Raw genomic sequence first — 72,089 nt, forward strand, 5'->3', positions numbered from 1 at the left:
CCTGGTATCTTTTCAAAACCTTGTAGAAAAATTGGAATTAGGCACTTAATCCTTCAACTTGTCAATGTCAAGGAAAAGCAGAATGGATTAAGCAGCAGAAGATGCCTGCAGGTTTCACCAATGCTCTCCTACTTGTCTTTAAAAGCACATCTCACTCAATGGTCTTTGTTATTTTTTCTCACTATTCTCTTGCATAATGAAGTTGGCCCTGCTGCTGTAAGGACAGTGCTATATCCCTGTCATCACATTAGAGAATCTGCTGGTCCTACAGCAGAGAACTCCACTGATGTCATTAAGGAAGACCCCATCAGGAAAGACCCTCAGAGGGAGTCCATTTAGTTGAAGAGTATAGTGTACTCATTTCTCACTTGGTTTTTTTTTTTTTTTTTTTTTTTTTAATAGAGGCATGCTTTATTTATTTGTTTGCTGGTTTGTTTGTTTGTTTTGTTTATACATGCACTGGGTACAGTCAGAAGCGCGGGAGGGTGAGAGAATTCACCAGAGCCAGAGCGGGGAGCAGAGCAGGCAGAAGGACCGAAGTACACTGCTGAGGGGAGCAGCGGGCGGCAGGAGAGGTCTGCACGCCATGTGGGACCCTCCTCCGGTGGCCGGGGAGCAGCCGGGATCGAACTGGCACCGCAGAGGCCGCGGGCAGCTTCGCAACCCAGCGCTCAACCGCTGCGCCACCGGGGAGGCCCTCACTTGGTTTTTGCTTCCTGTTTAGAAATAGTCAGTGCACTATCTAGCCATTCTGCCCTCATGACAAACAGATCATATTTTTAACAGCAATTCTATTCCAAGTATTCCACATGAGGTTCATGAGGCTTAAGATTCAGGGACTCTGTCTTACAAGGTCCACTTTAAAGCCTTGGGAGAAACCCTACCAATGTGTCATGTAGCTATGCTTTTCTAAAATATCAAAGGTGAGATCATTGCCTTTAAAAAAAAAAAAGATTTATTCATTTATGCATATGAGAGCTGGGGCGCAGGCCAGAGATGTGGGGGGTGAGAGGACCCACCAGAGACAGAGTAGGGAGCAGAATAGGTAGATGTACTGAAACATACTGCTGAAGGGAGCAGCGGGCGGGCGAGTCAGGAGAGGTGTGCTGCATCTTGTGGACTCCTCCATGGCTGGGGATGGAACTCATGCTGCAGTGGCTGCAGACAACTTCATAAGTTGCTGTCTTAACCCCTTATGCCACTAGGGAGGCGCCAAGGTGAGATCATTTCATTGTGATTGGTCAAGACCTCCACTTCTGCCATTCAACCCCCCCCACACACACATCCCCACATACCTCCCCCCATCACTCTGTCCTTCACACCAAGTGCTATTAAACTGGTCACACAGTTTTTAGGATTGGCAAAAGAGAAGGTAAATTTGACTGTACATTTGGCATGGTTGTGATGATGCTTATTTCATTCACAGTAAGTTCCATATAAAGTTATTTCTTGCCATATCCATACTGATACTGATCTATACTGAATATGTCCCATAGTGCCTGGTGCAGCAGACCGATACCGGATATGCCCCATAGTGCCTGGTGCACATGGTGTATTTCAGTATATCAGCAGTGTATTTCAGTAGATCCAGCTGTTCTGCTCCCCACTCTGTCTCTGGTGAATCCTCTTACCTTCCTGCACCTCTGGCCTACGCCCCCAGTTCTTGTATGCATAAATAAGTCTTTTAAAAAAAAATGAAACACCAGACCCAAAGTGGAGTCACTCACCAAGACTTCCTACCTCACTGAACTACAGTTTCATCTTCTCCCAAAGATGAAATTGTTAAGCCAATCAAACTCCTGAGGTTATCTTCTTGATTAAAGACATGCCCCTTCCACTACAGAAAGCTGGCTTTGCCTGAAGGAATCCTTCTCTTCTTTTGCTAATGGTCATGTACCGCTTTTCTGACTATAAAAACCCTCCGTTTAGTGTAACTCTTTGCAGTAACTCTCTACTTTTTAGACAGGACATTGCCTGATACATAAATCATTTTAAAAAATCAATAAAAGTGGAAAATAAACTCAATTGGATTATTGATATTTGCCAGTTCTCAGTGGTATTTTAAAATATATGGAACCAGATGTAGTGAAAAAAAATTTTTCAATGATCAGCAGGTTCTGCTGTCTTCATAACGCCATCTTTAACATCAAATAATAAGGGGAAAGAATCTGAATTAAAAGGATGATGTGAGTATAGTTCCTTCAGAGAAAATTGACTAGAATTGCATGAATTGAGAGCTGAACAATTTTAGTAGGAAAGACATGCAACATAGAAATAAAAAAAAAATCTGCTATAACCAGATACTGTAGTTAATTTGAAGATATTTGGACATAAGATAGCCTCGTGGTTTTCAAAAACTGACACTTTAGTGTATACGAAGCAATAAAAATGGGTAATCTGAAAATTGAGTTAAGGGCTATGTTCACTGAGATTTGTAAGAACAGGATCAGGATATAAAGCCCATGCTGGGTTTTCTTGGAGCTAAAATGCCTGAGCTGAGTCTTTTCACTCTGAGTCTAGTATTCCTTTCTTGAACACTTTAAATTAAAAATCAAACTTTAGTACATCTTCTAGGAAAAGAAATGTGGGGATATAATTGTTCCAATTCATCCAGTACACTAGTATCTTCAGACACAAAGAAACTGAGAGCAGAGAAGCAAAGCAATTGACAAAAGAAAATACACCCAGTTGGTGGCAAAACTTCCCTGGAAGCCAGCCCTTCTGAGTCTCCAATACTCCAGTCATAATTTTACACCACAGATGAAAGACATTTAGAGAACTTGCCAAACATCAAAGTGAGTAAATAGGAATTTATAGGAGGTATCAAGGAAAGCAAGTCAAAAATCTGGCATTTATATTTTTAATTCAGGAAACACGATGAAAGATATGTATATAAAGTTCTCTTTAGTCACAACTTAATAAGTACAGGATAAAGACAGCAATCTATTGGGGGGGTGGGGGAGAGAATTTCTTGATGGGAAACCATAAGCAGGGGTCCATGGGATGGTTAAGGTAATTGACAGCATGTTCAACAGTGAGAGCGGTGACATCTGTCAAACATCATTTAGCAAACTTTAAGCCTGCAATTAATTATGAATGCATAATCCATTCAGACCCAGATTCCTGGATTTGATTACTTAAGAACATATAGACAAATATGCTTTATAACATATATTAAAATCCACGATTTACAACATACACAAGGATGATATTACCTAAAAATGCAGGGTAATGGGTAATAGAAATTCCAGATTTTGAGCACAAGAGCACAACTGAGCTTGAGGGAAATGATCAAGACAGAAAGAAAATAACAAGAACACAGAAAATGCTTTGCACAAATGTACATGCTAAATTGTTTACAAACTCATTTTTCTATTTCTTTCTTCCTCCTCCATTTTTTTTTTTAATTTCTTATAGGCCCCATGCAGCCATTCCCCAATGAATCCTGGAAATTTTTTCTTATTATCACTTCATTAAATATCTTTACCACTGTTGGTCATATAATTGATGATCTTCCTCAGCTATTAACCATAATATTTTATTACCTAGATCTATTGCAATTGGGTACAGACTTAGTGGAAATTTAGGTATGGATTTTCACTTACTAGGGTGGTACAGAACAGTAAAAAGAATATGTATTTTGTGTCAGACAAAATTGAGCTTGAGTTTTCACTCAAGAAACCTTATTACTTGGAAACCCTATTATCTTGAGAACATAAATAAGACAAAAAATCCCAGCATCTTCTTTTTTACTATAAGGGCATCAATAATGCCATCTCATCATCAGGTTGGGAGGACTGGATAAAATAATTAAAAGACAGAGCTCTCAGTGAATCTTCTCATCATCATCACAGCTGACAATATTTAGACAAGTGTGTGTCTTCTCTGAAGCAAACATACATACTTTAAGCTATTTCTGTTATTTTCCCCAGTGATCCTTTTGATTTGTCTTCATGCTAATTTTCAAATAATTTCCTAGGGAAGTCTTCTTTTGAGACATTTATTGGAATTTTTAATATAAAGTAAAAAGAGAAACAGGAAGGAGATAGCAGATGTTAGTTTGCTGTGTTAGCTATTGTATTTGAATGTATGACTCTTATTTTTATTTTCTTCCTGGGCATCTCTTTATTCCCCTCAGTACCGACTACAGAGGGCTAGGAAGTTCAAACCTGCCAGTCTTAATTTGAGTAAAATAGATGATACTGTGATAGGTTGTGAATGAGGGAGGCTGGGTGAATAGAGGGGCTTGAGTAAATTGAGCATGTTTTGTAATAGCTCTTTTGGGAAATTGTATAAGGATTCAACCACAAGTGAATAAGAGGGTTACTGAGAACTGAGTAGAGACAGAAGCCATTTTCTTTTTTTTTAATTTATTTTCTTTTTTTATTAATCATTTTTAAAATTTTTTACATCATTGTTCATTTTTAAACAATATTTGCTTCCCCCTACCCCCTCAGGTGTAGTCTCCATAGAATTTCCTTCCCCAAGGCACCTGTGCACCATCACCACATTCCCCTGTGCTCCTCCCTCCCTCCCTCTGATCCCTCTCCCTCCTCCTCCCCTGAAGGATGTCTCTGGTTTATAATTGTCTATTTTTGCTTTGTTGTGTTTTGTACTGTTATTATTTTTTTTACACTGATGACTTATTTGGTTCCCTTATATTCCTGCTATAAGTGAAACCATCCAGTATTTTGCTTTTTCCTTCTGGCTTATTTCATTGAGCATAATTCCTTCTAGCACCATCCACGTTGCTGCAAATGGAATGATTTTATCTTTTTTGATTGCTGAATAATATTCCATTGTGTATATGTACCACACCTTCTTGATCCAGTCATCTATTTTTGGGCATTTGGTTTGTTTCCAGGTTTTTCCTATTGTAAATAGTGCTGCAATAAACATAGGTGTACAGGTGTTCTTTTGAATCAATGTTTTTGTGTCTTTTGGGTAGATCCCTAGGAGTGGAATTGCTGGGTCATATGGTAGCTCCATTTTTAGTAGACTGAGAAACCTCCAGACAGCTTTCCATAGTGGTTGGACCAATTTGCGCTCCCACCAGCAATGTAGGAGAGTTCCTTTTTCACTGTATCCTCGCCAACATTTGTTGTTGCTTGTTTTTTTGATATGTGGCATTCTTACTGGTGTAAGGCGATATCTAAAATGTGGTTTTGATTTGCATTTACCTGATTATAAGGGATGTCAAACATTTTTCATATGCCTGTTGGCCATTTGCATTTCCTCTTTGGAGAAATGTCTTTTAAGTTCTTCTGCCCATTTCATGATTGGATTGTTTATTTTGTTTTGTTAAGCCATTTGAGTTCTTTGTATATCTTTGTGATCAGTCCCTTATCTGTTAACTGGAGGGCAAAGATTTTTTTCCCAATCAGTGGGGTGTCTCTCTGTTTTGGTCAATGTCTCTTTTGCTGTGCAGAAGCTTTTCAGTTTGATGTAATCCCAGGTGTTTATCTTTTCCTTGACTATCATAACTTTGGGTGATGAGTCTTTAAGGATGTTATTGCAATGTATGTCCTGTAGTGTTGTACCTATATTTTCATCTATATAGTTTATGGTTTCAGGTCTTTTATGTCCAGTTCTCGTATCCATTTTGAGTTGATTTTTGTGCACGGTGAGAGGTAGTGATCTAGTTTCATTTTTTTGCATGTGTTGGTCTAGTTTTCCCAGCACCATTTATTGAAAAAACTGCCCGTCTTTCATTGCATATTCTTTGCTCCTTTGTCAAAGATCAGTTGTCCATATAAGTGCGGTTTTATTTCTTGGCTCTCTATTCGGTTCCATTGGTCTGTGTGTCTGTTTTTGTTCCAATACCAAACTATTTTAATTCTTATGGCTTTGTAGTATAGCTTGAAGTTTGGAAGTGTGATACCTCCTTTCTCCCTGGTGGCGCAAGGGGTTGGGATGCAACCTTTGAGGCTGACGGGCAAACCCCGCAGCCTGAATTAGATCCCCGGCCAGGGAGTAGCCCACATGGCTCAGCAGACCTCTCCTGACTCACCCGCTGCTCCCCTCAGCAGTGCATTTCAGTCAGTCTGCCTGTTCTGTTCCCTGCTCTCTCTCTGGTGGATCCTCTCACCTCATATCTCTGACCTGTGCCCCCGTTTTTGTATGCATAAATAAATAAATCTTTTAAATAAATAAATAAATAAATTAATTAATAAAATGTGCAAAACAGTGCAGAGCTGAAAGAACCCAAAGTAAAATAAGTGTCATGTGTACTGTTTGGAGGCTGAATTCCTGGATTGTTCACTGAGTTATTTATTTGATCTCTTTGTATATATAACATTTTGTCTGTTTCATGGAACATATGAGTCTGCTCATTTCCACTTTCATTCTTTACTTATCATGAACACAATAGGTGGTTGGATGATGTTTTGAAAAGGTGAAATAAATTATATCACCTTTAATTTACCCAAAATTAAAAAAATAACAGTTTGCATTTTACATAGACATGTATTTTATACATGAAAAAAGAGGAGATACAGATATAGAGAGATTTTTAAGGATACATATGTATCTCTATATATACATGCTTAATATATAGATATATACCTAATACCTGAATATATACAGATATATACATATATGTGATGCTATATGTATTTGAGATCACAGTGAAGATAGGTTATAATCTGATATATTAAAATACAATACACTATAACTTTTTCTATACCTTAATTACTTTTCTATAATTTGGAATGTCTAAATGGTATTCTGTACTAATTATTGGACTGTGGCTGATTTAACTAATCCTATGAGGTTAAATTGAAATTGTGATTTTAGTTTTTACTATTTCTTTCAAAATTGTACTTAACACATTGTATTTAATGCTTAGAATCATTCATGACTATTTGATTCGTTCCTATTCTTAGAAGAAGACTTAGAGTGAATATGTGCTCTTTTCAATATCACTTAGTATATACTGTCAAATTATCCAAAATGATGGTTTTAAGTATATGTTGTTTGAGTTTGCATGGCACTAATTCCAGAAATGTGAGTAACTTATAAGATTGTGTTTTTGCTTTTTATATTCCATGTATTTTAAACAAACATAAAAATATATAGCTGTTCCTTTTTTAAGAATTACCAACCTTTAAAACATCACACATATGGGGTGCTTCTTCAAAGACTGGCCCCCTCTTGTTTTATAATGTGCTTGCCTCCTTGGTGGCTTATCAGCCTTTTGCCATTCTATGATTAACATACTGAAGTCATAGAAAGTTTCAGAGGACTAATACTAATAACTTGATTATATATTAACAGCTATTAAAATGTATGATTTTTCACAACACAACAAAACAAAAACAAACAGACAATTATAAACCAGAGACATCCTGCAAGGAAGGAGGTGGGAGAGGGATCAAAGGGAGGGAGAGAGGAGCACAGGGGACTGTGGTGATGGCGCATGGGTACATCGGTGAAGAATATTTTATGGGGACTACACCTTGTGGGGGGAAGGAGAAAACAAATGTTTAAAAATGAACAATGTTGTAAAAAATATATAAATAAATAAATTGTTAAAAAGGAAAAAAAGTATGGTTTTCGAATGAGAGTTGTTCTTTAAATAATTGTTATGATAATTTCATAGTCTCCTGGTTATTAATTTTTTCTGATTTTAAGAATTATTATTAGAATTTCCAAGGAAAAATTTTATCTTTTCTGTTGTCTGTTGTCTCCTCTAAACTATATTTTAAGCTATAATTTTATAACTCTTATTTATTTTTGAATCAAATTAACTTTTTTTCCTGGACTAGCAAAATCATTATTAATCTATGTGTCCTTTGCTCTTATCCTTTCTATTATATCATTGTAATTCCAGGGAAGTTGGAAAGATTCACTGTGGACTTAGGACCCAGTCTTTCATAGAGTTATATGGCTCTAGTCTTATTAGTTTCCACAATATAATACACAGATTTTTAAAAATAGCACCTAAAAATGAATGCAATTTGCTTTGCCTCAATACTTGTTATAATGCAGCCTTGTCTAGTCCATCTGGGACATATTGTAATCTACACTCTACATAGTTTATCATCTAACATTTGATTCCTTGCTTGAAACTAAGAAGAAGGTAGAGTTATTTTCCTTAAGAAGTTTATTGGGAAAAGAACAGATCAATTAACAAATTAAATAGAAACTTAAGAACTTGACCTCATTCTGTAGTTATTATTGACACTCAGATATTATTGATATTCAGACACATTTTAATACATTTAAACATGAAATATATATTAGATATATTTGCTTACGAGCAGGCTTAGCAAAAACTATTGAGTTTCCTCCAATATCTATGTTTTCCTATTCCTTTTAGTAACACTGCCTATATTTTATCTGAGCTCATGGTTGCTCAGGTTAAGACTCTATTTCCAGGTTTTCCTTTCACATAACGAGCAAATGGCCAATTTCTGGCCTATTGGATATGAAGAGGCCTGTGTACGAATATTGATTCATGTTTCCAAAGGCAAGAAATGTGATTTTTGTTTCTCATCCCTTTCCCACTGCACGAAATATAGATTCATGACAGAATCTGGAACTACACTAATTTTGGAGGCCAGTTAGTAAGAATGGAAAAACTATAAGTGAGAATCTGAAACCTAATAACAATGTTGCACCATCAAGTCTGGATGGCTTTAGTGAAATGATCCAAGGGGATCACAAAAATATCTACCAAGTTCAGTCCCCTGTTATATTTGCCTTGATTTCAGCCATTGAGACTGTATTTAAAATTGTAGAAAAGGCACATTTAAATTGCCTGTAATTTTTGTTAAAAAATAGATGAACATAGTCACATCTTTTATATGAAGTCACAAAATATTTATTGTGAGCCTATCTTTTCATTACGATCATCATAATTAGATTAAAGATCTCCAGATATTACATTAGTTCTTCATAGAATATGTCATTTCTTTACTTTCTGTAAGTGTTGTGATGGCCCTTTTGTGGATACAACTACTAGATGATGAAAATAAATGCAATGACAGCAGCAGCAAAATGTTCTGTGTAGAATTTATTTATATCTAATATTTTATACTACAGATTGAGGTTTACTTCTGTCTCTGAGTTATAAATTTCATTTTTTTTCATAAGTTCATTATCATATGATAACAGAGTTGCAGAGAAAGTGCTTTGCTTGCTTCATGGCTTTGGTGGGAAAGGAGACATCTGTGATCATCCTTATAGCTATATGGGTGCTGGACGACGTCTGCTAGGTAGGCATGGCCACCACCCAGCACTGGGCATTCTTCTGCTTTCTGTTGCTGCTTGATTTATATGAAGTCTTAACTTTAGTAGCATCCAAAGGTCCCTTCCTGCTGTTTGGTCTCCATCAGTCTTCTCTAATGTTGCCAACTTCTTTGATGACTGTACCTGTGCTTCAGCTATTACTGTTCTTTTCTCTCCTGGTGTATGTTATAAGGACACCACACCCTTCCCACGGAAGTCTCCATCTTTGACCTCACAGATTTCAAATCTAGGCCCTTTCATATAAAAAATGATTGAACATTAGGAGTGATAACTAGATACTTTCGTTCTGACCAGGATATTCTGACCAGGATATATTTCTGAAATTTTCTGTTCTCCTATTTAGCCTTTACAAACCCCAGTGTTTGTTTATTGCAGGGACATAAACAAAAATTTAAAAAGAATTCCTCTGTCCTCAGTAATTCCCTCTCATACCCAATAGCTTTGCCCATAATTTTTAAAGACTTTAAACATTTAGGTTGGAAATATAGTGATGACTATTTCCCCCAACTCTCTCTCTCTTCTTCCATCGCCTTTCCTTTCCCCAGCATTCTTTGGAATTGAAGAAGTTAAGGTCTTACCCCTTCAATTTCAGTCTCCTAACTAACATAGTAGCTGCTGTATTTTCACAAAAGACAATTTTTGTTTTTGAAAAAACAAAATGTTTAATGTAAGTTCTATGTGGTGTATCTTTTTGGGTCTTTTGATAATGCTTGACCGTCAAACTCATTGTCTGCTAACATTTTTATTAGTCCAAATGAATTATTAACTATTAACTAATTATTAACTATCTCTTTTTATCTCATTTCTAAAAATCCTAACTACTTGCTAATCCTAATTACTTTGAAGAAATGTTGATATATTAAAGATATATCCCTATCACGTTTGTATATAAAGGTGAGATTTATAGACATGCAAAGAGCCAGAAGACAGTATTTGTGTTGATTACTAAACCACATATATTACGTTATTTCTTTTCAAGAAAGAATGGTTTGATGGTAAATTAAAAGCATTAAATATCATAGATGGGAGATTTTCAGTTAGCATGAGCACCAACCTTTCCATCATCATAAATTCCCACATTGACATGTCTCATTGCTGTCATAGTCAAAGAAGGCAAAGAAATTCTTATTTTCTTCAGATTTTAAGAGTGTAGCTATATCAACAGGTAATAGCTGTGTAAACTCTTCATTAGTTTTGGGAGAATTCCTTTACAGAGAATAAACTAGTAAGTGCTGATAATTTTTTTTTCTTTTGAACTTATATAACTTGATTAAATGTTTTTCTCCTTCGTCAATTACCAGGATGAGTCTCTTGTGTTCCTTAAAATATAATCTTGGTTTTGGTGTTTTCTCTATGTGAACATCCAATGATTTATGGATGTGATAAGGTATTATAATTGCAGAATTATCTTAGAACTTCATGGCTTTATGAAAAACATGACCTGAATTGATTTCAGCAAACTAAGTCTAAAAAATTTTTAGGAGCCTCCCTGGTGGCACAAGGGGTTAAGCACTGCACTATGAAGCAATCCGCAGCCTCTGCAGCACAAGTTCCATCCCTGCCCGGCCAAGGAGCTACCCACATTGCATGGCAGACCTCTCCTGTCTCCCCTGCTCTTCCCTCAGCAGTGTATTTCAATCAGCCTGCCTGTTCTGTTCCCCACTGTCTCTGGTGAATACTCTCACCCCCCTGCATCTCTGACCTGTACCCCAGCTCCTGTATGCATAAATAAATAAATCTTTAAAAAAATTAAAAAAAAAAACTAATTTTTTTTTTTAGTGAAAATCCAGTGATAACTTAAATTGAATGCTCAATATCAGTGTCCACCACACATATGGGTTAATTTTCTGAGCAATCTCAAGAGTAAATTATCCATTAGAAATGATGTAGTAGGGCTTCCCCAGTGGCGCAGCAGGTTGAGTGCAGCACTGTGAAGCTGTCTGCAGCCTTTGCAGCACCGGTTCAATTTCTGAGAGCCAGGTAGAGTCCCACATGGCATGGCAGACCTCTCCTGTCATGCCTGCTTCTTCCCTCAGCAGTGTATTTTGATCATCTGCCTGTTTTGCTTCCTGCTCTGTCTCTGGTGAATCCTCTCACCCTACTGCACCTCTGACCTGCATCCCAGCTTTTGTATAAAAATAAATCTTAAAAAAAAAAAAACAAACTAAAATAAACTAAACTAAAATAAATGATGTAGTAATAGGATTTAGGGAGTCTTAGGTTAATCATAAAATTGTTTTAAAGAAATGTTGTTCCTGGGCCTTCCTGGTGGCACAAGGAGTTAAGTCTCCACTATGAAGCTATCCATAGCCACTGCAGCATGAGTTCAATCCCCGACCAGGGAGATAGCCACATTGCGCAGCAGACCTCTCCTGTCTTGCCCGCTGCTCCCCTCAGCAGTATATTTCAGTCAATCTACACATTCTGCTCCTGTCTCTGGTGAATCCTTTTACCCTCCCATTCCTCTGGCCTAGACCCCAGCTCTTATATGCATAAATAAATAACTCTTAAAAAAAAAGTTCCTACAAATTTTATCTACAACATATTTGTTACTTGACACATGAGTCACCAAATACCAGAAACCAAAGAGTAGGAATATATCTTCAGAGAAATTTTATTTTATTTAAGGAATTTGGAAAGGAGTGCACATTTAAAATTTTAAACATGTATGGTTATGCTATGAAATGAAATGAAAAGTTAAGATAAGTTAAAACTTCAAAGGAAGATTTCAAACACCAAGCTTGAAATAACAGCTAAAGCTTGCCTACATCTCACAAGTGTATTCGTGCTAAAAAATTCACTTACGTTAGGGATCATTCACTGGAAAATTTTAAAAGGCAGAATTTTAAGATAAGAATTAAAACCATGATTATCTAAAAAAAATCACTCACCATAACAAGAGATAAATAAATCCTTTAAAAATAGATATAAAAAGATGTGCTGAATTTATATGTAATTCATTATCTTAAGGGTCTTATCAAAAAAGCAGAACCACTATAATTGATGTAGAAACAGAACTTATAAGAGGATTTAGAGATTTGGGAATGGTGGGAGCTGGTGGAGATAACTGCATTAGACCATTAAATCTGCTAAGGTTGAATTTGACATCCCTATAGGTCTGCCAGATCAGCAGTCCAGAAATGAATGTTGACCTGGATGCGGGTGAATTCAGGTTTACAATAAAATGTGGACCTATAAAGACCAACAGGGGCCTGTGCTACTCTCACGATCTCCAACCTTGATATCATGGACAACACCCAGGAAAAGGTAACTTTTCACCATGAAGGTACCGGTGAAGATACCCAAGGTTCTATCTGTATTTTTAGTCCAACTTAATGGGTTGACAGTGGCAAATTGTGTTCATCCTTAAAGAAAACTGTTATTCTGATGATTCTCAAGTCACAGAACAACAGTCCTTGGATAAAAATGAACGTACCATTTCTAGGGTCTGGGGTGTGGTTTTCCTCCCTGGAACAGAACGGGCCCAAAGGACTACAAGCAGACTACAGTATCTGAGGTTGTTCAGGAAAAAGGTGGGAACTGATCATTTGAACTGTAGACAATCCCTGCTGACTAGAGATAAATTGATACTCTGCTTTAGAAAGGACTTAGCAGGTGGGTTGTTGCTGAAGGTATGCAAATGTAAGCAATAAAAGAATGAAGAGTCAAAGAAAAAGAGACTAACAATTCCTGCAACCTAAATGGAAAACAAAATAAATAAACAAAGGAATAAATGAAAGGAAGGAACAAATATGAAACACATTTTATGTTATTTCATTTTATCCTTTCAAAAATGTATGGGATGCTATTATTTTTCATTTTATAAATGACTAATTAGAAATGCAGAATATTAAGAAACTAGTCCACAAACAATGTAAATGTGAGAGCAGGAATTCATTCAAATCTATCTCATTTTGTTATTAATTTCCACTCTAACAAACTTTCTCATGAATCCAAGCAGATAATTACAAGATGATTCCTCTTGACAGGTTCTTATAGTGGTGATTTCTCAAAACTACCGTGTGGTTGTCTTTAAAATTCTGCTTAGGGTTTCAGTTGACTATCCAGAAAGCTAAGCACTATTTGTGATCTTGTATCATTTTAAGAATACTGATCTGTAGAATGTCATGAAGGTATAAAAGTTCATACTTGCCTTGAAAATACACAAGATCTTTTTTACTGTGGCTAGTTAGTGGAATTAGTTTATTGAATGAGTTCTTGAATCTCTGATTTCAAGCAATTTGTTGGATTTTTTTCTCAGTGTTTGTTAGCATTTAAGGTAGATCCCAATGGCTTTTTGCCACTTAAAGAGATCATCATTTAGTCATTTTTGATCTTACAATACTTATTTGAACTACACCCTCACATCATATCCCATTAAAATTCTCCCCCTTACTCTCATTTAAGCTTAACTGACGTCAGAGGTCCAGGGAAGGTGGGAACATATGAAGATATAACAGGATGGTCCTGATGCAAAGGGGAGTTTCCAGGGTTCCCTACCTCACCCAAGAAAGGGTAGAACTGAGCTGGAGGCGGGGAAGCTGGAGAACAGACTAAAGGTGGGAAGGAAGCCAGAGGGGACTTGGAGGAGGCACGTGGAGCAAAGAGGCATGTGAAGAAGCTACACTTGCTTCTTGGTCCTGGACTGGTTGAAACAGACATGGGTGAGAGACCTGTGTGGAGGTTAACAATGGCAGCTTTTATCTTGGCTTTGATTTTGCTCCTCTGTCCCAAATGTACTGGGTTCCTCTGCCTCTTTCCTGTGGGTCCCCACAAGGAGGTGCCTTAGACTAGTGGCAGCTTCCAGGCCTCCATGGCCCTGCTTTGGGCCAACTCTCTTTGGCTGGGCATTTACCCATGAGGGGACGGGTAACTTCAGCTGCTTGATTTGGAAAATTTAAACTTCCACTTTTATGTATTGCACACTAATTGTATTAAAGCTCCTTTCCATTGTAGGTCTTACATACTAGGGTGTGTTTTATCTTGATATTGCTGATGGCAGCTCCTATTTAGAATGGGCAGGTTTGGGGGTTCTGGGGTGCCCCTCACCCTGCCCTTTAACAAAAGGACATGATTCTCAGGGTCTATTCTTTCCCTCTCCTTCTTCCATCCACCCCTATTTCAGTAGGTTTTATCTGCTCATGCTTTTTCATGCCAAAAATTGTGAGGAGGCTTAAAAACATCAATTAGGGCCTCCCCGGTGGTGCAGTGGTTGAGCGCTGGGCTGCGAAGTTGCCGCAGCCTCTGCAGCGCCGGTTCGATCCCCGGCCCCCTTTGAGGGTCCCACATGGCACATAGACCTCTCTGGCCTCCTACTGCTCCCCTCAGCAGTGTACTTCAGTCCTTCTGCCTGTTCTGCTCCCCACTCTGGCTCTGGTGAATTCTCTCACCCTCCCGTGCTTCTGACTGTACCTAGTGCTTGTATAAATGAAATAAAATAAATCTTTAAAAAATTTAAAAAAAAACTAATTAAATAAAAGATGAAAAACTCCTTCAGCTGGTATTGAAGCGTATTCATCACATGTACTGTTTCAAGGCATGGGTACTTCCATAGGGGATCATAGATATTTTCTAGATCCCTTACATTTCAGGAGGTGCTTTCAGGATGAGCATCTTTGTCAACATTAGGAAAGTGCACAGTTGAAGAGCATTTTTCAGTGATTTCTCCTGACAAATAACCCCCACTCTCTTACAGCAGTTTCGTTGCAGCTCTCCTCACTTCCTTTGGAAAGGAAGGATCAGCTCTGAACACTGAAAAACAAGCTTCAATTTATAACAGGTTGCAAGTGGGTATTGGATAAGAGTGTCAGAGATAATATTGTTCTTTCTTAGTAGGTCCAATAGATGTGATTGTTACTCATTTTCTCATATTCAACTTAAAACAATCAGTTTCAGCTTTGAGCATTAGCCAAATTGTTGTCACAACAGAAAATCCCATTTAATATCCAGCTCCCTAAGTACTCACCTTTGTGAATATTTGGGGAGAATATGTCATAAACATCTATTGCGTTATGGAGATATAATTTCTTCTGTTGATTTATCACATGTAAATCAGAGATATCAGAGATTAAAACCACTATATTTTTTAATAAACAAGAAACATGGTAATCAGTTATTCTGATAACTTAACCACAAATTAGACCAAAAGCACATATTTTGCATTTGTGCCTTAAAAAGTAAATTCTATGAATAGATTCTAAATTGTTCACAAAGCATTTCCAGATTGTTTTGGGAAATCTCCATCTTGTTATGAAAATACTGGCAGAATCTTAATTGTAATAGTGCTACTGGGCACCATTAACCCTTTTCAGATACATATATGCTAAAAATAAAAACATAACTGCAAGGCATCAGTTTGTTAAATAAACACAGGTGCTGCCTAATCCCTGCTGGCTTGACATCTACAGAAGAATCATTCTTTGGAAGCAGTCAAAAGAAAGAGGGAGGTTGGGAACATCCATCCAGGAGGTCAATTGTTCAAAAACAAAAGTGACTTGTCACAAACTGATGCCTAAAAGCACCACTGACGGTTGGGTGGGAGTGGCAGTGGGTGCTAGTCCCTTCAAATGAGTTTTGGGTGTGATTCTGTGTTTTTAGTTAAGAAGGAAGTGAGTGAGGGCATCCCCGGTGGCGCAGTGGTTGAGCGCTGGGTTGCGAAGCTGGCCACAGCCTCTGCAGCACCAGTTTGATCCCTGGCTGCTCGCCGGCCACATGGTGCGCAGACCTCTCCTACCGCCCGCTACTCCCCTCAGCAGTGTACTTCGGTCCTTCTGCCTGCTCTGCTCCCCGCTCTGGCTCTGGTGAATTCTCTCGCCCTCCCGCGCTTCTGACTGTAACCCAGTGCCTGTATAAATAAATAAATAAATAAATAAATCTTGAAAAAAAAAAGGAAGTGAGTGAAAGGACATGTCTCCACACATGCACAAACCTATACTGCATACACTTTCTCCCTCCCACCACCTAGGTGACTTTTATCGTCTTGCTGAGTTTAAGATACCATTAGATGCCATAGTGGAAATGGTTGGGCTTGTTTTGAAAAAAAAAGGAATTGATAATTTCATTTCTTCCCTTTTGAAAAGTTTAAAGATCAGTGAAAAAATGTTCTGCCTGCAGAAGGTAATGCATATCCAGATTAAAAATCATTGCAGGTTACATTAGCCCTCGATTGTCACACAATCCAAATATTTTGTCTTCTTATTTCTGTCCTGGTATCTGTTTACAAGAGAGAGATGAAATTCCACAAGGACAGGAACTCTCACAAAATGAGAGTGTTGCTGTCGAATGTTTGGCTTCCAGGGTCACTTGTGAGCTCCTTGGAGAGTTGTAAAAGGTAAGAGTCAGCTGGGAACTAAAAGGTGCTTCAGGCTAACTGTCCTGGGTGATTGTATTGAGATTTGACAAAACCTTTCTATACCCTCACCCCACCCCTAATGAGAGTGCTTGGCTTGACAGTCAGCTCAGCCACCACAGAGCCTCTCCCTCAACCGCCAAGAGTCACACACACAAACCTCATTGTTGGAGTTTGTCGAGTTGCGAGGGTCCTTGGGTTCACTCTGGGAAATGTTTCACCAGAGCCCCCCTTTCAGCACGTGGCAAGTTCCCCAGGCAAGTTTCTCCACGAGACAGAGACACTAGTTATATTTAAAGAGCAGATTTATCAGGGAAAGGGACAGGTTTGCTGAGAGGCCTGCGTGGTTGCAGGGGTGCAGCCTTGAGGGGTGCGGACTCTGCTGAGGGAGGTCAGTGAAGAGAAGCCCCGATATGGGACAGGTCACCGGCAGGCAGGAGGCTGCTACCCTGCAGAGGAGCGAGTTGGTGAGAACAGGCACCTGCATAGTCACAGGTGGGCAGTGGGAGTGCTGCCCCGAGCCTGTGCAGAGACTGCCCTGATATAGTCCTTTTCTCTTTGGGAGGGGTCACTCCTCTGTGGAGTGGCCTGCTTGTGGCTGATGTTGGGTAACAGGCAAAACTAGAAAGGGACCAGAGATTCTGGGGTGGGCCCAATCTCCACATCTTTACCCTTAGGCCTGTACTCCACTCCCTAGAGCATCTGAGCCTGCTTGGGTCTCCTGCCATGTGATAAGGCGCTGGCACCTAAGGGTCACGACCTCTTCAGCTGGGTTAATGATCATGTTATTCCCCTCAACCTCCACCTCCTTGTGTGATTCAGGTTTTAGTCTTGTGAGGCCTCCTTTCTAGTTTTTCTATTCTTGTCCTCCATCATCACTGGGAAGATAGGTGGTGTATTTGCTGCTTGTTCTCTTTTACCTGTCTTCCCACAGCCACTCTGGGTGTCTAATTAAGCAATGTGGGTTCCTGTGCGGGTTCTTCAAACATACTGTGGCCATATGTGGAATCAGTGTGTGTCTGGAAGATTAACCAAAGACTCTTTTGTAAATGTTTTCTGACTATATACTTCCTGATCAACTGGGGCCAGGAGGTGAGAGGCACAAAGTGTTTTCAACAGACTAAAACAACATTAAGTCCTAGACATTTCATATCAACATGCTTTTGAAAAGTTAACTTGAACATTTTTTTTTTTTTTTGTATTTTGGTAGCTAATTATAGCAAACTGTGATCCTGAATTAGTACAGTAAGGGAAAAAAATGTACAAAATGAATTCAATCTGGAATACATTCTTTAAGTTCAGGACCATCAGATAGTGGGAATGTATGCCAAATCAAAGCACCCAAGGGGAACCATCTCTGATAAAGGTACAGACAGCCAAATGCACTCTGTCCTCCTTGATACAGGAAGTCAGCCCAGATTAAACAGAGGGAAATTTCTAAACTGATTCTCCCTGATTGCACCAGCAGCAGCCAATCTTCTCTGTGTTTATGTGCAAAAGACTGGAGTCTGGGGCCTGGAGTGTGTCTGCCCTTATGGAAGAAACTGGCTGTGGACCAGGGAGTTTCTCCTGCCTCAAATACTCTTCTTTCAAACACAATCAAACTGTCAGCTGGTTGGCATTGGTTTGGTACATCTCTCAGACATTTTCTTTTCAATATACCAAGAGAATCGAAGACCACAGACACGAGCATCCAGATATGAGTCATCAGAGCTCTTTTGATTAGACACCAGAGGACCTGTTCTCTGTCTCCTCTATGTTGATGTAAATTGCATATGAACAATCGGATGGTATGAGATTTTCTTTTATACCATTTGTTGGACTAAGACTACAGAATGGGTCTCTATTTATACCTTAAAATAACCTTAATTATATCAAGGAATGTACTCAAGTCTGTTTTTATTTTTCTTTCTGCTACATTAATTTAAAAGACTAGAATTTGGTATAGCACTTACAGTATGCCATTACTATGTAGAAGGTAATAAAATAACAATCTTCTAATTTTACATTCTGCTGAATACATTCCAGTAAGTGTGTGTATGTGTGTGTGAGTGTGTGTGTGTATGTGCTGTTCCCCAAGGTTCCTTCTATGTTCACTCTATCCTCCTTAAAATCTCCACCACTCCCATTGTTCTATCTTCTTACTGTTAACCTGGCAGGTGCTGTATGAAGGAAGAAAACTATTATTCCTTATTCTGTCACTTCATGAAATTCCTATGCCAAGCATCTTATCTTTTGACTGGAACTATGAAATAACTAATAAATCAAGTAAGAGAGGAAAACAACAGAGGAGAGAAGAAGAAAGACAACAAACTTTTTGGGAAGACCAAATCGATCACTATTTTCAAGGTGGAATGACACTGAAATGTATCATTTGCACGTGCAATACCCTTTTCATAGAAAAGGGAGCTTCCTGGGAGAGCTAGAGGGATGAGCTCACTATTTGATTAACCCTCTTGTGTGTCTGGCACAGTGTGACTCCTCTCCTTGTGATACTGACTGGGATTACTCATGACTCATGTTAGTCTGTCTGACCCTACAGGCTAATGTTCAGTGTAGCAATTCCCAGGAGGCTGGACTATGAATTGAATTTTCCACTTAAATTAGTAATAATCAAAAAGCACTTGCTGTTAAAAACTATTATCTAAATGTTTTAGTTGTTTCCTTTGCTGTGAGGATTCATTCTACTGAGCCTGAGCAGAGCGAGCTGTTTCTGTGTCCCCGGAGCTGCCACCCACTTCTTCTAACATGCCGTCACTGTTCTGTTCTGCACACAGCATGGGTGTCACAGGTTTGGAGAAACTTCTGACTTAGCTGGACTTGGGAAGTTTAGAAGACTTATCCAAGGAGGCACAGATAGAGAAAGGCAGAGCTTCAAAAGAATCAATATCTTCCAAGTTCCAATCCAAGTTGTAAAATTTTGTCTCAAAAAGATAATCAATTCTGATAAATTTTATGAAAAAATATGTGTAGGAGAAAAGAACATAAATAATACCCTTAAAATACTGGAATTTTGGTACACTGGGTGGGAGGTAATCTTTCTCATTCCTATCACGTGAGTAGGACCATCTACCCTTGGAGAGCCAAGTGCGGTGCCAGCATGCAACAGAGTCGTACCTGGGCTCACCTGAATATTACTTCTAGTGCAGAGCCCAGCTGGGCATGATGAAGTCTGAACTTCAAACAAGTTCCACAGAACAATCTAAACAGTGCTCTGAGCTTGCCATGGACTATAACAAATGCAGATTTTTTTTCCTGCTCATTGATTATTAAATCAAGGCAGTAAGAGGACGATAAGCTTACATATTATCTTAGAATGCATCTCTAAACATCCTAACACAGAAAAAGCCCTCATTTAGAAAAATTACATATTTAATATAAATAAAAATTATTTTCTTCCCACAGATAATTGATATTGCAACTTCAATGTGTAGATTATTGAGGGTAATTGAAATATCTAAATTTACACAGCAGAATTGAACTTAATATTGGAGCCACTGTGGTTTGGGGAGCCAGACAGTTCAAACTAATCTCATACTTAGTAACACGAATGTTGCATTTGTTGGATTATGAAAGACCTGAATAATTTGCAAAAATCTCACCTGCTTTATTCGTGTTAGCAATCTCTGTGCTCATGCTTCACTGGGCAATTGTTCCCAATTAACATCAACAGGAAACTTCTTACTGGATCCCCATTTCTAATTTACCCTCCAAAAGCAGAGAGGCAGACCTTTCCTGTGAAAAAGGTATGTGTGCTATTTTCTGTTGCCTAAATTGCTTCCTTTATTCATCTGTACCTATTTAGGCTGGTCCTCATGCTCTAAAGGTCATACAAGTGAATGGGCAGGTCTGTTTCATCACAAGTGACATAACCACATCCCGAAAGTCTGAAATTAGTTCAGCTAAAAATATGGTGAGAAAAGAATCACATCCAGATGACGTTTGCAAGACCTCCCCAATCTGGCACAATCTTGTGGTTGGTTGTTCCCTTTCTGCTTCCTCTTGAACATGCTACGGTTTATGGACTTGAATGGACTCTGCCAGCAGTTCTCTGGGCTAAAGATACAGCATATAAAGTCCAGAAGGTATGGAGATTTTCTGATTAATTTTTCCATCACCATGCCAATCTCTTCGCAATTTCCTTGTTTCTAGGATCCTATTACAAATTAATCAGCCGGGGATTATAATTTTGTATTAAATCTGACACATAGTTATTGCTGTTTCCCATATCATTTTTTTTTGATACAGTCATTTCTACATTTCAAACATACGCACACCACATTTTATATACCTTGCAACTACAGGCTCAGTTTAGAGCATTAAATCATTTAGCAATGACTGGCAGGGTTCTGAAATCTTAAAACACTGATCTCACATAGAAAGCAATTTGCAAAGTACCTTGTTGAACAAATAGTTTCATTTTTAGAAGTCCTCTTTGAACAACAGTTATCATTTATTTTGCATCTTTTTTCAATGAGGACCCTAGGGTAAATGGGACTTAAAATACCCCTTTCATTTTTTTTCTTTTCTGTTTTAAGTTAGTCTGTTGTATTTTTATCTATAGTTTGAAAATTTTGCATCTCCACAGCAATTCTACCATGTTTCTGACCCCTTCCTTCCTCACTCCCCCCACCCAGAGAAAAATAAGCATCTGGTCTCATACCTTTTGGGGCTTCCATAAAAGTTTTTATCCAATCAATTGAGACTTATAGAAAAATAAAATAATAGGGCCTCCCTGGTGGTGCAAGGGTTTAGGCACAACACTATGAAGCTTTCTGCAGCCTCTGCAGCACAAGTTCTATCCCCAGATGGCCAGGGGGCTGGCCTACATGACATAGCAGACCTATCCTGTCTTCCCTGCTGCTCCCCTCAGCAGTGTATTTCAGCAGATCTGCCTGTTCTGTTCCCCTCTGTCTCTGGTGAATCATCTCACCCCCTGCACCTCTGGCCCAGTTCTTGTATGCATAAATAAATAAATCTTTTAAAAAAGAAAAATAAAATAATAAAAACTATAGATTTATCTGTTACTACTTCATATGAAGTTATAATAAAATCTGAGTAATAACAATAGTGACAATTATTATTAATATCAACATCATCCTTATTTTGTAGATGTGCTGGTCAGCTGGTACTTTCCTAGCAGGGACCCTGCTTAAGCCAGTATCTACCCGTGTGGGTAACCCACTGTTTTCCTCTCGATGTACCCTCTTTGACTGGGCTACATATTTCTGTATTTGAACACTTATAACTGAAAATAAGAACTGATTTTTCTCTTCAGTCTGTATCTCCTCAAATGCTGGAATTTAATTATGTTAAGACAATTTGTTTACATGTAAATTGAGATTATCTGACCTGAGAAATTTAATGTTCTTATATAGCAACAAAACATAAACAGCATTAAGTCTGGAGATAGTTACCAGGCACACATTGTATAGTTACCAAATCAGCAAATCGCAAAAGAAAACAATACTGTTCATTTTAGTTTTACATGAAAAATAAGATTTTTGATCAACACGCAAAAGTCAGTAGCCTTCCTATACACAAACAATAAATCTGAAGAAGAAGAAATCAAAAAGACCATCCCTTTTGTTATTGAAACAAAAAAAATCAAATATTTGGGAATAAATCTAACAAAAGAGGTAAAGGACCTATACAAAGAAAACTATAAAACACTGTTAAAAGAAATAGAAGAAGACACAAAGAAATGGAGAGACATCCCCTGCTCATGGATTGGAAGAATAAACATTATTAAAATGGCCATCCTTCCAAAAGCAATATACAGATTCAATGCTATTCCAATCAAAATTTCAATGTCATTCTTCAAAGAAATAGAACAATTATTGATGAAATTCATATGGAATCACAAAAAACCCCGAATAGCCAAAGCTCTCCTGAAAAAAAAAGAAGGGAATGGAGGCATCAGACTCCCAGACTTCAAACTATACTACAAAGCCATAATCATCAAAACTGCATGGTATTGGAACAAGAACAGACATACAGACCAATGGAATCGAATAGAAAATCCAGAAATAAACCCACAGGTTTATGGTCAACTAATCTTTGACAAAGGAGCAAAGACTATGCATTGGAGCAAAGAAAGTTTGTTCAATAAATGGTGCTGGGAAAACTGGGTCGCTACATGCAAAAGAATGAAGCTTGACCACCACCTCACACCATACACAAAAATCAACTCAAAATGGATTAAAGAACTAGACATAAGACCTGAAACCATAAAATATATAGAAGGAAATATAGGCGAAACACTACGTGATTTGCACATCAAAGACATCTTTACAGACACATCACCCAAAGCAGTGATAGTGAAGGCAAAGATAAACAGCTGGGACTATATCAAATTAAAGAGCTTTTGCACAGCAAAAGAGACAATAACAAAAACAAAGAGAAACCCCACCAACTGGGAGAACATTTTTGCACCCAACACTAATGATAAAGGACTGATCACAAAAATCTGCAAAGAGCTGATGAGTCTCAACAACAACAAAGAAAATAATCCAGTCAAAAAATGGGCAGAAGAGCTAAAAAGAAACTTCTCTGAAGAGGAAATGCAAATGGCCAACAGGCATATTAAAAAATGTTCAACATCACTTGTCATCAGGGAAATGCAAATCAAAACTACCATGAGATACCATCTTACACCAGTGAGAATGGCACATATTAAAAAAACTAGCAACAACAAATGTTGGCGAGGGTGTGGAGAAAAAGGAACTCTTCTGCACTGTTGGTGGGAGTGCAAACTGGTCCAACCACTGTGGAAAGCTGTGTGGAGATTTCTGGACCTACTAAACATAGAGCTTCCATATGACCCAGCAATTCCACTCCTAGGTATTTACCCAAAGGACACAGAAACATCAATTCCAAAGAACACCTGCACCCCTATGTTTATAGCAGCACTGTTTACAATAGCTAAGCTTTGGAAACAACCCAAATGCCCAAAAATAGATGACTGGATCAAGAAGATGTGGTACATATATACCATGGAATATTACTCAGCATTCAAAAAAGATAAACACATGCAATTTGCTGCAACATGGATGGCGCTGGAAGGGATCATGCTCAGCGAAATAAGCCAAAAAGAAAAAGAAAAATACCGGATGGTCTCACTCATAGCAGGAATCTAGAAAACTTAAATAAGGGACCAGGAAAATGAATAACTATAAGAAAGTGAAAATCAAAATCAACAAAAAACTATGAACCAGAGACACTTTTAGGGGGGCGGGGGCGGGAGGGGAGGGATTGGGGTCAGAATGGGGGGCTGCAATTGTATGGGGAATATAACAATAAAATTTATAAAAAAAAAAAAAAAAAAAAAAAGAAAAATAAGATTTTTGTATTAGTATTTTTCCATTCTGGTACATTTTGGGAGTTGTGTGTTTTTAGAAGTTTTTTGAAAAAAAGGGTTTGGTTAGACTCTTGATTTGAGAGAAACTGGTAAATTATTAACTGCAGTAGTTGTCACAAGATCTTAGAGGTAAAGAGGTCATTTGTTGAAACCCCATTTTTACAGATATTCAAGATGAGCTTAAAGAGATGAGTTTCTTTATACATGATATCTTCTCAGTTCTTACTCAAGCATGTTATAAATTAGGATTACTCAAAGTGTGATTTGGAGATTACACAAATTTGGAGATTTGTCCATTTGTAGAAAGTTCGCTGTCTTCAATGAGACATCCTCATACCCAAGTGCATTATCAGTGAGCTTCTAATTTGTGTCCTTTTTTTGCATTAATTTTCTTAACAATTCATTATTGTATTTTATAAAATAGATTGAAATAAAAAAAAAGATTCCTCATCAGATATAGTTGAAGAAACATTACTCTTTAGAAGCTTCATACATTTCTAATTGCCACAACTCTTCCTTCTTGTACACTTTAAAGATCTCTCAAGCAACTTTAAGGTAGTCTGTATGTACTATTGTTCAATGTGAAATTTTATGTAAGTACAGATCAAAAACTCTTCAGTTACGTTCCTAACTTTGGGGTATAGGTAAAATTTGCAGAAACGTAAACACTTTTTTTTTTTAATTCTTAAGAAGGGTAACCATGCCAGATTCTCAGGGTTATGACATTTTTGGACCCCAGATAGTCATTGATGGATAACTGTCAATTCTGAACCACACTGTGGATATACTTGGTACACAGTAGATACTTTTTTGGTGTAAAAGCTTAACAACTAAATTAATTGCACAGAGCATCTGACCTTCCAGAAAACCAGTCACTCTCCCTAGAAATTAAAAGACTTGTAGAAAGTCTTTCCTTGGATTTGGACTAAGCAAGGTGCTGGGATTATATTATATATCTAGGGGTGAACATGCCAAGGATCATTCGTCGCAGCAGAGAGAAAACAGCTGTGCTTCATGGTTGGTTCAGTTACTCCAAGAAACACACCTCATTTTTCTGCCAAATCAATTTGGATAAACTGCTGCATAGAAAAAGCTTGATATTTTTCTCAGCAGGAAATCAAGAATGCAGTCCTTTAGTAAACATTGGGTGTCTAAGATATTGGACACCAAATTCCACTTAAATTGTGGAAATGTATTAGATAATATTTTTGAGCTCACTCATAATTGTAAAACACACCTAACAAATCAGGAATTTGTCTGGTTTTACGTTAGATTTTGCATATGGTTTCTTAGGTGTGCCTCTGTCTTTTCAAGGAAATAAAATATACTGCCAACACTATTTTATGTGTTTCATCAATTTATACAATCATCTATATATTTTATGTTGTCCCTATTGCTACATATCTCAAAAATGTTATTTGGTGTGTATATTTATTCTAGTGTGTTGGGCATTGTTGTATTTGTCTCTTTAGTTGGGCAGTTATAATTTTTAAGTCATTGTTTATGATTTGGTGCTTAAATGCTGCTCCAAAAATACATCTTGCATTTTTTTTTCCTTCTTCTCATTTTGGTAATCAAAATAATATATTTTGTCAAACTATATGCTATAACTGGATAAAAAAAGGTGGTTAAAAATCTGGGCAATTCACAATTATTGAATCTGTTGCACCAAAACCCTGAACTAATGTGAACGCCTGAATTCAAGTGTATTTTTTTTTAATATTTCAGAAGCACACAAATTGTACTCCATGTATCTGTACTAAAGTGTGTTTTAAAGTGGTCATTCATTCTATGATAGCAAATCTAATCCTTAGTTATCTGTAAAATACAACGAATTGAATTTCAAATGCATATTCTGTACTACATGCAATTAAATTTTTATTTTGCCATTGCTACACTCTCAGCATAAAATGTTTTACAGTGAATAATGAATTGTTCATTTTTTGAAATTATAAAGGCAAAGGAAAGAACCAAACTGCTTTCTACAATGCTTACACAATTTATTTAAGCAATTAATCATTAATTCAACAAGTATTCATTGAGAGTCTAACAATTTCCAGGCAGTATTGTAGGCAGCAAGGAAAAAGCTGTGACTAAATTGAACAAAAATGCCAACTTCACAAAGTTTATCTTCAGTGGTCCAAATGACTTATTTTACTGAGAGGTTTTTAAAGTTTTAAAGGCTTAAGTTTCAATACCTGTTCTCTCTCGTATTGTGCCATGATTGCTTAGTTTCACCTCCTAATGTGCTTGCTCTTTATGAATATGAATGTTAATCATTATTCCCTACAATATATTGAAAAGCCTAACAAAACAAGTTAAGAATCTAAGTAGAAATACAATGTTTGATTATGTGGAGTTGAGTTCTATGCAGTCTTTATTATCACTTCAATTGTTGCTCTATAAAATTACTTTTTGCTATTGGTGAATTTTGAAGTTTGTTTATAGGGAGAGGGAATATCTTTTTGTATAAATTGACAAGATTTATTATTGATAATGTGCTGTTATTTTGCTTATGTTAAAGAGGCTACAAACTTTCCAGTAGTGACCCAAATGGTGATACCTAGGTAATTAGTACTGACATTGCTTTCAAAAAATGAAATATAGCACAAAAGCACATTTACAAAATGTAAGTTATATAGAATATAACTAATTTTTTAAAAAGATTATGCCCCTTCCCCTTATTCACAGCTTACAATTTTTAGCAGGTGGTTTTGGCCATTCCTTCTTAGGAAAAGAAAACTAATCAATCACTTAATAAGTAAATAAATGTCCATAATAAATAAATACTAGCCCATGAATGTTCAGATATCTACTTGTTCATTCTTCAAGTTTATTTACACAGAACATCATATTTATGCAGATCATTCCCTATTTGATTGGGGTAACATTTTCAATTAAGATAACTTTGGTTTATAATACTATGTATGATTCTGGCATATAGAATTGCACCTATTCAGGTTGCTTTGGGCAATTAATTGTCTTTTTTAATCTCATTATGTGGAGGCATTTAATCCTTTTGGTTTATTATTTTCCACTATGGGATTGTGGCATCATTTACATTTTCTGTCTCCTACTAAGACAAGACAGTTGTTTCTGAGTACAAATATTTATACTTACAGGAAGTCAAAATGAGATCCTGATTTGCTTTTTGATTTCAGGTTCCCCATAATTTGTCAATATGTGCTTACCTTTTCTACCAAGCAGCCTCAGAACTTGTCTGTGCTATTCTGGAAGATCTCCTGACCTCTCCGCACAGGAAGGATGCATCCAAAGGCTATAAGAAATCCCTGACTCTACCTGTGATTGTTCAGGTTGGCTTGACAAGGAAAATACATGTTAATCTGCTAGAACTAATCCTTCCTGGGGCCTGGTCTAGCACTAATCCATGAAGAATCAACTCTCAGCTATCTGTGACAATGAATGGTGTTAGTGTAGAGGGCAAAGACCTTGAAAAACAAACATACATACATATATATATATATAAAATATATAAATCTAAACCAATAATGCTCATCATCCTTCAAAAACCTATTTCTTTTATACTTTCTTTTCTGAGTTAACAGTGAAATTCAAAATAAAAACTTAAAAGTTAAATGAAAACCACTAAACGCATGGCAAAAAGGGCTAAAGCACTAAATGAATGATTTACTCTCATGGATGGAAATTGATAGTTAGATAAAGCAACACTAGGGTGGGTCATTTTACTATGATTTATCACCATTCATTACTGTTAAGCATGGACAGTCACAATATGGGCATATAAGAAGCAATAAGAATACACTGAAGAGTGCAGCTTTTCTCAAAGGACATCTTGGCAGCTGCAGAGAACTTTAGGTTTCTAAGAAAAGGAATGGCAGGACATCAATAAAAGGAACTGCCATGTCATTGTAAATTCTGAGATAGAATATATCATTGAAATTGAAGGGACTTTCTGATAAGGGATTTGGTTGAAAGAGATTGCTTACAGTTTCTCTGTGTTGATGACAGCTGCTTCTGGGAATCCAGCCTTGCTCTCCTCTCACGGACTTCTGTTCTCATCATGGTCCTGCTCACAGCTCCCTGGTAATAGCGGACTGCCAGGTAGGGCTCTGTGACTACCACAAAGTAACTGATCAGAGTTCAGGATTAAACACTTGCTTTCTGATTCTCATTGCCAAAGACTCTGGAGCTACTGAAGGTTAGTTAGAAAGGAAGAGATTATGGGCCTCCCCTGGTGGCGCAGCGGTTGAGCGCTGGGCTGCAAAGCTGCCACAGCCTCTGTAACACCGGTTCGATCCCCGGCCACCTGAGAGGGCCCCACATGGCGCGCAGACCTTTCCTGCCATGCCTGCTCCTCCCCTTAGCAGTGTATTTAGGTCCTTCTGCCTGTTCTGCTCCCTGCTCTGGCTCTGGTGAATTCTCTCACCCTCCGCTCTTCTGACTGTACCCAGTGCTTGTATAAATAAATAAGTAAATCTTAAAAAAAAAAAAAGGAAGAGGTTAGCAACAAGTAGTGGTGTGAAGCTCGATTTACTAATCCATTGTAGTAACAAATGTATTAAGCTATCTAGTTTTTATGATTCTTATGATTCTATTTATCTTAAAAATTGTCCTATATCTATATATCAATGTACATATATATTTATATAAAAGTGTCCTAAATCCAATATAAGATCTATGGCATATTATACTGCCATGGAAAGTCAGCCAAGTCTTTTTAAAATATATCTGTTAAAGATCTCCCATTAAAAAAAGTTAATAGGGAGGAAAAGCGGCAGGTCCCAGTGAGAACTGGGACACGGAAGATAAACGGACGACTCCAGCAAACTGCCCGAAGAAGAAAGTTGCCATAAAAGAGGACGAGAAGGGAGGGAAGCACAGAACCCTGCTCCCCTCCCCCGCCCACAGAGGCGGCACTCTCCGACCGGCAGAGACGAGGGAAACAACAAACCAAAACGCCCAACAAGAAAAACGGATGCAGCAAGTGGGACTGTGAGTGGAAAGGAACTATTTCAGCCACCACACCCCGTGAACGGGAGCTGAGGCGAACCCTGCAGGATCCGCGCGGAGGTGAGCTCCAGGCGCCATTAAAGAGAGCCCCGCCCACCAGGAGGAGACCAGCACCAGCACACAGCCCCGGCCGCCCGGTAAGCTTGCGCGAAAGCGGCGCTCGGATTGCAGCTGCCCAGGGCCCTGCGCCTGCGACCTAGGCTTGCGGGGAGACGGCGGAGGCCCTCCCTGAGTGAGCAGGAACAAGGTGCCCAGGCAGGGGAGCGGGATTCAAAAGGCGCCATTCCCGCGCCACTGATCTGGGCTACAGCCCGCGTCCTGGAACTGAGGGCTTTGGAACTGAGACCCAGGCGGAGGCCCTCCCTGAGTGAGCAGGAACAAGGCGCCCAGGGAGGGGAGCGGGATTCAAAAGGCGCCATTCCTGCGCCACTGATCTGGGCTACAGCCCGCATCCTGGAACTGAGGGCTTTGGAACTGAGACCCGGGCGGAGGCCCTCCCTGAGTGAGCAGGAACAAGGCGCCCAGGCAGGGGAGCGGGATTCAAAAGGCGCCATTCCCGCGCCACTGATCTGGGCTACAGCCCGCGTCCTGGAACTGAGGGCTTTGGAACTGAGACCCGGGGCACGAAATTAGGGGCGTGGGTTCCCCACGACGGTGGGGCACAAGGCAGACACAGCACCCCAAAGCCGTTGAGGTGTACCCTACCATCCCCGCTCTGCTCCCTGTCCCACGGGGTGGAAAATCAGCTCCCCAAGGGCTCTAGGAGAGATCTCTGGTGCCACCTAGCGACTTGACCCCAGCACAGGCTACTGAAGGAGCTAGTGGCCAGCTGGGGAGTTAGCCCACACCGGGCCCCTTCTGAACAAGTAGTCTGAGCCCACAGGGAGAGCGAGCACCCACAGCCGGGGCAGACCAGGCGCGCAGAAGAGTGTGCCTGAGACCAGAAGCGCAGGGAGTGTGTCCCACATCACCATTTTAGAACAGGGACATTTCTTCAGTAAAGACTACCTGCAGAAGGCTTCCTCAGGAGCCAGAGGTGAGCGGGGGAAGTTCGCCCACGCCAGACCCCCTCTGGCGTGCAGTCCAAGCCCAGAGGGGAGCAGGAACCCACCGCCGGGGCAGACCAGGCGCACAGGGGAGTGTGTCCCCACATCGGCATTTTAGAACAGGGACCTTTCTCCAGTAAAGGCTGCTTGAAACTGACAGATGACTCCTGGAAGAACCAGAGGGGAACAGAGAAGCCCACCCAAGATGCCGGCAAGTCCCAACAACACAGTGTCCCAACGCATACGGCAAATTAGAAAACAGACAGTAGGGAGGAGAAGAACCACACGCAACCTAGCAACTCTCCAGAGAAAAAGCACACCACAAAAAGAAAGCCAGCCCCCAGATTGCAACGACAATAACTTGGAAGAATTTCTGAGCCTTCCAGAAAGAGAATTTAAAATTGCCGTGATTAAAAAACTGACAGAAGTCATAAAGGAAAACAATGATAAGGGAAAAATAATCAACGATCAGAAGAATGCAATTGAGTCCCTAGAGAGGGAAAACAATGGTCAGAAGAAAGAAATTGAGTCCCTAAAGAGGGAAGTAAAAGAAATGCAGGAGATCAAAGAATTAATGGAAGAACTAAAGAATTCTGGGAAAAGCAATGAAAGCAGAATAGATGAAATGGAAGAACGAATAAGTAATCTTGAAGACACAGAAATAAAAAGAACCAAAACAGAGAAGGAAAGAGAAGTACGAAGGAAAAAGAACGAAGAAAGACTTCGGGAACTATCTGACTCCATGAGGAAAGGAAATATAAGAGTTATAGGAATACCAGAAGGAGAGGAGAGAGATGTAGGAACAGAGAAAATATTCAAAGAGATAATTGAAGAGAACTTCCCAAATGTGAAGAAGGAGCTGAAAATTGATATACAAGAAGCAAGAAGAACACCAAACTTCCACGACGAAAGGAAAAATACAGCAAGACACATAATAGTAAAGCTCCCAAGAATCCAGGACAAGGAAAAAATAATGAAGCTGGCAAGAGGGAAGAAACAGATAACATTCAAAGGAAAACCAATCAGGCTGACATCAGACTTCTCCGAAGAAACACTACGGGCAAGGAGAGAGTGGAGGGACATAGTCAACAGACTCCAAGAAAACAGATGCCAACCAAGAATACTCTATCCCGCAAAGCTCTCCTTCCTCTTTGAAGAAAGAATATGGACCTTCCCAGACAAACAGAAACTCCGGAATTTCATTGCAACTAAACCCCCACTCCAAAAAATACTACAAGGAGTCCTAAAGCCAGAACCTCAGAGCGACGAATAACAATGAAAGAAGGCCCAAAAAAAAAAAAAAAGTTATTAAAAGAATAAATAAATAAAATCAAAGGAAAGACAAACACAATGGCAAATACAGATGTTAACATATCAATATTAACTCTAAATGTAAATGGACTAAACTCTTCAATAAAAAGACAAAGAGTTGCAGCCTGGATTAAGAAACAAAACCCAACCTTTTGCTGTCTCCAGGAAACACATTTAGCTACAAAAGATAAAAATAGGCTCAAAGTTAAAGGATGGAAAACAATCCTACAAGCAAATGGACCAAAAAAGAAAGCAGGAACAGCTATACTTATATCAGATAAAACAGATTTCAAACTCAAAAAGATAAAAAGAGACCCCAATGGTCACTACATTATGATCAAGGGGACAATACTTCAAGAAGAAATAACACTCATTAACATATACTCACCAAACGAAGGAGCACCAAAATATATCAGACAACTGTTGTCCTCTCTGAAAACAGACATCAGAGAAAACACATACGTAGTGGGAGACTTCAACACACCACTATCAACAATGGATAGATCAACAAGACAAAAAATAAGTAAAGAAACCAAAGCTCTAAATAAAGACCTAGAGCAATTGGGCTTAACAGACATCTATAGAACACTAAACCCCAAAAAAACGGAGTACACATTTTTCTCAAGCGCACACGGATCATTCTCCAGGATCGATCACATACTGGGGCACAAGACAAACATCAACAGATACACCAAGATTGAAATCATATCAACCATCTTTTCTGACCATGAAGGCATCAAACTAGAAATAAACCATAAAAAGAAGGCAAGGAACTTTCCTACCTCATGGAGATTAAAAACCACACTACTGGAAGACCATTGGACTAATGAGGAGATCAAAGAAGAAATTAAAAAATTTTTTGAATTGAACGACAAGGAGGACACCAATATCCTAAATGTATGGGATGCAGCAAAAGCAGTAATAAGAGGAAAATATATAGCAATAGAAGCTCACATCAAGAAACAAGAAAGAATGCAAAGAAACAACCTAATCTCGAAGCTCAAAGATCTAGAAAAAGAACAACAAAAAAACCCCAAAACCAGTAGAAGAAAAGAAATAATAAAAACCAAAGCAGAAATAAATGAAATTGAAACTAAAAAAACAATCCAAAAGATCAATGAAACCAAGAGCTGGTTCTTTGAAAAAATCAATAAAATAGACAAACCCCTAGCCAGGCTCACAAAGGAAAAAAGGGAGAAAGCACAAATAAACAGGATCATCAATGAAAGAGGAGAAATCACAACGGACACAGCAGAAATCAAAAGAATAATCAGTAACTACTATGAACAGTTATATGGAAACAAGTTTAACAATCTAGAGGAGATGGACAAATTCCTACAACTCTACAATCACCCAAAGCTAGATAAAGAAGAAATAGAACACCTAAACAGACCAATTACAATTAGCGAAATTGAAATGGTAATCAAAAACCTCCCCAAAAACAAAAGCCCAGGACCTGATGGATTTACAAATGAATTCTACCAAACATTCAGAGACGAATTAGTGCCTATCCTTCACAAACTCTTCCAAAAAATTGAGAAGGAAGGGACAATACCAAACACATTCTATGAAGCCAACATTACACTAATACCAAAACCGAACAAGGACAACACAAAAAAGGAAAACTACAGGCCAATCTCCCTAATGAACACTGATGCAAAAAACCTCAATAAAATTTTAGCTATCAGAATCCAACAATGTATCCATAAGATAATTCACCACGACCAAGTTGGATTCATTCCAGGGACACAAGGATGGTTTAACATCCGAAAATCAATCAACGTTATCCAACACATCAACAAAAAGAAATATAAAAACCATATGATAATATCAATAGATGCTGAGAAAGCTTTCGACAAAGTGCAACACCCATTCATGATAAAAGCCCTTGAAGTTCTTGGGATACAAGGAACATACCTCAACATCATAAAGGCCATCTATGACAAGCCAACAGCCAGTATCATTCTCAATGGTGAAAAGCTGAAAGCAATTCCATTAAGATCTGGAACAAGACAAGGATGTCCACTCTCACCATTGCTTTTCAATATAATACTGGAAGTCCTAGCCAGGGCAATAAGACAAGAGAAAGACATCCAAGGAATCCAAATAGGAAAAGAAGAAGTCAAACTATCACTATTTGCAGACGATATGATATTATACATAGAGAACCCCAAAAACTCCACAGAAAAGCTAATTCAACTCATCAATCAGTTCAGTAAAGTGGCAGGATACAAAATCAACACGCAAAAGTCAGTAGCCTTCCTATACACAAACAATAAATCTGAAGAAGAAGAAATCAAAAAGACCATCCCTTTTGTTATTGAAACAAAAAAAATCAAATATTTGGGAATAAATCTAACAAAAGAGGTAAAGGACCTATACAAAGAAAACTATAAAACACTGTTAAAAGAAATAGAAGAAGACACAAAGAAATGGAGAGACATCCCCTGCTCACGGATTGGAAGAATAAACACTATTAAAATGGCCATCCTTCCAAAAGCAATATACAGATTCAATGCTATTCCAATCAAAATTTCAATGTCATTCTTCAAAGAAATAGAACAATTATTGATGAAATTCATATGGAATCACAAAAAACCCCGAATAGCCAAAGCTCTCCTGAAAAAAAAAGAAGGGAATGGAGGCATCAGACTCCCAGACTTCAAACTATACTACAAAGCCATAATCATCAAAACTGCATGGTATTGGAACAAGAACAGACATACAGACCAATGGAATCGAATAGAAAATCCAGAAATAAACCCACAGATTTATGGTCAACTAATCTTTGACAAAGGAGCAAAGACTATGCATTGGAGCAAAGAAAGTTTGTTCAATAAATGGTGCTGGGAAAACTGGGTCGCTACATGCAAAAGAATGAAGCTTGACCACCACCTCACACCATACACAAAAATCAACTCAAAATGGATTAAAGAACTAGACATAAGACCTGAAACCATAAAATACATAGAAGGAAACATAGGCGAAACACTACGTGATTTGCACATCAAAGACATCTTTACAGACACATCACCCAAAGCAGTGATAGTGAAGGCAAAGATAAACAGCTGGGACTATATCAAATTAAAGAGCTTTTGCACAGCAAAAGAGACAATAACAAAAACAAAGAGAAACCCCACCAACTGGGAGAACATTTTTGCACCCAACACTAATGATAAAGGACTGATCACAAAAATCTGCAAAGAGCTGATGAGACTCAACAACAACAAAGAAAATAATCCAGTCAAAAAATGGGCAGAAGAGCTTAAAAGAAACTTCTCTGAAGAGGAAATGCAAATGGCCAACAGGCATATGAAAAAATGTTCAACATCACTTGTCATCAGGGAAATGCAAATCAAAACTACCATGAGATACCATCTTACACCAGTGAGAATGGCACATATTAAAAAAACTAGCAACAACAAATGTTGGCGAGGGTGTGGAGAAAAAGGAACTCTTCTGCACTGTTGGTGGGAGTGCAAACTGGTCCAACCACTGTGGAAAGCTGTGTGGAGATTTCTGGACCTACTAAACATAGAGCTTCCATATGACCCAGCAATTCCACTCCTAGGTATTTACCCAAAGGACACAGAAACATCAATTCCAAAGAACACCTGCACCCCTATGTTTATAGCAGCACTGTTTACAATAGCTAAGCTTTGGAAACAACCCAAATGCCCAAAAATAGATGACTGGATCAAGAAGATGTGGTACATATATACCATGGAATATTACTCAGCATTCAAAAAAGATAAACACATGCAATTTGCTGCAACATGGATGGCGCTGGAAGGGATCATGCTCAGCGAAATAAGCCAAAAAGAAAAAGAAAAATACCGGATGGTCTCACTCATAGCAGGAATCTAGAAAACTTAAATAATGGACCAGGAAAATGAATAACTATAAGAAAGTGAAAATCAAAATCAACAAAAAACTATGAACCAGAGACACTTTTAGGGGGGCGGGGGCGGGAGGGGAGGGATTGGGGTCAGAATGGGGGGCTGCAATTGTATGGGGAATATAACAATAAAATTTATAAAAAAAAAAAAATAAAAAATAAAAAAAAAAAAAAGAATGCTGAGTGGACAAAGGGAAAGTTGTTGCTCCAGGAACTGGTGTCTGCAGGAAGCAGCTTCTCTTCATCTTCCTCTGAAGTTGCCACTGACCCTTACAATTAGCACAAAAAGCTGCTATACAGCTTGGATACCTGAATTGATTGTAAATGGGGTTCTTTTTCTGTATGTTTCTTTTTTCCTAGCAAATGACTGTATTGAATATTCTTTTTTTCTGACAAATGTTGTCTAGTCAACACATTGATGTAATTGAGTCCAATGTCACACCAGAGATTTATCCTTGAAAATTAAATGAATTTATGAATTTCAAAAAAAAAAAAAAAAAAAGGACTGAAAATGTAAACCTCTTGAGAGCCAGATAATAAAGTAATGTCAGAGTTGTAAAAAAAAAAAAAAATATATATATCTGTTAATACCGAAAAAAAAGTTCAAAATATGAAAGCTTTGTTAGGAAAAATAAAAAGATGAAATACAGAGCTATATTATTATTACTCTTAATTGAATTCATTCTAAGCAGTTACAATTAAACACAGGGTGGACAGATTATTCAATAAGGATACCTTTAAGAGGAACCATGTTGGTCTTACAAAATCAAAAATGTGGAAAATAAATAAAACTCCACCCTACAACAATGCTAGAGGTCTATACATGAATTTACCGAAGAATAGAAGTGACTAAATTTTTGAAAAACAAAAGCTGATTTTCAAATATGCAATAGATTTGTAACAGAATGACTATTATTCATGTTTTATGCATGACTTTTTTTTTTGTTTTTTATTCAGAATAAAGGATAGATTTGTTTCTAATTAAAATATAACTGAATCATCAGACTTTTATTTCATATTTAGTTGAAAGCTTGTAGGTATTCTGTGAGCCTCAGGAAAATCTCTAGGATGATCTATCAAGTGTCCTACAATTCTACTACCTGATAGTGGTTTAATCAGAGAAATAATAACTATCCCCTTGGTAGAGATACACTCTGATTTTGAGTCAAACTGAATGGAAATAACGTTGCAAGCAGTGTACAGATACATAGAAACAGATTTCACGTGGACGCATATTCTGTCATTAATGTGGTAGCATTCTGTGTTTGATTGTCCACATGTACATGCATGAACATGCACAGATGCACACATGCATGTATTGCTCTTTCAGATCAGCAGCAAAGAGTAAGAAAAAAGAAAGCAAAATTGATCCTTGTTCTCACAGAACTCATAGTGAAACAGAGATGATTAGAAAATGTGTTAGTTAAGTACTTGCAATAAACATTTGTAAATACTACAGAAGGAACTTATAATAGGCCAGGGAGGTATACAGGATATTTTCTGAACTATTCAACAATTCAACTATTCAACAATCAAGAGAAGTGGTATTTGGGTCACTACATTTTATATCTACATAGATTCCCCAACTCCTACCCCCCACCCAGTCTCAGTCCTTGTCTTCTCCAAGTCTAGACAGTGTGTTAAATTGCTGAGATTGTTAAAACAAAGTACTGCAATGGATGGTGTTAGGACAATTTAAATGTATTTGTTCATATTTCTTGGGGCTAGAAGTTCAAAATTAATGTACAGACAGAGGCACATCCCCTCTGAAGTCTCAAGCAGAGGATGTCGGCTTGCCTCATCTGTAGAAAGTTCTGGTAGACTGGAGGTATTCCTTAACAGCAATCTCTGCCTCTTTTCATCTGCTGTTTTATCTTTTTGCTCTGTCGCTGTGTCTCCAAGTCTTCACAGACTGTCTCCCTGTGTTCCCATGTCTGTGCATATATTTTTCTATTTTTAATAAGAATATAAGTCATATTGGAATAAAGTTCATTCTAGCAACCTCATTTTAACTTTTTTAAGTCATCAAAAGCCCTATTTCCAAGCAAGGCCAAAAACATAGATACTGAGAATTAAGATTTCAACACATTTTTATTCAGTGAGGGGGATCACAATTTACCCTATAACATTTACTAACAACTCTTTGCTCCCTAAACATTTAATAAGACTAACACTGACTTATAATAATTGACTCAGGTTGAGTATATTGTGACTGATCATGTAGCAGTGACAGCACATTGCTGCCATACTGTTGTGAATTTTCTCATTATAAAACATTTTTAAAAGATTTATTTATTTATGCATACAAGAGCTGGGGTACAGGCCAGAGGTGTGGGGTGTGAGAGGATTCACCAGACACAGAGTGGGGAACAGAACAGGCAGATCAACTGAAATACACTGCTGAGGGGAGCAGTGGGAGAGTTGGGAGAGGTCTGCTGTGCCATGTGGGTAGCTCCCTGTCCAGGATTGAACTTGTGCTGCAGTGGCTGTGCATAGCTTCGTAGGTTGTGTCTTAACCCCTTGTGCCACCAGGGATGCCCCCTATAAAACATTTCAACACCAGTTTTACCATACCCTTTTTAACCTACAAAGCTTACTTGGTAAGTAATAAATAGAAGGATTAATAATGGAAATATATTTTATTTTCTAAAGCGATTTTTTCAATTGGCTTCATTTTTATTACAAAAATGAAAACAGGCAAAGTCCCTGTAGTTTGTACCACTGTCTCCCATGAACTGCTAATTTGTCAGAAAAATGCCAAAAGAATAGCAAAACTCCCAAGGTGATAATATGGAATTGCCTAATCTATTATCCTGACAACATCCCTACAGGCTGCCAAGGAATATGAAATTCAACCAGGGAAGATGCTCTGTTGCAAAACTTTCCTGTAAGGCTGAGAATGATCACCTCCTGGAACTCAACTCAACACCACTCTAGCTGCAGGGGCATTTATGCAGGAAGACATTATCTCTCAAGCACAAAGCACAATGCTGGGTAAAGCAAATTATATTCCAATTGAAGCATTTAAGCAATTTTCAAGAATAATGAAAAATCAGAAGGCATCTGAGGAGACATCTCTGTTTAATAAGAAAGAAAAAATTAAAAAGATTGGTCTGGGAGAAAAAAATAAAATCTGTAGCTTTTTTTTTTTTTTAAGATTTATTTTATTCATACAAGAGCTGGGGTACAGGCCAGAGGCATGGGAGGTGAGAAGATACACCAGAGACAGAGCGGGGAGCAGAACAGGGAGAGAGAGGAAAGCATTGCTGAGGGGAGCAGCAGGCGAGACAGGAGAGGTCTGCTGTACCATGTGGGTATCTCCCTGGCTGGCTGGAATTGAACCCGCACTGCAGAGATTGCGGACAGCTCCACAGCACTGTGCTCAACCCTCTGCGCCACCAGGGAGGGCCAAAATCTCTACCTTTTCATTTTTATAGATCTCTTTGAATGTATAGAATGAAATAAATTTCAATGATCTCTACATTTCAAGTTTGATTTTTCCTTTTTGATTTTCCATGATATTAATATTCAAGGAAGAAATGAAATTCAGGATGCGAGTCTTGTGAGTAACTGTGAATCAGAGTCTCTGTGCATCAGAATGTGGTCTTAGGTTTAATGTCACCCTCTCCCACCCCATCTTAGGAATTCCATCAGGCTGTCAGTTACCAATTTGTGCTATCAGCATATAAGCTGGACAGTCATGGACCAAACCCTATCAATCAACTTACCAATATTTACATTATATCCCAATTATAGTGAAAGTTGGTTAAACTCACCAATAATAAAAATGCCAGTTAATGAAAAGAAATCCCATCAATCTGAAAATAATTTTTATAAGTTTCAATTTGCTTTAATGCAAGGAAATAGGCTTTCAGATATCTCCAGTGTGATTGAAAAATTCCTTAGTTTTTCTGAAGGCTAATTTATCAATAGGCACCAACTAACATCTAAAAGGTGTGTACTTTTGTTTCTACAATAAAACTTCTAGTAATTTACTTCAAGTAAGTGATCAGACAAATGTACAAAGATAGAGGCATAAGGAATTTCATGATATAAAATCATTTGTAATAATAGAAAACTATGAAGTATTAAAATATGCATCACTGTTACATAGGTAAAATTTTATACAGTGAAATAATATGCAAATGAATCATTGCCTAATAACTTCTTTAGTTGAATTCCAATTTTTGGAGATACAGGACAAAACAATATATTGAATGACACCATTAGGATGTATTCAGCAAAATTCAATCTTTTCTACAAATTAATTGCAAGGAGGTTAAAAAATAGAAGCATTAGTATGAGCCAGGAGAGTCAAAAGAACTAAAGAGATATATTATCCAATATGTAATTTATTTTAATCATGATGCAAATAAAGTACATGATAAGCAGAGGCATTTAAATATTGAATATGTTTGATTATATTAAGGAATTTTAATTAACTTGCTAGATGAGATAATAATAGTGTTTTGTTTTTGAAGAGAAATCCATATCTACAAAATATTTGACATCATATCTGGGATTTGTTTACAATGACTCAAGATTGGGGGAAGAAATGAGTGGGTGGGGTATAGATTAAACATGATTTGGATCACAGTTGTTGAAGCTTTGGTATGAGAACAAAGGAGCTCATTGTACTTTCTCTATTTGTGATGTATTATTAAAAGTAATAAAAATTTTAAAAAGCATTTAGAGTCAAGTCAAAAATGCTGGCACATAGCCATATATAGCATTGCTTTTTTTATGTAAACTCTATATGATAATAAGCACATTAACATAGTAGAAAAAATTTGAACAATGAAACAAAGGTTAATAGCAATTAACTATGGTGGCTCCAATAGATGACCATTAATTTCATTACATTTTTTAGTAATTTTATAGTGAATGCTAAATATAGAAGTAGGAAAATAGGACTATTTTACTTTAAAATGTGGTTTTATTCCCCCACTAAATCTTTGCAGCAAGCTGTCACCTAAAGCTCTGGTCTCCTTGTAACAAAAAGAAAAAGAAAACTTTGGTGAGGTTAAGTTAACACAGTCCCTAGCCTACTGAAAGTCTCATGGTCGGAGATATCGCCCTTAAAAGGCAATGATAAAAGCTGCCAAATCTTCCTCGAAGTTTTCTTTTTTTCCCAAAACTACATACAGACCACCCCCTTTTGTTGACACATTCTTTCTTTAAAATGTTAGACAATTAATTGGTCAGAATTTACTTTCCTTTTTCCTGGCTTCGGTTTGGGAAATATCCAGTCCCCTGAGGATTTCTGCATTTAGGAGAACCCAACACACTTTATCTTACAAGTTTAACTCCTTGGGGGGTCATGGTGTTCCCATATTTGGAGTCTTATTCTACAGATTCCTGATTTTGCTGTTTTTTTCTGGATGATGGAGAAAATAAAGCTGATGTTTATTATCTACAACATGTCACATTGCCCACATCACATTTCTTTACACCAACTTGTACTTACATGAAATTTTTAATTTTTGTTTTCCTTTTAAGCATTCTTTTCCTTGACAATTTTCTATCTCAAACCATTGAGATTAATTTCCTTTATCTTGCACATCTCTCCTCTTCATAATTCCTAAAAGTCATTTCCTTCCTGTCTCCTTCTCTCTCCCATAGCCTCTTCCTTCTCGTTCCCACCAAGATCCATCCATCTTTTGACTCCTCATTAATTTGAATTGCTGAAAATGACAACGCAGGTGTTTTAGATTAGTAGGTTATTACTAAGTAGGTGTCTTAGTTAACTAGTGGTATCCTTGATAACATGACTCTAAATGACTTATTCACTGGAAAAGCTCCACAATCCTTACAATGAAAGAAAAACAATCCACCAAGTTTTCCTGATGACAGGCTGCTTTTAAAGGGTATGTTTCTACAATTTCAGTGAACTACTGGCTATGGTTTTACAAACTTTAGCTCAACCTAAGTTGTGTAGCCTGTGATCATAAATTGTGACCCAAAGACTATCTTTTTTGTGAAAATACATGTGTGTGCTTTAAGCCTAATACAAAGCTCAGGAAGGTGATTTGGTGGCACTGGATCAAAGCTGGGAGTTCATCTGGATCCAAGCTACACATAACAAGCAGAAACAGGGCCTCCTTGGTGGCCTAAGGGGTTAAGTCTCAGTACTATGACCAAGACAGCTTCAGTTCGATACCCAGCCAGGGAGCTGATCCACCTGGCACAGCAGACCTCTCCTGCTGCTCCCCTCAGCAGTGCATTTCAGTAAATTTGCCTGTTCTGCTCCCCACTCTGTCTCTGGTGAATCTTGTCACTCACCCCACCATGCAACCCCATCTCCATGCCCCCCCTCCACCTCGGGTATGCACCCTAGTTCTTAAAAAATGAAAAAAAGCAGGAAGACATGATTTTGAATAGGCGAGATTCAGATGAAAATTGCATAAGAATGATATATTCACAATATTTGCATCTTTCTTGATTCCTTTTAAGACCAAAAACACTCAAGAATTGTTTTGTTAGCAATACTTTAATTTCTCACTGAATATTTCATCTTCATAGCACAGTAGTTACATCTAGTTAAAACTCCATTGTTTTCTGAGTCTTACCAAATTGTTTACCCACCCACAAAAGGCACTTTACAAGAGTGTGCTGCCATTTGTCTTACCTTCTACACATAACCGGTAACTTCATGGTACCTGTGAAGTGGGTGCTGTGATTGCCTCCATGTCACATATTAAGGAGGTTAATTACCTAATTCAGAGTCACACTGCTGATTGTTCAAGTGACACAAACCCCAGTTGCTTCATCTTCAGAACCTGCAAACAAAATTCGGAATGAACTCCTCTAAGCATTTGGACATATGTGTTAACAGACATCACTACTGTTATTTTAAGAAACAAAACACTAGAAAGAAAGTAAATGTGTTGTTTGCCTGCAACCTTCTGACACGTTCTTCCCCTCCTGAAGGGCACCCATGTCAAGAGTTTGCTTTTTACTTCAGATCCACTTTACACTTCTACATTTCCATAAGCATGAACACTTCCTTTGAGTGGCTTTAATGTAACAAATGTATGTTTTTTGGACTTTTTCAACACTTTTTTCATTCATTGTGAAGTTTATATACTGAAAGTGTTTTGTTTTGTTTTGTTTTTCTTGACTGTCTAGTCTTAGGAGTTGGGAGCCAACATTTTTATAATTGTAAAAAGAAATATTGGAGAGGATGTGATGTGCTTCATGTCGTGGGCAAACACGTGTGACACAGATTTGAAGAGGAGGCTCGTTGCTCTAGCTTTGCATGGAACCAAAAATGTTTGCCAGGCTGAGGACAGGGCTTAGTGGAAGCCCTCAGGTTGACCCTGTAGCACAGCCATGTTGCATAGTGAATTGGACTGAGGGAGAGACAGAAAAGGAAGAGCCTGGATGGCAAGGGAGGATTTCAGCTGACACAGCCATTTGTGAGAATAAGTCAGGAATATCCTAAAGATAATTGCAAGACACCCTGAAAGATCTAATGTCTAGTCTTTTTGAAAGTGGAGCCCTAATGCTAATGGAGGCCCTTCAGAAAATGTAAAAATCACATTATTTTCTAATAACAGACTAGCAGAGTCTGCTTCACAAGGACTATTATTCAGTATTCACCCTCTTGGTTCATGGTGGGTTTTCAGTCATTAAGAGTGACTCATTCTCATGCACATATCCTTAAGAGTCAGCAAACACATTTGCAAAGACTAGTTTATACTTCACCTGATACTGAATACAAGGGCATTTTGTAGAATGTCGGGGCCTAAGAAGACTCATTATGGATGGTGGAAGCACAACAGTAGGGAATTGGGCATCAAAGCTAAAATGACCTCTTATTACTTTTATAGTCACCTCTACTGCTATGAAAAATGATCAGAAGGAAAGAAATTATTTTTTCATATTACATGTGCTTCACTATGTTTTCTGAAAGGAAAATAATGATATTTCACAAAGGTTTTCACCTCACAGAATCAGTCCTCCTGTTCTTGGATCAGCCCTCTGTTGTTATGTTTTTGGCATCCCCTTCACCACCTGTGCAACTTTCTAAATTTTCATTTCACAAAACCTAGGCAATCTTTTTATATGCTTAATAAAGTCAGACATGGCAAACTGCAGGCTTTAGGGATAGAAGAAGAGGGGGAAATTAGAGAGGAAAATGCATATGGAAAAAATAACACCAGGTTGTTATTCTAGCAAATGGTCACATTTGTTTCCAATATGGTTTTGAATTTGGTGTGCAAGATTGAAATTTGACTTTTCTTCGAAGTCACTCTAAACCCAACTCTGAATGGGAGAAGTTATTGAAGGCTGCAAAGAATATCCGGAACAAAGCAGTGCTCAGATATGAGTAATTTCCAAGACATTATTTAGGTTAATTTGGTTACATTTTTTCTCAAGGGTAAAATAAACACAGTAATAATTGCCATGGTCTGGTACAGAATATTTTCAGTGAAAAAGCTTTTATTTTTTCCAGAATTACAGGTAATGCCACTGTTATTTTAGTCAGAGCCTGGTTTTAGTTGAAGCTGGAGTCTATATCACCAGCAATGCCAGAAAATGCAGGGCAGTGCAGTATCTTTGACTAGGAAGGGCCACAGATAAAAGTGTCCAAAGTGATACTTGCTAATTTGTAACTCTTTTGTATTCATTTATGTTCAGTCTTGACAGAACAACAGTCAGAAGCAAGGCCAGATGAAAATTTCCTTTGACACAGGGGATTCCAAAGGGAAAAAATCATCTTGGGTTTTTATCTTTTCTTTCACTTGAAATACAATATTATGGATATTTTTCATTACTCATTCAGTCCTGCCTGTAAGTCCATACGTAGGGTACATTGCATGTCCCTGCTTCCAGACCAGGATGCAAAGCCAAGTTTAGCTAGGGGTTGGCTCCATGTCCTGGCTTAAGAGCCTTGGCATTTGGCATTTGAATTTACAGACCAAAAGCTAAACTGGTATTTTCCTCTACAGTTTACTATGGTAGTTTGGGGGAAGTGTATGTCAAGAAATAAACTGCCAACTTCAGTGTGCCTAATTGTGCAATTAGGTGAACCATTGCAAACTTTATAGCTTTACTGGAAGAAAGCAATTACTTTGCTGCCATACAATTGCTGTGAAGTAGAACCAAAAAAAATGTCCCCATAGCTAAAATGGGAGAAGCCCACCTTGCAGTGTGAGGGATGGAGAAATGTAGACCCATTAGCAGGTTCTGAATGCCAGGGAAGTGAGTTAATGGAGCGAGGGACTTTTTTTGCATGTGAAAATATCAAAATGAACCTCACAAAGAGGACAATTATATGACCAGTACACATTAAACATTAAAATTTAATCGCAGCATTTGGAAGATTTCTCAAGATGGTTCGTGATAGTAGCTAAGATTGTTGGTGCCTTGGTGGTAGACACAGTGTGGGAGCATTCTTGTACCCTTGAAAAAACTTACACAGGGTTTTACAGCAACATCACCTCAATAAACATAGTTTTTAAAAATACATAGTAGAGCTCAAGTTGCCGATTTCTTATTATACATTTAAGAATTCCAAAAGGAAGTTTAAAGTCATCTTCAAATGCTGAAATAGTCTGGATCTTCTCCATTTTTGAGGAATATTTAAATCATTTTCAGAATTTTGGGAAAAGCAATCAGTAATCACTAACAACTCATTTTTATACATCGGTAAACTCCACATGCTAATGTCTAATGGAAAAGAACACAGCCAGGTTACATAATTTAAAAAAATAACTTATAACATCAAAGCTTAAATATTAGTGACCAAAATATCAAACTGATATTTTCATCTATGAAAGTATCAAATGCTAAAATAATTAATAGTACACACTTACGGTAAATGCAAAATATGGGCAGACTTGGTATAAGAATCTAATCATCCTCTGCTTGACAGTTCAGCAATGTATACCTACAATTAAACTGACACACACTTAGTGTCAGAAACTCTTCTTGGATTTTTCCTCATCTCAATGCAATAAGCACATAATTGCACAAATGTGAGTTGCTTCTACCAAAATCTTTAAAATAACAATATTGTAATTAATTTAAACTAAACTGACATCAGTTTGAGACTGATTGAACAAATATGATAAATCCGCATAACAAAATATGTGTCAGTGACTGAAAATGCAGAATCAGATCCCTGGGAAAATAGAGAGAGCACCCCATTCCATCTTTCTACTGACACAAATGTAACATTTGTAGAGAATGTATGCTGCAAATATTTAAGAGCTCTGAAAATTACTAACAAGCTATTGTTGAAGTAGACCAGAATTCAGCTACCACTAAAATGATACAGGAGTTAATGCTTATCCACCTGCTCTTAAACCCACCACCTGAACATGAGCCATCTGATACCCAGCTGCAGACAGAGCTCCAAGGAGAACTACTCTGGTCATGGCTGCAGAAGCAGAAGGAATCTAATGTATCCTGAGTATTGTGGTATTGCACAAATCTATACATGTGCTAAGTGTTATAGAATTGCACATCCAAAAAGTTAATGTAATCTATAATAACTTAAAAAATAATTTCTGAAATGGAGGATGTAGGGGGTTTTGTCAACAATGCGTAATACTTGCAATATGATTGTTATCAAGTAAAAGCACTCAACAGGAAAATACCTAGGTTATATTAAGTCTTATGAATATAAACATATATGTACGTTATATACATATGCAAAGATACACAAAATAATACCTGGTAAATATCAAAAATATTAAAAAAGTATTAATACTGGTTGTATATTTTCATTTTTGTGTTTCAATGAAAATTAACTTTTCACTTTTATGTTATTTACAATCAAAATGTATCACTAGATCTGAACATAAATATTTTCTGTAAAAGAAAAAGCTTTCCTAGTTATGCATTATTTCAGGTAAGCTTGAACCAACTGTTATTTATGTAACACAGTTTCCAAAAGTGTCTTTGCAATGTGTAAAAATGAAACAGAAACTACCTCCAGTAGTTTGATAATAATTATCAAAGTAATACAGCAAAAGCAGTTGAAACGTGTTGCTATGATAGAGTTGATGTGTATCTGATGGGGGTGGGCAGAGAAGATCTTATCTATAAGTAGATTGAACATGAGAGGGAGAGAGAGAGAATTTCAAATAGATAAAGATATGAAAACAATCCTCCATTGCTTTGGAGGTCATATAAATAGTAAAGTCATTGTAGAGAAGGCAACTGCTTCTCTTTGATTTTTTTTTCTTGCTCTTTTCCTTTAAAGAGAACGGTCCTCATAAGGAGAAAGGTACATAAAATGCTTAAGGGAAAATGAATCCCATCAAAAGAAAGATGTTTGTTGGAGGCAACAGGTACCTTCAACAAGTTCAAATATCAAGGGCCAGTAGCATAAGAAAGCAATTTATGGCTGCAATTACTGACACATTGTCAATATTTTAAGGCATTATCAAACATCAAAGATAAACAGATATATCAATTTTTAATAAAGCTGTAAAAGATTAATTTTGAACTTTGTATAGCTGTAATCTTGTCAGTATTTCAAAAATACATGAAAACTCATTAAGTAGATGCTTGGGAAGCCATTGACAAAGAAAATAGAGATGTGGATGGGATACACAACAGATATAAAGCATACATTTAAAGACATGCATTTAGGTGCAATGTAAATGAAAGAGACATAAAGAGACAATGACTGGGTCTCCCCAGTGGCGCAGTTGTTGAGTGCTGGGCTGCGAAGCTGTCGGCAACCTTTGCAGCACCGGTTCAATCCCAGAGCCCAGAGAGGGTCCCACATGGCGTGCAGACCTCCCTTGCCCGTACCCACTGTCCCCTCAGCAGTGTATTTCATCAGTCTGCCTGTTCTGCTCCCCACTCTGCCTCTGGTGAATCCTCTCATCCTCGCGTGCCTCTGGCCTGTACCGTAGCTCTTATATTAAAAAAATAATAATAAATAAATCTTAAAAAAAAAATAAACTAATTATCACTGGTCCAGTAGCCAGATGTTCCTAGTCTTTGATCTATTCCTCCTTGTTCTGATCCTCTCTATAGACAAAACCAGAAATCCAGGAAAGACTGACTAGACTCAAGATGGAGGTGGAAGTAAGAAAAGGGTTCTGTCACATCCCATCACCATGGTAATGGGACACCCACCAGCACCATGACAGATCCAGTTAAGACTAAATTTTCAAGTAAAAGGATAATGAATTTCTTTTCTGGAAATTCCCATCAATTTCTCTGAAGTTCTACTGACACAAACAAATTATTTTTTCCTCTCTTTACTACTCCCCAATGCAAGTCCCTGCTTCTCCCTATTCTGGGGAGCTGGTCTTTGAGACCACCATCTTCTCAGGGTGCCAGTGCCTGAATATAATTTATTTCCTCCCACCAACTCTTTTCTCTAGACTAGTGAGTTCTGAGCAAAAAGCAGACAGACCCTGACTCTGGGATCATAATGAGGTTTATATCAGATGAATTGTCCACAGCCAGACATTGACAAGTAGACAAATTTGGACCAGCGCCCAAGTCTGTCTACTTCAAAGACATGTTTCCTCATAGATAAATTCTATCTTTATCTTGATCATGAAAACCTTGTTTATAACCTGTCAAAATATGGATTATGAAATTAATAGAGGATCAAACAACTGTTTTAAAACATGTTGATTATTAAATCAATGATAAACTGGAGGATGACTAGCATTTGACTCTGTCCTCAAAATGTCAATTAATGACTGCGAGTACAGATAAGCATCAATAAGTAACTATTAAATGTAATAACCCTGGAGAGGAATTTTGTTGAGGTTGGGACTGGTTGTGATTGCACAAGTAGAGCGCCTAACTCACTTCTGCTGAAACAATCCAGGAATTTAGCCAACTACAAGTTCATGGTGGCCAAGACAGTCCTGATTTACTAATGACACTGATGCAATCCTAACTACAAAGGCCATAAACAGACCCAAGGAATGAATAGAATTTCTATTCTAAATGAATAGAAAACACCTGGACTTTAAGACAGAGGCTCCACATTTTAAGAGAACACTAAAAATATAAGCACTCTTCAACAGAGAATTACTGGTTCCATGTTTTGAGAGGAACACTAAAAACCTGGAATTCTTCAGCAGAGAATTACCGTGATCATCTAAGTGCTGGAAGCCATCCCGTGTGCAAAAAAGCTAAAGACACTGAAGATATTTTGTTTGTAATGATAAATCTTATGTTAGTCTTGAAAGACTAACATAAAACATTATACAATTTAGAAAATATCTTATTTTATTGACTTTAAGAATGACAATTTATAACTTGCAACTTTAGATTTCAGTTCTATCCTCTGGATTTAGATAGAATAAACCAGATCTGTAAATTATAGCCATCCAATGGAAAAGGCTGCCATTACAATAACTAATGTTTTTAGAGTGCTATATGAATGACTATTTTATTTATTTTTCTAACTGAATCCTTTGGAGACTAAAAGGGATGTTATTAATAATTGCCCTAAGAGTAAACTGAAACTGTTTCAAGCAATCTGGAATTTTCTCTTATTGAATTTCCCCAACCACTTTATGTGGTATACAATTATAATTACTAGCCTTTCTTTTTGCAGATGAAGAATCTAAGATCTAAAACTGTGCCCCCAAATCAGAGTGACAGTTCATTTCATTCAGAATTTAAATGAGTCCGAAGACCAGACTGCTTTGTTCTGTCACTCTAACCTTATTACTTTCTACATATACCTTTTTTATTCTGAGGAATTATTTTCTAAAAAACTGAAAAACACCCTTTTTAGAAAATAAAATGGGAGAAATGTTCATTTCTGAGGTGATGAGTGTAAAAGAACACCAAATTATACTTGGCAGGAGATTGTGTCAGCATTAAGAATCAACTTATCTGGGCTACCAGTCCCTAGTTATTCAATCACACAATATTCCAGACATTACTATAGATGTATTCAAAGTCCATAATCAGTTAACTCTAAATAATAAAGCCTGCCTATATAAACTGGGTGGGCCTGATTCAATCAGTCAGAAGGACTAAGATCAGAACAAACACTTTCTAGGAGAAATATTACTTCTGGACAGAAGTTTCAGCTTATCCCAGGAGTTCCAACCTGCCCTTCTTGGTGTCCTGCCTTACAGATTTCAGTCTTCCTTAGTTAGCCCTCACTTTGCAATAAATATTTCAATATATATCTTCTCCTGGTTCTGTTTCACTGCCTGGGCACTGACTGATAAAGGGACCATATACTCACATAATGAAAGTAGCCATTTAGGAAAACAGAAATGAACTATCAATGACATTTCTGCAGACAGGTAAGTGAAATGATTAAAGGCATGGAAACCTGTGGTTAACATTCAGGTACCACCTAAGATACAGGGGCAGTCCCTCATCTCCAGAGGAAGAATCAAGAGAAAAGCTTTGGATGGTAGTCATGCCCTGAAGGACTGGAGTAAATGCTCTCCATCTCTACCTGGGTCTCCACACCCTCATCACTTCAGTAACATGGACTAGACTCTCTCTCTTCTGTTATACCCGCATTTCTTTCCTTGTATGTTCTTTTAGGATTCAAGGTCTGACTTTGCTCTTTCTAGAGTAGGACAGAGTGCTAGAAATTCAATATCCTTAGGGAACAATCCTCAACAACAGGAGTTTATCATAAATCCTGGCTCAGTCGGGCCTCCCTGGTGGCACAGTGGTTGAGCGCTGGGCTGTGAAGCTGCTCGCAGCCTCTGCAGCACCGGTGCGATCCCCGGCTACCGGTGAGGGTCCCACATGGCGCGCAGACCTCTCCTGCCATGCCGGCTGCTCCCCTAAGCAGTGTCCTCCGTCTGTCTGTCTGTTCTGCTCCCCACTCTCACTCTGGTGAATTCTCTCACCCTCCCGCGCTTCTGACTGTACCCAGTGCTTGTATAAATAAATAAATAAATCCTTGAAAAAAAAAAATCCTGGCTCAATCTTTCCCCACACCCTAGGTTTGATAACAGAGCTGTGTCCTTTGACTGCCAAGGATTCCCGGAAACTACAAGGAGCAAAACATCCATAGCCCTTGACCACGTGGAAATTTCATCTCATTTTCCCAAAGCCTTCATGAAATCTTAAGGTCAGGTCCTCTTGGATTTGGAAAGAGGCTTGTGTCTTCCCTATCCCTTTTTACCTCTACTATCCCCACCTGCCCACAGTGGTGACTTCTTACTCAAACACACCCTATCACCCATCTTAACTGTCCCAGCTCACTTCACAAAGCCCATATCAGTGTTTCCTTCATTTTCATTACAAAGCAAAACAAACATAGTCCCTTTCCTCCTTCCTATGAGTTCATTACAGGGGCTACAGTCTCGCCATCATTCTGGGTTTGAATTCATTCTCTGCCACTTAGAGGTTGTCTTACCTTAGTTAATTTAATTGTCCGCCTAAATCTCAGTTTACTCATTTATATAGGGAGACATAAAAATAGTGCCTACCTTTATTATGAGAGACAAGTTGTTTAGCCTAACATCAGGCACATAGCACTCAAAAAATATTCGTTCTTCATTATTTTATGTATTTACATTCTTCTTTTAAATTTCGTCAGCATAATTTCCTGCTTCAGTAAAATAATCTTCAGGAAGCAAGAGGCTTAAGACTCAGGCATGTATAGAGATTATTATAACCTTCATGTACCTTCTAACTGTAAAAGAGAAATGCTACCTCTAGGTGTAAAAGCTGAGCAGACTGGAAGGTGTTGGTTTACTGATCAGCTATAAGTCACATGTGAATTGATCTGAAAAAGAATCAGGTTCTGGCTGCCAACGCTTCTGAATTAGCTGGTGCTAATTCTCAGGAATTGAGTCAGGGTTGAACAAAATATTTGCAGAGAAGGAAAAAAAGGAGATGATGCTCAGAGGAATCAAAGTTAGACATTTTTCATAAAATTATCATATAATTCCTGACTCAAAGTAACAGACAAGTATCTCTTCTGCTTTCAGTGGTTTTTAAGACTACTAATATTTTTGGTTCTGCAATGGGAAATCTAAAAGACTAGCAACCCAATCTAACAGGTCAACTCCCAAAGGGTCATGTGCTTAGTCAGAGAGGATTGCTTGATGCTTAGAATGTGACAAACTAGGATTTTATTTTCTTTCTGTGGGTTTTGAAAAAGGAGTAATAAGTCAACCAAAAGTAAGTTACTGTGGAGCTCCACAAAAGATGCAATGCACTTTGGGGGTTTGCCACCCCCCTGGCCCTTAAGGAGTTTACATCTCTTTTGAGAGAAAATACTGAAATGCACCTGTCTGCTTGATCCTTATGGTCTTTAAATAGACGTCACATTGTTTGGAAATTAAGCAGGTATAATTAGGATAATCTGATTGGAGGAATTGGAAACTGAAGCAAGTCTTCAAAGTGGGCAGAACTGAATTTGACGAGAGAAGAAGCTGAAGAATTCCAGTTTCCTTTAAATTCTGAAAGACTTGAAGATTGATAATCAAGAAGGAGCCTATGATGCCCCTCCCCTCTTCATCTTCCAAGAGCCTGCCAGATGTGTCCTTAATCTTCTAAAATAATCTGTCTTTAAGTAGTTGTTTGATAAAGGCAAAAAGAGAGGAGTCACTTTTAACATAAGGGGGCTAACATAAGGGGGCATCTAAATAGACAAATTTTACTTAAATTATTTTCAAAGTTTTACTATGTGATATATTTTAGCATGGGTATAGAAACTAAGCTTCAAGACTATTATCATAACAAGGAATGAGATGAAATGTCAATGGGATACTATCCACTTTCACAGTTTTCAATTTAATTGGGCTAAGTCGCTCCTCATTGAGGAACCAGAATTGGAGTTAAACAACTGATTTCTCATCATGCATCAGCTAACTGCTAATCCAGGAGAAATTCATCTGGTTTTTAACTTTCACATAATTGTGAACAAACATGATTTGGACATTTATTTTACATAATTAACGGAAGTACATTTTTCTGTCTTTTAAATCTAGGATGTGCATCTATGCAGTCACATATTGTATTATCCTGAGAAGCTACTAACAAACTCCTTTTAGGTTAAATAATCAGAAAAAGAAGTTTGCTTTCCTAAGTAATCTAGGTTATATTCTCATCTGTGTCCACAAACCCCAATTCATTGGCTTATTTTAGTTAGAATGAAATAGACTAATAGATTTCATATTTTCCTTTGATCTTCTGAGAATTCTTTAGTAGTTCATAGAATCCACGAATAATGCTCTTAAGTAGAAAAGCAAGCTGTAGTCTTCATATCATTTATTTTTAAAATATGATTCAGCTGTTATTATTCATTTGTGTCTATTCTACTAATATTTTCACTTACGAGAAATCATTCTGGAAGTTAATCCTGATGACAATCCCCTAAGACTAAGTTAATGGTTTATAATGATGACATTTGCTCTGGAGAACTTAAGTTGCCCATTCCATGGCAGACTAAAATGAAATCAGGTTTCAGGTGCATGAATCAGAATTCCATTCATAGATGTTTCTACAAACTACAGCCGATGGCCCAATTCCACTTACTGCCCATTTTGTTAGGGCCAATAAACTAAGAATGTTTTGTTTTTACATATTTAAGTGGTTACAGAAGAAAAACAAAATGTTTCATGATACGTGAAAATTACAATACTCTCAGATTTCAGTGTCCATAAATACAATGTTCTTAGACTACAGCCATACTCATTCATTTACATCTTGTCTGTGACTGTTCTGGAGCTACAACAGCACAGTTGAGTAGTTGAGACATATGACTTTCCATGTCAGTCCAGCTCTGTAAGGAAAAAGCTTGCAGACCTCATTGTAATGTTAAGGAAATTAAATCTGAACTAAATTTAAGAGATTTTAGACTTCAATTCTTGATCTGTTGCATGCTGGACTGGTAACTTTGGTGAAAGTCTTTAATTATAGTGAGACTCAGAACTCTGATTCATAAAAATGACCTAACAGTCAATATGAAACATAGAAAGAACGATGATGAAAGCAGATAAACTGCAAAACCATGTAAAATGGAAGAAGATGAGATACTGAAGTACACACATGTCCATTTGTGCCAGGAAATTAAAACAATGATAATTTGGACAAGGCTTTCAATAAATATCTATTTAATTTTCAAAAAGCAACATGGGAGTAAAGGGCAAAAAGGTAGATAAAAAGAAATCTTACAGATTACCAAGTTCACCTTACTCGCTCTTCTAGCAGAAGCCAACTCACTACTGTCCTGATCTTTCCAAGGATTCTGCAGTCAGCATGAGGAATAAAATGTGCATAAAGGTTAGCTTCACCTTTTCACTTCAGAAATGATGATGACAGATGTATGTATGCATATAGAGAGTGTGTATGGGCATTTTTAAAATATATGCAGATAAAAGTACAAGAGAAAAAGCACCAAAGGGACCCACTTATCCTTGAGGCATCAACTGGCCTTGTAAAATAATAAAAATCCTCCAATTAATAAAACTGTCAGTTCCATCGCAACCAGATTAGGAATAAATCATAGGAAGATTCACTTTCCTGAGGAAGGTCTGTGTTTCTGGAAGGGGGTACTGAACTCTGTGTGCGAAGACAATTGAAGGAAGCTCCAGGAAGCCTGATGGCTGGGCCCTCAGGCAGCAGGTTGGCAAAAGGCAGACAGACAGCCCGGGCATTCCTCCACAATCACGGCCTTTCCGGTGACATTCCACTTCACCGAACGATGCCCTTTTTGTCAATGAGCCAAGTTCCCAGCTCCCCAGAGCTCCAGTGAGCTCTGAACAAAGCAGAGCACCTGGGGCTTGACTGTTTTGATAGCCTGCCTGGCTCCTGGGGTGGCTTGGGTCCAGGGAGGATGTCGACCAAAAGCTGTTGACTTGGATCCTTGGGGATCTTAATGGTGGAAAAAGATAGAGACAGGAAAAAATGTCTCCCGGGTTGGCAATAAACTTGAGGCAAAATTGCAGGATCAAGGACTCATCAGTGAGTCAGAAGTGACCCCTAGTGGGGTCCGCAGTTTTCTTCTGTTCAGTTTAAATCATTTTTGCTATCAAGCTCCTGCTTGATAAAGGAAAATAAGAAGGTGGCAAAGGGAAACAAATTTGAAAGTCAATAATACGGAGAGAATAAAAGAAGGACAATTCCAAAAGAAGAACTAAGAGCCCAAAGCAACAAAACAGTAAAGGGGAAGAAAATCCCTAGAGCCTGAGATTTTATTTTTCTTAGTGAAGGAGGCATTGATTAGAATCTCCGAACTAAATATGATCTTTTCATGCACCAATATAACATCCCCCCAGATGTCCACTATTCATTGGACTTAAAGGTAGAAACCAGCCTCCTTTGCTGCGTGGTTTAGTCAATGTCTCTCCAACCCCATCTTAGCCCATGTTCCTAGCAACACTGATAGTTTCTACCTGCTTCTAACAAGTAAGCGCCTTCCTTCCTTAAGACCTTTATACCTGCTGTTCCTTCAGCTGTACTCATCCCTCACTGTCCCCATGTTGTCACCCAGTCCTAGCTTTAAGGCACCCACCCAGAAGTTCTCACTGTCCACTCAAGATGAAGCAGGCATCCTTGTCCCAACACATCCCTACATCCTCTATTTTACTTTTACATCATACATTATATATTACATATCATATATTACATATTACATATCATATATTACATAGTATATATTATACACTATTACATTGTACTGTATCATATTTACTGTATTGCAAATTTATATTTATCTAATAATTTCTTGTGGATCAATTTACTTCCATGTTTACTATTTTCCAATGTAATGCAATAAGCTCACTTGCCAAACAGTAAATATTCATCTGTTAAAGAGATGAAAGAGAAAATTTCCCACAGGGATATTTCTTTTTTCTTTTTTCTTTTTTTTTTTTAGAGTGCATCTTTCATGGGGAACTGAGTATGGCAATTAGAATCCTCTCATGGGGCTTCCCAAATGACTCAGAGAAGTAGGCAGACATCCACTTGTGCCAAAGACATCATCAGCTGGGAGTGGACTGTAATGTTGGTAAGACTTTTGCCCCTTCCATAATATGTAGTTACAACAGTAACAGTTTTGCAAGTAATACTTTCACCCTTCTCTCTATTGCCTCATCTCCCTTTCCAACTCTGGGGATTTTGGAAGGAGGTGAAGTACCTTGGGGCAAGAAGAATGGAAATGCCCACCATTTGGCACTTTCTTTCCACTTGATAACTAGTAGACATTGGCAGTGAAGAGAATATAAGTACTGGATTATCCATTAGATAAAATCAACTGAATTTTTAATATGAAAATGAATGCATGGCTATACATTCTTCCCAAAATGTCTTTTTTTTTTCTAATAATAAAATATATTTATTTTCCTTTAAATAATTTAACAGCAAATTCTCTTTTTTTTTTGAGCTTCCACACATTTTTAATTATTTTTCTGCCAAGCCAGTGGAAAAGATGCTGAGTCATGATCTAAACTCATGAGCATCTGACCTTTATTACAGTTCTCAGTATACTTTTATTTTAAATAATAAATTTTATTTTTATATTCCCCATACAATTGCAACCCCCCCATTCTGACCCCAATCCCTCCCCTCCCGCCACCCACCCCCCAAAAAGTGTCTCTGGTTCATAGTTTTTTGTTGATTTTGATTTTAACTTTCTTATAGTTATTCATTTTCCTGGTCCCTTCTTTAAGTTTTCTAGATTCCTGCTATGAGTGAGACCATCCGGTATTTTTCTTTTTCTTTTTGGCTTATTTCGCTGAGCATGATCCCTTCCAGCGCCATCCATGTTGCTGCAAATTGCATGTGTTTATCTTTTTTGAATGCTGAGTAATATTCCATGGTATATATAGTATATATATATATATATATATATATATATATACTATATATATATATAGTGTATATATATATATATATATATTCCATGGTACCGCATCTTCTTGATCCAGTCATCTATTTTTGGGCATTTGGGTTGTTTCCAAAGCTTAGCTATTGTAAACAGTGCTGCTATAAACATAGGGGTGCAGGTGCTCTTTGGAATTGATGTTTCTGTGTCCTTTGGGTAAATACCTAGGAGTGGAATTGCTGGATCATATGGAAGCTCTATGTTTAGTAGGTCCAGAAATCTCCACACAGCTCTCCATAGTGGTGGGCCAGTTAGCACTTCCACCAACAGTGCAGGAGAGTTCCTTTTTCTCCACATCCTCGCCAACATTTGTTGTAGTTAGTTTTTTTAATATGTGGCATTCTCACTGGTGTAAGATGGTATCTCATGGTAGTTTTGATTTGCATTTCCCTGATTGCAAGTGATGTTGAACATTTTTTCATATGCCTGTTGGGCATTCGCATTTCCTCTTCAGAGAAGTTTCTTTTTAGCTCTTCTGCCCATTTTTTGACTGGGTTATTTTCTTTGTTGTTGTTGAGTCTCATCAGCTCTTTGCAGATTTTTGTGATCAGTCCTTTATCATTAGTGTTGTGTGCAAAAATGTTCTCCCAGTTGGTGGGGTTTCTCTTTGTTTTTGTTATTGTCTCTTTTGCTGTGCAGAAGCTCTTTAATTTGATGTAGTCCCAGCTGTTTATCTTTGCCTTCACTATCACAGCTTTGGGTGATGTGTCTGTAAAGATGTCTTTGATGTGCAAATCACGTAGTGTTTCGCCTATATTTCCTTCTATGTATTTTATGGTTTTAGGTCTTATGTCTAGTTCTTTAATCCATTTTGAGTTGATTTTTGTGTGTGGTGTGAGGTAGTGGTCAAGCTTCATTCTTTTGCATGTAGCGACCCAGTTTTCCCAGCACCATTTATTGAACAAACTTTCTTTGCTCCAATGCATAGTCTTTGCTCCTTTGTCAAATATTAGTTGATCATAAATCTGTCCCACAGGGATATTTCTAAAAGTTGGAGTGAAATTGACTTGGAGGTATTTTTCCACTTTTATTTTGCTGCTGAAGCATAAGACCCTTAGAATTTAAGTGACTTATACAAGGTCACATAGTTTATTTGTGGCAAAGCTAGGTAGACAAAGCACTTTATTATATATTGTCTGATTTAGATGAAGTTCTGATTTTTCTAGTTCCAAAGGGAACACTGTAAGGGTAGTTCTTTTCAAAAAGAGGCATGGTACAGCATCAGACTAAAGCTCAAGATAACCTTCATGTTACTTTGTTGCCTCTTTCCAGAGAGAAAATGGTATAAAGGGGAGGATGTCTAGTCAAATTAGGAATTGAGAGGGCCAATTCTTTATTGCTTTGTGCAGGATTGGGTGAATGCAGAGGACAGAAAATGATTATGAAATCACTGGGTTCTCAAGAGATGGGGTTATTCCTTTTTTAGCCACAAGGATCTCACCACACCAGCAGATCTATCAGATAGAAAGATAGTGTCTTGCCCTAAAAGTTCTGCCACATTAGTAGGTAAAAACATGGCTATAATCAATGGATCCTCCATTTATGTTAGGCGAAATATTGACTTATGCTAAGGAATTTAACACCCCATATCTTGACTTATCATTGAGAGTTAGACCAAACAGTCACAAGTAACTCATTTATTCTAAGATACACAGAAAAACATCAATTACATTCTTATATTTTAAACAGGGGGCTTACATCAGCACTATATTGGATTTGTAAGAATACTATCAGAACTTCTACAATTTGTGTGGCTTAGAACACTAAAAATGTATTGTCTCCCAATTCTGAAGACCAGAAGTCCAAGATCAAGAGGCATGTCAAAGCCATGAAGTAAATCTGTTCCATATTTCTCCCCTTACTTCTGGTAGATTGCTGGCACACTTTGGCTAATAGAAGTAACAGCCTGGTCTCTATCTATCTTCTGCCTCACATGATAATCTTCTTGTGTGCATGTCTGTGTCCAAATTTCTCCTTTAGATGGGTCACCAGACATATTGGCTTAGGACCCAATCTAATGAGCTCATCTTAACTAATTTTACCTTGAACAATTCTGCTCCCCAATAAAGCAGCAGTCTGAGGAACTGGGGGTTAGGAGTTCAACATATGAATTTTAGGAGACACAATTCTACCTATAAAGCTAGGTTAGTTTCAACTACTCCAAGGAAGTGATAGCCACAGAAAGACATACTGTAAGAATTATATTTGTATGTGTGTTTTGACAGTTTGTTTACTCTTGTTATTTATATTCCACAATTGGTCAAACAATCTGTTAATTGTCTTTTGCCTTCTGACTTATTTCATTTAACATAATCACCTCAAGATCCACGCAACAAAAATAAATCCTAGACTTTGTAAAGAATAGGAAAAATATGGCAGCTACCAGAGGACATGGGTGGGGGGGGCAGGAGCAGAAGGAGGGCTATGAGGTGGTTATATGATAGTTTATTGGCACTGGGACTTTGGTGGAGGGCGAGTGAAACATGTCCTGAGGTATGAAATTGTACTCGCAAAATTATATAGTTATGTAAACAAATGGCAAATGATTAAAATTCAATTTATAAAACAGACAGTCTCATTTCAAAGTAACATTTATTTGGTAGGGGATGGGAGAGGTAGATAGTCGTCTCAGAAATTCTCCTTAACAAATCATTGACCTTAATTCCAACAACTTTCATACTACACAAAATTGTTTTTATGTCATAGAAAATCCTTCAAGAAACTAAGTCCCTGTTCCTGGCCAGACACTATGCTTAGGCACTAACAATCCAACCAATCACCAAAACTACTTTCTAACTTTATGGGAGACAAGGTGTTGTCCAACTCCTGCCTCCAATTATATATGTAAATTAAATTACTACTTTTCGGGCACTATCATAACAGGATGAACAATGAGATTTTCAAAGGGGAGAGGGCATTCAGAGAGGAAGTAACATATGAGTTGAATGTTTGCATCACGAAACAGTGATTCTCATTTTGAGATTTTTGTCTTTTGAGAAGTGTATTTTCAATTATCATCTATAGCATAATCTACCAAGTATGAAGTCTTTAGTCACAATTAGATAAAACCCTAAAGATAACTCAAAAATTTATTCTTGGCATATTATATTTTAGGAAGTAACTTTGGAAATGACCTTGCTTTTGAAAATCATAAACTCCATCTGTAGAGTGGCCTTGAGTGGAACATTTGGTGTGACCTTCTCTGAGACTGCCCTGGCTGGGTTTTGCATTACTAAGGGTGTTTTGCCCCTGTTCAATAAGAGTCTTTTCAACTCTTAATGTGCATTTATATCTAAAATCTCCTCTTTCCCTCTAGTGGAAAGAGCAGAGTATAATCCTGCAGGGAGACTGTTTGTTGTAGGGTTTAACCTGTATCACAAACACATTTTATCTGGTCTGGCACACGCTGTTGAGCCCAAGAAGCTCTCAGCCATTTGTCTCCCTAGGTGCCTCAGAGTATCATAGTAATAAGCCATCACTGGGTCACAAAGTAACAAAGAACACACCTTATGGGGAATTGTAGATATGTTTCTGAACCCTCAAGGTGCAAGCAAGTGTCGTCTACTTATGTGAGATAATTCCAGAAAGTCTATGGAATAATTTATAAACACAGAGAATGTCAGAATTGAGTATGTAGGAGAAATAGCTCACACTGCACTTCCTGAATCATGTAGAGGCAGATATGTGAGCACTGGCCAGGAGGCAGGAAGTCCTAGCAATACCCTTTGCTCCTCTGGCTTGTGAGGCCAGTCATTTGATAACTCTAGATGCCACTCTCCTCATCAATAAATGAGAGTCTGAGCTAGATCTGAAAGTTTCTGCTTTCAGCAACCACATATATTATTCCTACTTGCTGCTCAACAGATATCAAAATTGGAAATGTTTTGATTGACTGATAAATATTTATGGAGTTATACGTCTATATTTTCATTTTTATAATAAAAACATATCAGGGAAAAATGATAAAAGAACAAAACTAAATTAACAGGCAATATAAATCAGAGACATTCTGCAGAGGTGGGGGAGGGAGCAGGATGAAAACAAGGGTGGGACAAGCTCAAGGGACTATGGTAATGGTGCACGGGTGACTCGGTGGTGGGCATTCTATGGGGACTACACCTGAGAAAATAAAGCAAACATTGCACAAACATGAACAATGATGTAAAATGCATATAAATAAATAAATAAATAAATAATATTTAAAAATACATGTCTGCCAGACCATTTGCTGATCACAAAATTACTAGTATAGGGTGTAATATCATAAAGGATTCTAAAATTTTCAGTCTAACATGAGGGCATATCCTTAGCTTATCTCACTATCAGGGTTTTTGAAAATACTACAAAGTTTTACAAGCCACAAAGTTTGTTTTCCTCTTAGTTCCTTAAGCAGCAGCATTTACAGAACTTCAGAATCTTTGGTCACTTGGAAAAGGACTGTAAAGATTGTCTATCCCATAGTTTTACCTGGCTTTGGGGATAGACAATCTTTACAGTCCTTCTCCAAGTGACCAAAGATTCTGAAGTTATGTAAATGCTGCTGGTTTAGGAACTAAGAGGAAAAATAAATGTCAACTATTGTTCTGAGACATAGATAGCATATCATACCCATCCTGGTTTCCTTGACTAATGATATCATTTAAGATGCCATATTAATCAAACCAGCTATATATTAAGGCAATGGGAGGTCACTGGGGTGATACAAATGGAGCAATTTTAATCAAACTATTTCACACTTAAAATACCTTTTAATGGTGCAAAAAACTCAAGATCCCTTTTTTACAGAAACCAGTGCTTTAGTTCAAAGTCATTAGCATGCCTCTCCTGGATTCTTTAAATATCAAAATGTCAATTTTTTATGGCACATTATCTAACCATCTACCAGACTGTCATTATTAAAGCACCTACCAGACTGTGAAGTGACACCAGAAACACAAGAGACTTGTTCCCTGTCTTCTGGGAGTTTACAATCTAAAGATATTTGTAGATCTGCCAAGTGGCAAGAGGATAGGAAAGAATTAGAATCACTGATGAGAAATAGCTTTGATAGGGAGTAGAAGAGAGTTGGCATGCTGTGAACAAAGCTAGAAATCATTCGATCAATAAGGCAAAGGGCCTCCCTGCTGACGCAAGGGGTTAAGATGTAACCTATGAAGTTATGGCAGCCACTGCAGCACAAGTTGGATCCCGGCCAGGGAGCTACCACATGAGGCAGCAGACTTCTCCTGACTTGCCCGCTGCTCCCCTCAGCAATGTATATCAGTCAGTTTGCCTGTTCTGCTCCCCACTCTCTTTGGTGAAACCTCTCATCCCCCACACCTCTAGCCTGTATCCCAGTTCTTGAATGTATAAATAAACAAATCTTTAAAAAAAAGGCAAAGCAGGAGTGGAAGGTGGAGGCAATGGAAAAAAACATGGTGGGTGCAGTGGGTCCACGGACAACTTCATCTGTGTCCAACACACCATAATCAGTGACTCTGCAGCGCTGAAATACGACCTTCCTCCTGTCTTGGGCTCTGATGGTCCTCTGCAGAGCAGCACAGTGATAGTACCACAGATCCACCAGGATTCTAAAGGACTCTAAAATGTTCCATCTAAAGTGAAGGCATATTTTTAGCTTATCTCACTATCAGGGTTTTTGAAAATACTATAAAGTTTTACAAGCCACTATGCTTCCCCAAAGTCAGGTAAACCTATGGCGATAGACAATCTTTACAGTCCTTTTCCAAGTGACCAGAGATTCTGAAGTTATGTAAATGCTGCTGGTTAAGGAACTAAGAGGAAAAACTAAGAGTAGGTTTTGGAACAACTACTACCAAGACAGGGGTTCAATTATGGCAAGATCTCTAGGTGTTCAATGAAATAAACACTTTCCCACTGTAATTCGTTCAGTGCACATTCATGGAGTTGTGTGTCCCCTGGAAAGTGTATTCACCTTACAAATACAACCATAGCATCTACATGTTTATGTTATAAATCTAGCAAAGGCAAGTGACAAATTGCTCATTTTCTCCTCCACTGGATATACTCAGAATTAACTAGTAATCTAGAACGTGAAACTGCAACATTGTTTAGAAAGAGGAAAAAGAGTTTTGAATGAAAGTGAAAATATCTTTGCCTTCATTCTGCATCAGACAGCAGGTTGTTTCCAAAAGTTTTTACAAAGCAGGTTAGCTTCTGTGGTCCTTGGATTCTCTTCTGGAAGGTCTAAGACGTAGGTCTGCTTTCTAAGTACATACCCAGCAGCAATATTCTACGACTCTGGTTATCTCAATTTATAGTACTGAACTCAGGAGAATTTATTAAGGATCTCTCTGAAAATGGAAATGTGCTTGAAATTTTATCAAGATGATCAGAGAGAAATTTTTTTTTAAAAACCCACATCCCTGCATTCTGGGAGTTTAATCCACTGTGACAGTGTCTATCAAAGTATATATACCGCAAATTGAGATCGTCGCCAAGCACACACTGATTAAATCTGGCTATGATTCATTACAGCACACATGATCTGAGTTTAGAGAGGTGTGAGTTTGGAAAGTGGAAATGTCCTCTGGAATGATGTGTTGGGACAAGGTGGCAATTGAGAAAATCATTCTCTTTTACCCAGTCCCTCTGACAAGTGTTACAGAGCAGATGAACATCCACAAGTTCCTCTCTGAAGGAGGAGCTTTTATTAGGCATGAGAGTGGCTCCTGGAAGTGAACCTAAAAAAATAAGTGAAATGATATCCAGGAATTCTTCCCAACAGCCTGGATGAACCTGGCATAAAATAAAATGGAGATAGCATTGCATTAGGGACTAGAATTAAGACAGTGATTGCCTTCAGTTATACTCATGAGATGGTTAATTGTCAGATTATAGAGTGACTTAGATATTGTAAGAGAAATCATTTGCCAAAAAACATTGTCAGAACAATACTTGATATAGCAAATGGATAATTAATTGAATAATTAAGTATAGCTATACATAATAGTATGCAGAAGAAAGCAACATTTTTTTTTAAGTTTTTATTTTTTAAAAAGATTAATGCATACAAGAGCTGGGATGCAGGCCCTAGATGGGGGGGTTAGAGGATTCACCAGAGACAAAGTGGGAAGCAGAACAGGCAGATCTACTGAGATACATTGCTGAGGGGAGCAGTGGGTGAGGCAAGAGAGATCTGCTGTGCCATGTGGGTCACCTCCCTAACCTGGGATAGTGCTGCAGTGACTGCTGATAGCTTCACAGTGCTGAGACCTAACCCCCTGTGCCACCAGGGAGGCCCCAGAAAGCAACATTTTTAAATAGTTCTCTTTCTTAAATTAATAAAACTTCTCTATCTGAAATCAGCAAGCACAAATAAAAAAAAAAAATCTAAAATTTACTGCTGTGGTCAGAACCTCTAGTTACCCTCAAGTCTGACTCTTTTACTGGCATGTTGTATAGAAAATGTGATGCTTTATGTGTTTTTGTATGTGTATAAATATATATGCATCTAAATATGATTTCTATGCACATACATACTGTTATGATCTGCCCCACAAATTTAATGGGAAAGTGAATATTCTAGGAAAAAAAAATGTCCCAAGAAAAATTAGAGAGATTTGCACCAATCCCAAAGACAATTTCATAAATTAAGAAAATTCCTAAAGAGAAAGAAAATAAATGGATTTCTTGAGATGGTCCCTTTCTTATTAAATAATGTAACTTGTGGGGCCTCCCTGGTGGCGCAAGGGGTTAAGACACAATCTATGAAGCTCACCACAGCCAACACAGCACAAGTTCGATCCCCGGCCAGGGAGGTGACCCATATGATGCAGCAGACCTCTCCTGACTTGCCCGCTGCTCCCCTCAGCACTGTATTTCAGTCTATCTGCCTGTTCTGTTCTCCACTCTGTCTCTAGTAAATCCTCTCACACCCCACACCTCTGGCCTATACCCCAGTTCTTGTATGTATAAATAAATAAATCTTTAAAAAAATAAAAAAAATAATGTAACTTGTTTTAATAAACAAATCTTCATGAATACAAGAAACAATTCTTAGAAGAAAGGAGTTGGAAGAAAGACAAGTGGAAAGTGGGAAACATTTTGTGCAGAAGAATGTTATATTGCAAGTACTTTACAGAAGCTGCAGTCTTGTCTCCCGGGACTCACAGCCAGGCCATACATTGTTTCTTGGGGAGTGGAAGTTTCTTCCTTTTTTATAATGTTCTCTCAGTTCCAAATATATGAGAGTAAAGGGGGATGTTTATCCACATAAAGTACAACATGCTCTAAAGTAGATTTTTGAGCAAAGTTGGGCCAACCAGAATCAGTGCAAAGATTTTCATAGTCTAGAGTTTTCTCTGTGGGTGACCACCAAAGATTTAAGTGTCAAAGTTTCTGAGGGTGGGGGTGGAGGTTATTTATGTTATCTTTGGGGCCAGATAGGCATTTCTCAATGTGTCCAGAATAGGCCTCATGGCACGTTTGTATGAGATCTGGAAGTCAAGCAAGGCCCTGTGAGCCTCTGGAGATCAATTAGCATTACTTAAAGAAGACAGATTGCTTTGGGTTGAGTGAAAACTGAGAAGCTCTACCTTTGCCTGAGTCCATCCTCCTTCCTAAAAGACACTGTCATTTCCTAACTTTCAATCTTTTTCCTAACTGCGGATGCAATCTCTGCTGACCTTTTCGTGGCTAGAAGTATATGTAAGGGGATCTCGTCCAGTTTTAGATTATCAGTGAACATGTTCTCTTTAAGATTTTTATTTGTGGACCTCCCTGGTGGCGCAAGGAGTTAAGCACCACACTATGAAGCAATCCCCAGCCTCTGCAGCACAAATTCGATCCCCAGCCAGCCAGGGAGAAACCTACAAGGTGCAGCACCTCTCCTGTCTCGCCTGCTGCTCCCCTCAGCAGTGTATTTCGGTCAACCTGCCCGTTCTGTGCCCCACTCTGTCTCTGGTGAATCCTCTCACCCACTGTATCTCTGGCCTGTACCCCAGCTCTTATATGCATAAATAAATAAATCTTTAAAAAAAAAAAAAGATTTTTATCTGTACTCTCAGAGTAAGGATGAGGTGTCTCAAGTCACATCTCCCCATCTCTGCCCTTGATTCCCCAGGACCCTGAAGTCAAGATAAATATCCTTGCTCTGTTCCATTACTTTTTAGAATTTTCAACCAAATTTTCTGAGGGATATGGGATGATTTCCTTTGTAGCCTGAGAGTTCATAAAGCCAGTGTCTTTGACAGTTACCACAAAGAATTCACCCATGGGGCATCTTACTCATTTTTTTAATCACAGTCCTCAGCTGTCCACTACTCTTTATTTCTCTGCCTTTTACACCATTTTAGGCTCCCTTCTTAGTGCTACGACTTTCTGCCCATTTTACTGAGTCTGCCCAAGCCCAACTTGAAGTCCTTGTTAATGCTTTATTTAATGGTTTTTGATCTTAGGTTACCTTTGACCTGTAGTCTTTTCTATCCCACTCTCTCTAGCTTTAGGACAGGTGAGAACAAATTGAAGAAAGAGATACATGTCCTTTTCTTTCCTTGGCAACACTATTAACTTATCTTATGGGGGAACACCTTTCATTTTAGGCACAGTCTCATGGTAGCTGAAAATTCGGTTCTTTGAGTAGTGAGCATTTTCTTTTCCTCTTTATATGTTCATGGATATGCCCATCTCTCCATGCCCACAGTCTCCTTTTACACCAGCCCCTCAAGGTGTGAGATCCAAAACCTTCCAGCCTGTTTCCTGACCAGGAGGATGTGAACCTGGCCAGGGCTGAGCTGTGGTGGTGGGGGGTGGGGGACACGCTCTGCCACTATGCTTACATTCCTACATTCCACCACGGCTACACTAGTCTTATGCAGAGAAAAAGCCTCACTTTCATTCTTATACCAAACTCCCAATGATACACGCTAGAGTTCGCTGAAAACTCTCCTTCAGAGCCTATGGTGACGGCTCTAGGTAGGTACCCAAGCTTCTCCATTCTGCAAGCACACAGGCCTACAGATAGCGGGTTCAGCATTGTGAGTATTCCCCTGCTGCTCATCAAGTTTCCTGAAGATGTGTGCCCCCATCCTTAGCTTCGGGGCTTTAGCAGAGAATCTGAGAAATCGAAAGATGTTCATCTGCAGAAGGAAAAAATTAAAATCACAGAGAAGAGCTGGATGGAAAAAAGAGCTGGGTGGAAAAAAAGATTGAAATCTTGTTGGTGAATATATCTCTTGCTCTGATAGTTCAGGGTGTAGTTAACTGAGGCAGCAAGTTTTCTTTTCTGCTTAAGTATATTTGTGTATTTCAAAATAATTTAGTGTTCTTCTTTCTGGGCTATTGTGATTATATTTATATTTAGAGTAGAACTAACTATAGGTGTAAATCAAGAGAGAGAAAGACTATATCCCAGAATTTATAAACAGAGATTCTAATTTTGACACAATGATTTTCAAGTTAGGACTAGGGCATAGTATCTGATCTTTTAAAATATTTTACTTTTTTTTTTAATTGTCCTGAAGTAGAGAAATATTCAGATATTGTAACTTAGTAAATTAACATATGATTTTTTTTAAAAAGCTATTCACAGTATTTCATTTCTTTTGAAGATAATCATTTATATATCTCTTTTATACAAATGACCAAGGGAGAGTCTCCCTGGTGGTTCAAGGGGTTAAGCACAGCACTGTGAAGCTATCAACAGCCTCTGTGGCATGAGTTTGATCCCTGGCCGGCCAGGGAGCTACCTACATGGTGCAGCAGACCTCTCTGGTCTTGCCTGCTGCTCCTCTCAGCAGTATACTTCAGTCAGTTTGCCTATTCTGTTCCCCACTCTGTCTCTGGTGGATCCTCTCACTCCCCACACCTCTGGCCTGTACCCCACTTCTTGCATGCATAAATAAGTAAATAAATCTTTAAAAAAAACAAATGACCAAGTGGCATAATCTGTAAGCTTTCCATTTGTTTTAAAACATGCATACACACACGCACACACACAAACAAACTCATGGACACACCATACACAAATAGAAATCAAATGTACCCACTTAGAATTCAGAAAGGAAATTCTGGGTCATCAAAATCATGATAGGATGGAATATACTTCAACTTTCTCAAGCACTCATAGTAGTTCATTTTCTAGTCTGCTCTTTGTTCCATTCAATATATCAAAGAGTTTGTATTCACATCGGCAGTAGAGAAGTTGGAACAGGAAAGAAAGAAAAATATTTCTTTCTCCTTAGAATATAAAACATTACTTTGTTCTAATAAATACTGATAGTATTTTTGAAAGCCTGACCCCATTACATTTTGTTTAGTTTCACACATTTCCCAAATTCCAAGCTTCGTGCAGAAGACTTGACAGAGCCCATTGTGAGCTTGTACACACTGGAAACATTTCAAACTCCACAACACTTGGCTGGCAAAGGTGCTGATGCATTTTTGTCCCTGAAGTGTTTATTCAAATTTAAATCAACTGAATCAACAGACTGAAAACAAATGCTTTAAAAACAAAACAAAACAATAAGTAGTTCTGTGTAAAAGGTCTGCAGGTCTGATGACTGAAACACTTTTTTTTAAATTAATTACCAATGCCCAACTATAGCTTTTCACCTTTCTCTGATAACCTCTGAGCTATCAGATTTGTTCTCCATTGGATTATCTCCACTGCTAGTCATGCCAAACGCTGGCCAGTATTGGTTCCCTTGGCTACTGAAAGGAAACAGAGTTTGGAGAGAGGGAAAGTAGTTTAATTTGTTGACAAGTTGAGGAGGGCAAGAGAGGTGTGTTTGAGAGATCATCATCCTGCTCTTTGGCAGAGGGTAGAGGTATTTATTTAGATTAACAAGGGAGGTGGGCAAGGGTTAGTGTGCCCATCCTTGCATTCTGGTTGATGCCAGCTTGCTTTCACCCTCATCTAGTGGTCAGCAAGTCTGATATTATCTTGGAATGTAAAAAAAAAAAAACAAGATTTATGAATCCTGGAGGTAAAAGGAAGGAAATAGGAGTGTGCATCTGGTGAGGAAGAGGAAGACATACTTTGTTGCTATATCACTCTTACATTGTGTTGACTCCATAACTGAACCCTTTATGAATGATAAGTCCTCACTCCTTCCTTCTTAACCCTTCATGCTTGTCCACATCCACAGACAACAGGGGTGTTATTATTTTGAAACTCCCAACTATAGCAAAATACAAACTTCCAATCCTGAGAAACCTATTTTCTGTTACCAAAATCAATGCCACAAATACCTTTCTTCTCCAAAACAATTTAATTTGTCCATGCTTCTGATTTCCATCACATGGACTAAAAAAGCCTGCTTCATTGAGACTGAATTTTAAAAATAATTGATAATCTCTTCGCTAGGGATTGTGTGATTCAGTTTACCATTGGATGAATTTGATATTAGGCCACAATGAAACCAAAACTTTAAAACAATCCCAGGATTTAAAATAAAAAAAAAAAAGCTTTTCCTTATTTCCTTACACTAAGACATTAAATCTAACCACATAAAAGTGTTCTCATGGGTGATAGAGAAGTGAGGATACAGAGGGCATGTCTGGTTCCATGAAAGACGGAAAGTTAAAGTAAATAATACATGAAGAACTTTAGTGCTTAAAAGCCCTCTCATGGAAATGTAAGATAGTCTGCGTTCTGGGTCACAATGCCTCCTTTAATGGCTATTTTATCAGGAAGACAAGCAATGCATTGTTCCCTGACTATGTACCTATTTGTAAAAAAAAAAAAAAAAAAAAAAAAAAAAACAGCCTAGATGAGGGAAAAATTACTCTTTATTTGATAATCAAATCAAAGAATTTTAATGATGGAAATATCTTTAGGTCAAGTGACACCTTCCCTGTAAAAATAATACAAATAATAAAAGCAGACCCCAGAGTGAAAGCTGTCTCTCTATAAGGCCTATTTAAAGGATAGTTTGGTCTATTTAAAATTTTATCACTTCTCTTTGAAACTCCTATGAAACAGAACATCTTGCCCAGGGAGTACAATATCCCAAGAACTTGGGGGAGCTGTAATTGATTTTCTTTCTAAAATGTTGTCTTGCTAGCCTCGTTCTTATGATTATATAGCATTGATTTGCCTGCCTGTAGAAGTAAATTGTTGAAAATATGGGTCAAAATTATTTTCTTGACTTTAATAAGACTAATTTTTAAGGAACCAATTAAAATAATCATCTGGACTCTTCCTTCTTATTCCACTTTTTCTTCCTTCTTGGTCCTCTTTTTTTTTTTTTTTTCCTTCTTGAGCAATTACCACTGAAAAGCTATTAGAGCTGGTTAAGCAAGGAAGACTTGGAGGAAAACAGAGGCATTATAATCTCTCAAAGCAGAAGATAAAACCCAGTGAGGGGAGACTGTTCCAGACCTCGGGGATGGTGCAACCCAGCATGGTGTTAGATCCCATCTGTGGTAAAGATGGTGGCCACATAGCAGGGTGTTTTCTGGTACAGGGAATAAGGACCCAAGCAGATCACAGGCATGCCCCTGTGTGTAAAAGAGTTTAGCAGCAGAAGTGACTGGCCACAGACTCATACTCTAAGTGGGGTAAAGGTTGTGTTGAGAGGAGTGTTCTGAGGGAATGATGTGCCCAGTTGGGTGAAAGAAGTGTCTCCTCAGAACGTGGTTAGCACAGGGAAAGTTAAAAAGCTCGTTGATCTAGTGGTGCTGGACTGGTTTTCAGTCCAAATAGTAAAAATATTTATCTCTACTATGCAACATAAAAAATATTTGAGAAGAATCAAACACACCAGAACACAGACATTCTCTGAAATGGCTACACAGAAAGCAAGCCCTAAAGTCTGTCAGGGAACAGTGCTGCCTTTCCCTGTGGTTCTAGCTCTGCCCGGGCCGTGAAGGCGATCACAGGCAGGCCAGTATGTTACTTGCACATTCTCAGATAATATGAATGTTTTCTAGTAACTTTCTTCACAGGCAGCTTCAGTTCTGTAATGAATATGTCTAACTGAGTTATTCAAACAATTCTGAATCTTACTCAGAGTTAGCCTCCTTCCTGCAGCTACTCTGCTTTTCTTTCAGGCTATCCCTACACAGCTTTGGGGTATGTGAGTAGGAAGCCCTAAAGGAGAAACGGCACTATGGTCAGCTTGCTTTCTTTGCTTTCCACCCTGTTGGCTTCCACCTGCACACACATCTCACTTCCAATCTGTAGCTGTGGTTCTGGACACTCTGTGGTAGGAGGGGTAGGAAGAGAGGCCCATGCTGAGGAGGAATCAAAGAAAGGAAAATGGATTTTCTTGACACTGTGACTGGTTTAAAGGGGAGACTTGATTGTGAAGTGCTGTCTTGATCTGCATCTTTTTTTTTCTTTTCCTGGGACACTCTCATCCTTTGATGAGACGTATACAACCTGGATGGTCCTTACTTCTCTTTGGCAAGGCAACTGGAAATGTTTGCTGTGAGGAAATTCCCTCCCAGCCTGGAACTCCAAGTAGATATGCCAACAAAGACTCTGTAGCCAACATTTGACACCTTGTGGCTTGAGTAAGAAATCATCCTTTGTGCATGAGTAACAGGTTTGGGTTCCTATGAAGTGGCTACTAGCTGGCCAATGATAGGCCACTGTGACCTACTTGCTATCTGCAAATCACAGCAAAGCATTCCATGACTACCTGCGGAGTATAGCCCATGTCATGAGACAGGCCTTGGGGAAGCCTAGGCTGCTGTTGACCTGACTATGTGACTATCTCCCTGGAGGTCCCATGATAACATCGTAATTTGCTGCCACAAATGTCTCTTGGCACACGGTCATGGTATCCACTTCCCTGTCCCTCATAAAACTTTGTCCCCCAGTTCTATACCTTCAAGACCCTATTCCTCAAACTGTTGTCTCATGATCAGCTTTTACTAGCCTGTGTGATTTCAATAAATGGCACAAGAACTTCTGCTCAAGTAGCAGAGTCTTGACTTGCAAACCTGCTCCACGACTTCTGTGTCCCTCATTGCGTTCCCGCTGCAAAGCGCCAACAAAGTTCCTGTCACAACAATGGGGAGGCAGGTTCATGTTTGTTATAGCACAACCTAATAAGTTCTAACAGGTTTAGAACTTTTGCAAAGCCAGCAAAAGGCCTTCCTATGGAATCTGGGGCATTAGCACTAACTTATTTTTTTTCTCTATGAGTTTTGAGGTCTGTGTTAAAACTGAGGCAAAGAGCTGGATTGAATATTCTGCAAGCACTTGTCACTGTTGCCAATGACACAGCACTGACTCTGGTCATGCACATCACAATTCCATTTCTACAATGATTCTTAGAATCTCTTGATAAAAATATAATACTTGATAAAAAATTACAGGTAATATTGCAGTCATTTAAGAGGAATAAAATTTCTTCTGTGAACTCTTAAAATATCCTTTTCTTCTCCACTTTTTATGTAGTAACCTAATAGAAATGTTTCTATGAAATCTAAGATAACCTTGGAATGAGTCTACTCTGTTACACTATATGTTCTCTGTGGACATTTATTAGAACACTAACATTTTATTCTGCTGTAAATTTTAGTTGCTATCCTGTTCTTGACAACCAAATTTTCAAAGTTTAAATGCCAATTCCTAATTTGACTTTACACTTGGCAAGTTTTGAGTGTAAGTGCTAATATGAACTTCAACTTCCCTCATTAATCTCTCTTGCTTTTGTTAAATTCCTTTGGGAAGACGCAAAGACAACAAGAGTTTGGAATTGTTACTTGTGGGAAAGAATGTGCTTAGATTTATTAACAGTGGACTATAGATAGTCCTTGAGTGAAGATTATTGCAGAAAAATCTGTGTGTAGGAGGGAAGCCTAGAGCAGGCTGTTAAATTCATTGGTTTGAGGCCTCCCTAGAGGCATGGGATTAAAGTCTTAATTCTATCAAGCTATCCACATCCACTGCACCATGGGTTCGATCCCTGGCCAATGAGCTGACCCCCATGGCACAGCAGACTTCTTGTGTCTCACCCACTGCTCCCCTCAGTATTTCAGTCAATCCACTTGTTCTGTGCCCCACTGTCTCTGGTGAATCCTCTCACCCCTCACACCTCTGTCTTACACCCCTGTAAACCTGATTACGTGACTGCCAGTTCTTGTGTGCATAAATA

This window comes from Talpa europaea (assembly GCF_964194135.1).
Source record: "Talpa europaea genome assembly, chromosome: 8".
Classification (NCBI taxonomy): Eukaryota; Metazoa; Chordata; class Mammalia; order Eulipotyphla; family Talpidae; genus Talpa; species Talpa europaea.